Here is a 60,948-nt window from a genome sequence, read left to right as displayed (position 1 = left end):
ATGAAAGTTTAATTAAGCTGCTCTCTTCCTTTTTTATACTTGTGAAAACTCTTTCAATCTGTTTTTTAATATTCCTGACTGGTTTACCCTCATTCTATTTTTTCCCTTTTTAAATCAACTTTTTGGTGTCCTTTTTCTGATTCCTAAACCATTCCCAATCCTTATTTTACTAATCATACCTATGTATTTGGTAAGTTTAAGATTCTTGTTTAATTGGAGTATGTCATTTACAAACTTTGTGTGGAATTCAATTGTATTATGATCACAATTTCCCAGTGGATCTTTTACTGTGACATTACTAATTAACCCAGCCTCATTGAGCAATAACAGATCTAAAATAGCTTTATCTCTATTTAGTTCTACAACAGATTGCTCCAGGAAACTGTCATAAAAGCATTCTACAAACTCATCTTCCAGGCCACCTTTGCCATTTGACTTATCCAGTCTATATAAAGATGTAAAGATATAAACCTTCACAACTATTACATTACCTTTGTTACACACATAAATAATTTGTTGCTTAATGCTCTGTTCAAAGGTATAACTACTGTTAAAGGGCTCATAAACTACTTCCACCAGCATTTTCTGACTTGCTATTCCTAATCTCCACCCAAACAGATTCCACTTATTGATTTTCTGAGTCAAGATCCTTTCTCACTAATATCTTTATGTCACACTTTATTATCAAGACTACCCCTTCTCCTTTTCCATTCTGTCTGCCTTTTCAAAATGTGTACCCTGGAATAGTTATTACCCAACCTTGGTCACCTTGTAAGCATGTCTCTGTAATGATGATTAGGTCTCAACCATTTATCTCTATTTGTGCCACGAGTCTGTGTATATTATTGTGGATACTCCACATATTCAGTTAAAATTATTTCAATTTTTTTTACTAGTATTCCCTACATGGACCTTACTCATGGATGCATTATTACTGTTAAACTGTCTGTCCCTTCCCGTCCCACTCAGCTTATTTTTATCCACATCAATACACTTTACTGTTGCCTCAACATTTATTTTTGGATTTCTAAATATCCTGAGCCCTGCTTTCCCTGTGACCTTTTTTTTAACTGGTGCATTCTTAAGCTCTGTCCCTCCCTGTCACCCACATTGCTACTCTGCACTATTGGCTTACCCCTCTCTTTAATGTTCCAAATCTCCCCTCATGTGCACCTCTTCCCCCCCTCCCCCATTTAGTTTAAGCCATCCCTATTCAAAACCAATTTTTCCCATGCTAATTTTTAAGCCATGCATTCAACTCTTATTTACTTTGTCAATTTGCTCATGGCTCAAGTAGTAATCCAGATATTATTACCTTAGTGGCTCTACTTAGGGCAGATGACTAAAAGCTTGGTTAATGAAACTGCTTTTAAAGAAGCACCTTAAAAGGAAAGAGAGACAGAGATGTTTGAAGAGGAGATTTCAGAGGGAAAGCAACTCTTTTCTCCATCCAAGAACCTTTATCTTTGTCTATTCCCACTCCTTTTCAGTTTTTGTATCAAGACTAATTATGTTGTGATCACTGTTTCCTAGATGTTCCCCAACCTTTACAACACCTACTTGTTCCACTTCCTTTCCTAGAATCAGATCCAGCACTACCTCTTTGTCCATTCAAAAAGCAACCCTGGACACATTGGGCAAAACACAATTTCAGTAGGGTATAAAGCCAGCGGTTTTGCATTGGCTGTCTGCCACGTGGCTTGTCTGATTTTGACTTCATTGGAAAAGAAAACAGAACATGGTTTATAACAGGTGGCTATCCTCCGACACCCATTGTGCATCCTTGAAGTTGATTTTTACCCCATCTCTTGATTTGCAACTTAAATTACTTATACACCTGTCTATATTTGCATAATTAAAACTGCCTATTATTCTGGATCTATTTTTGTATATTTTTCTAAATTTTCTACAGATCTATTTCTCCCCCACCAAACAGTAGTCTACCATATACTCTCATTGAGTAACAGTTACCTTCATATTTATTAACCCCAAACAAATAGATTCAGCTTTTGCACCATCCCTACCTCATTCCTATGTAATCCAATCTTTAATTTATATTGCCAATTTGACACAAGACTACAGAATACTGTGGTGACATCTGGAATATGTGTTAGCTTAATGAACAAAAAATATCCTTGATGGAGATTAGGAATCACTTCTAATTTCAATCTAATTCCTCACACATGGATATCCTGCTCATACAATCCTTCTTGATTTTCTCTTCCCTGGCCTTTAGTTAAGCCTTCATCATTTTTTCCAAGTGATACTTTTCATCAGCAACTTTTTGATGGGAAAAAGACTGCAAAAAAGAAAGCATTACGAATGGCTGAAAATCTATTCGTACTTTCTAACCATTTTGCTCTTCCATTTTCTCATGCATTTTATAATTAACATGGGGAGAAAAATAGTTTCTTAAAGAGTAACTATTACATTTAGAATGCTTAATCTGTAGTAGACACTAGGATTCTCTTCTGACCTTCTGAAGGAAAATTGTATAATGCAAAATGTCTCGGTGTGCTGTTGTGCAAAATTCAGTCTGAAATGTATACATTAATAATAACATTTTTTAACCAATAACCCTTTATAAAAATTATTTTTGTTTTTAGAATGTGTTACTAGAATATGACAATCAAGTTATCTGTTACATTTTTACATGTTGTTTCTGTATCATCACCTTTGAAAAGTATTGATCAAATACCCAAATATACCATACTGTAGTATAGTTTACAGGTGCTTGTATAAATCTGACACAGACAGTTATCAGAATCTCTTCACCATGAACTTGCAAGACATAATTACAAAGTAATTTGTTAGTTGAAGATAATGTATCTGTAACCTGTGGAAATCACTTACATTTTTCTATCTTTTCAATCTGAAATATTTCAGTTTCCATATTTAAATTAGTCTTGTGAGTGAGTCTTGGCTTCCACTGGTACTAAGACTATCTTCGCTGGTCCTAATATCTAGGTATATCTCTGATACTGAGCTACTTAATTTCTCACGTGTTTCCATTGGATTTCTCTCATGCTTTCAAAAGGAGGACGAACATCACATTACACCACATTTCAGTAACTATGAAGCATATTTAGTGAACAGACAACCATAATTACATATCTATTAATAGTACACATAGGTGTTATACAAATTAGTTGCTCATTAACAAAACAATAATTGGATGCAATTTTTATATATATATATTATATATGAAAACTACTTTGTAGTTAATCGTTAGCTATGCTGCTTTCTTCCTATAGCTTTTCCATCTATTGCTAAATTGACCAAACCTAATGTTGATAGTTAATTCACACTCATGCCATAGTCATCTACTATAATTCATCTTTCCTAGAAATGGAATTCTCTTCCTCAGTCTTTTCTTAGGCTTTGAAAAGCCAAGCATTAAAGGACAAAAGGTCATCATCAGGTAATCTTTACTTCATGATTTACAAATAATCATTTGGCAGTACAGAAATTGGGTATTGCTGAAAAAATACATTTTGTCGAAGCTTTTCATCTTGCACTCATCAGGACAATCGCAAGAATACCAATGTCAGGGGAAGCTTTATATGGTATGAGAAGATGATGCTGATTGGTTGGCAAGTGGACTCTGATTGGTAGAGACATTGCTATGGAGAATGCACCAGTTAATGGTGACTGACAGTTAACTGCCAAGCATTGTTTGAAATTTTAAACCAGGCGGCTTGACTCTGATTGGTCAAGGCATTACCCTGAGGAATGAACTAACGAATGGCTATCACTTAATTTGTTTAGCTGAAACAGGTGGAACCGTGTGTACATGTTCTTTCTGTCTGCAAAGAACAGGGTCCTGTGCATTAACACATGTAGCTTCCAGTACACGCAAATACGCCACATTGCGAGCCGGACTGACAATCTTAAAATGGTTGTCAGCGTAATTTTTGGCACACGGAGGATTATTTAGCAATCTATCTGACCATAATGACGAAGATTGGATAAGTAAATCAAGAAATGCAGCAAAGCATACATGATCCAAAACTGGAAAAACGACATGACCATTTGAGTCTCCAGGAGCTTTTTAATTCATTTTATTCATTTTTATTTTACCATTGAATCACTGATTAGCCTATCAATCTTCAGAAAAGCATTATTGTGCCTAATAGAAATCATATAATAACAAAATGAAAACAAATTCAGATTAACCCAATCCTTGCATTCTCTTTCTTGGCAACAAATTGCCTTCTTGCAATTCCAAATTAAGAAGAGCCAGACGTATAAAGAAGAGCCCAAAATAAACTGGTTAAAACTTATTGTTCCAATACATGAGTTGTAGATACCAACAAAGTCTCCAGACTTCAAAATTAGATGGTGCTGTAACAGATCCACATGACCAAACACAAGAAGATAGCTAATCAGAAATAAAGTAATTTAATGCCACTAAAATGGTCCATTAATTTTATTGTTGTAATTAATGTCACTAAAAGATGGAGTAGATGTGTTTTATGATAGTTGACCAATGTACTTTTGCAAATTGACAGAAAGGATGTATGCATCAACTATATCTTTTCTTTTTCAAATTACTTACTAATCAACTCAAACATATTTGCTCAATGGGCATCAATTTCACATCTTACTTTACTGAATTTTTATTATTAGACATTTTCTGAGCAACTTTGTGTTCAGACTTGACTAGATTATGTTAAATTTGCCTAAGGTTTTTTCTTGACTTGACAAACCAAAATTAACCAAACGACATTACCCCAACTTGGTTGCTCAGTGAACTATCTAACTTTTGACCTGTCATGTTATCTAACTGTATAGCAATTAATATGTGCACACTGGGATTATCCATATTAACCCCTTCTCAGTTGACATTTCTATTGCATAATGGAATACTTACAACACCTGTTCTAAATGCCCCATCATTCTGGGACTAGCTAAACACTCGCACAATTAGCAGTGAACTTGGCTTATGTAACCCTCATTGAATAGTTTTTCTTCAGTCATAGGTTTTCCTTTCCCATTGGCTAACAACTCAATGGTTTACCATTGTATGTGCTACAGCATGCTGATACACCCCCTTATATGCAAAGTCGGTCAAGTGTTAAATTTCTCCACGTGGTTGGTGACTGCCTCTCTAACATACGTCACTATGACTTAGGCCCTTAGTTCTCGCGAGAATTAATATTTTTGGGCCCAGGACCCAACTTAAATGGATAAATTGCAACATTTGTGGAAACTGGCTTCTTTTGCATTGATTTTTTTTAAATAAGTTTCAGCAAATTGCTTTATGCATATTTTAATAGATGCATACGATACTCTATTCCTATTGGTCAATTCATCGGTATGCAAATTACGTTAAACGTCACTTCCAGGTGGAATCGAGCGCCATTTTGTCAAGAACGTTACGGTTCTGAAGTGAATTTATGACAAAAGATAAGAAATTAGAAAAAAATCATTAAGCATTTGACTGCGCAACAGCGAGCAGCGGAAAGTTGGAAAACGGGTTAAGGTTAGTCGGGTCAGCGAATTTGGCGCGCAATGTTTTGAGTGGAAAGGGGGTGGGGTGAATAGCTCCCTCTTTCAGCTCTGCCTGGTAGTGAGGGGCTGAGGTAGTGGCGCCGCTCGCTATCACTTAACTCGCAGTGTCCTTCCCCACCCCAAACTCAACAGGAGCCATGCGCGTCCACTCCACTCTCCCCCGCCCCACCCCCAAAACAAACTGCACCTTTAACTCTCATTGACTAAATTGGGTACTATTACTCGCAGCTGGTTGGTGCGAGTGTGCTTGTGGCTGAGCTGTCTGGGGTTTTTTTTTTCCACTCCCCTCTCTTTTTCTCTCTCTTGCTTTGTATCGCCCGTGCCTTGTAGATAAGTACCAGCCAACAGGTGAGCGAGTTCACTGCAGCCCGGCGACTGGCTGCTGCCGGTGCGGGCGGTGGCAGTACCTGGGCTTGCACCTCCCCTTTCTCCCTCTCTGCAGAGGATGTCTTCAACTTGTTCAAAGGCGCAAACTTGAACCGTTGGTTGTGACAACCTGCAAGGCTGGGAAAAAAGAAGAGATTTTCCCTCGCAAACCAGACTACCGGTGTGAAGTGTATGTGTGCGAGTAGAATTCAACACTTACTCCTGCGCGCTAGTCATTACCTGACAATTGCATTGAGCATTTTTAAAGTAACTTCCATAGGTACTTAACTGTGTACTTTTTTTGAGATTTTTTTTTGGGGGGGGTGGGGAGAGGACGATGGCGGCAAACAATAAATTGATTTCACGCGAAACACATTTAATAAAATGTGGAAGAAATAGATTCATGCAGTTGAAGTATCTTCCAGAAGTTGACATGTTCCTCTGCCCGTATGTAGTTGATTTATTGTAATCACTGATTTGACTTGGTGTACTTCATTGCACTCATTTGTAATATATTGAAAAATAGTGGGGTATAGGAAGAATTTACATTTTTATGTATAGTATTGGTGAAACATTGCCCTATGACTATTGCCCTAGAGTACTTGCAGTGTTGTGTTCCACGTGATGGCAAACTTTTATTTGATCAAAATTTTAGAATCACTTTCATACATTCTCGTGATTCTGCAACAAAGTCAAAAATGTAAACATTTGCCGTAAATATAGCCCATCGGTAGTCAAGATCGAGCCAAGTTGGTTGCAAGTGTGAGATGCTATATTTCCCTTAGGGATTACTAAAGTAGCAATTTAGAACATTCATTGAATCGTAAATTAACTTGATTTTGGCTACTATAGCAGTGCTTAAGGCATGGTATGTACCTTTTTTTGATCAGTATAGTTTCTTAAGCAGTTTTTTACCCTGATTCTTTTTTTGTTTCTTCCAGTCTGAGTACAGCTAACCACGTGATCAACTGGTATTTATTCTATTTGACGGGGCGCTCAGCAAATGCCAGTGAAGGCAAGCCAAGTGGGGGCGGGATTTGGCTTGTTTCAGGTCAGTGTTAACCACGTGACTGTTTCCGTGGTAACTAGCTCATTGGGTTCTGAATGGTGTGATTGGTCTCTGGAAACAAGGTGATTGGAAAGTTGATTTCTCATTGGCTAGTAAGTGCTACACTTTATTGGTTGGTTATAATCACGTGACAGCAAATGAATTACATCATGAAGGCAGTGACATCAGAGCAGCTTCAATTGTTAAATAATTTTTCATTGGATGTAAAACTAATTACATAACACGGAAATGGGCCATTTGGCCCAACTGGCGTATGCTCCACCGGCTGTTTCATCTCCCTCATGTAATTTCTCTTGAAGACTTCGCCTCACTATTACCATGTGGTGGGAAGTTGCATTTTCTGGATAACAAAGTTTCTGCTACATTTATTAATGATTATCTTATATTTATGACCCCTGGTTTTAGACTGTCACAAACGGAAGCATCTTTACATATACCCTATCATACCCTTTCATATTTTTAAAGATCATATTAGTTCACCTCTCTTTTCTAGCAAAAGGAGCCCAACCTGTTAACCCTGTTGGTCACGCCCTCTCAGTTCTGGTGTCAGCATTGTGAATCTTTTTTGTACTTTCTCCAATGCCTGTATACATACTTTTTGCAATATGGCGACTAGAGCTTTTCACAGTATTCTACAGTCATGTTACCAGGGTCATGGTTTGGGCTGTTGCACTGTTCTTTTACAAATGAGATGTCATGCAGGTAAATATGCAAAGGCTAACAGGAAATATATACTGCATATAATACAATAAATGCCCACTTAACTTTGCAGACCACTCCATGGGTAATCACTTCTTTATTAAAGCCCAAGTATTCATACAGGCAGCCTTTTTCTTCATTTACCTAGACCAGTGTTTTCAAATGTTTGCACCTAGCCCCATCACTCATGACCATTGACGGGTACCATGGAGGCCACCTGCAACTAATTATTCTTTCTTGGGAGCTCAGGAATTACTGACACGTTTTTCGAGATCCCTGGCCTAACTTTAAGATAGTATCGGCTATCCAAAAACTGTACACGCAACTGCATCCTAGCAGAGGCGAAAAAAGTTTGAGTAACCAGTTACTAAGCCAACAAATAGACAATTAATGACCCCCCTAGTGCCCAGTGACAAGACCAAGTTGTATTAGTACTGTACCAAATATTGCTGTAAAATGAGGTGCCATTGGCTGCAAAATTTTTCTCCTGCCCATCCCACTGGCCAGCGCAATTCTTGTAACTTTTAAAAATTAGTATATCAGTACAAATCAAGATATCTTTAGTCATTGTGTAGGTCATTATTACTTTTTGCTGTTGAAATATCTCAGTGATTGGCTTAGTTATGATTCTTTAGCATTGGACTTCCAAGTTGAGACCTGTTATCAAATTTTACTTTCGACTCTCTTTATTTTTCCCACGGGCTTTCCCTCAGTGATATTTTAGTCTCAGCTGAATATGGGATGAAAAATTGGTGGGTAGGAATCTTCCTGCACTGTTTTTTAAAAAAACTCACTAATTTCCATCATTGGTATTTGAGTGATTGCCCTGTTTTAAGGAATGTGGCTGCTTGAAGAATTTGACAAAATCAGTTGACTTCAGTGATTCTCCACAACTTTATTGAAAATTATATTGTCATTGGTTTGGTGGGAAACTGTCTCGTTTGCTACTGTGGTTGGCCCTTTATCACCAGATCGCGCTTTGCCTCTCCAAGTTCCTCTGCTTTCTTCTCCTTCAAGCACCTCAGCTTGTTCTATGCCTTTCATCTCTTCTATAAAACTCTTGTTCTTAATTGCCCAGTCCTACAGTGTTTCTCTCAGATATTCTCCCTCCTTTCTTCTCTCAGACTCTGCACAGAGTGACTCTTCAGCTTTGCTGAACTTCTTTCTCAATCATCCTTGCCTGTCTTCTCTGATTTCATTGCCTTCCAGTCCTGCGCTACATATATTAATAGACAGAAAGAACATGTACACACATTGCTTCTGTTTCAGCTAGTTAGTCATTTGCTTTGCTGATTCATTCTTCAGGGCAATGTCTTGATCAGTCAGAGTCAAGCTGCCTGGTTTAAATTTCAAACGATGCTTGGCAGTTAACTGTCAGTCACCATCAACCAGTGCATTTTCCATGGCAACGTCTCTACCAATCAGCACTCTTCTCATACAGTATAAATTGTTGTACCCTTTTTAAATTTGGTATTCTTGCGAATTGTCCTGATGAGTGCAAGATGAAAAGCTTTGACAAAGTCTCTCTTTTCAGCTGTACTAAAGTCCTTATTTATAGCTGGTCCATTTCTAAAGGCATTATAGCAAAATCGGAGGGAATGTCAGTTGGTTGTCTCCGTGTACTTTGCAGCCGCAATGGTTTCTATCGAAGTTATTGCCAAATAATAGTCTACCTTCCCTATTTGTTTAAAAAATACTGGAAAGGTTTTAGAAATAACAAATGCACTATAAACAAATACATTATAAACACTGCTGCATGATCAATAAGTTAACTTAAATCTTCACTTTGGGGAAGAACATTCCAAATATTTGAAAAATCAATGTAAGATGTTCACACCTGGCTGGCAATCAACTTGTGCAACAGTACCAGGAAGCCAAGCTCCCAGTGACCATATGCTAAGGTGAATGAGAAATTGAGAATCTATTGACCTGGTTTAAAAGGCACTGGACTTTCAATGCTGAGTGGTAAAATTCAGTCAATCTGCGCTTTAAGCCAAAGTTTGAATTCTAAGACAGAAAAGGACAGTTGGGTTCAGAAGGCTGTGCTGGGGTGAAAGTGTGCTGCAGGCTGTACATTTGACACTCTTGCCCTATGCTCTGGAATCCCCTCCCTACACTAGTCCATCTGCTTTTTGTCGCTCTTCCTTTGCCTTGACATCTTTTTTTCTGATTATACTTTCATTAAATGCCTTTTGGATGTCTTTTACGTTAAAGGTGCTATATAAATCCAGATTTTGTTTCTCAACTTTCAGAAGTTAAGGTGATAGGTTGCTGCTACAAACTAAACTAGGAAAACTTTGATGTTGAAAATACTGATTGGAATTGCTCGTTGACATGGAAAAGGAAATTAGTATTTTAAACCAAAAGTTCAATGTTTTAAAACCTTTATATCCTACTTTTAATTAATACACTAACATTTTCAGGCCAATGGAAATCTTCAATCCTGTTAACATTTCATACAAGGTTTTAATTCCATCTTGTTAGCTAAACATATTTTAATGGTTCAGCAGTGCTGAGGGTACTTTGGGGTAGTAAATGCTAATTGTTGAGCTTTTTATTGGAACAGAAGTTGGAAATACATCTCTAATCAGAGAGCATCTGTTAAGAAAAAAACACAATTTAATGACCTTTTAGGTGTATACCTTTCAGAATTCTTATGAAGAGAGCACAGCCAAAATATCATAATGCGTCTTTTCTTTTAGTGATGCTGATTAAGCTGCTGTGTATTTCTAACTTTTTCTGTTTCAGATTTCCAGCATTCGCAATTTTACTTTATTGGCTGCTGAACAACCCAGTGCTGATTTCAAAAACTCACTTCAAACAGAATCTATCCCCTTCTCAACAGCCTCTGGACTTGATTGCTGATCAAGACCACACTCTAGTATTAGAATGCCAATCACAGGATTTTGCAATTGTTTATCTTTGACATTTTCTTATCAAATGGTCTTTGGGTTCAATAGGATGAAATTGCTGAAGATTTGAAAATGTATTGAAGGAAATAAACACAAGTTAGCAACTGATTTTGCCTTCTCTGTAAACATACAGACAGATGGACCTAGTTTTTAGGAGATTAAGTAAAAGTCGATTTCTCTTCTTTGCAAGTTCAAACAAAACTACTTGTAAGCACTGATGCACGGTATGTGCAGGGAGCACTGCAAGGCACGAGCGCTTTAAAGTGCGGCGCTGTTAATGCAAGGAAATGCGAATATGTATTGAAGCCCCTGATCACTCATATCTTGTAACAAATTGCCCTATAACATAACTATTTCTAAAATTGAGGTGGAAAAGAAACTAATCAAGATTTTGAAGAACATAATCAAACCATGTCATGACAAAACATTTGATTGAGACCTTTTCTTCAAATGGTTCTTGTGTGGTGACTATCATGACCATCTGTTTAATTGTTTAGTCCCTGGTAATTCTGCTGATCAAACCTCGTAGAAGGTGAAATTCCCTGCTCACTCAAATGTCAAAGAATATTGCTTTAATAGTATATCCCACACTATGAAATTTGACTGGCTGTATTTTACAGAAAATCTTGTCTCAACAAAGTGGAGTTGCAAAACTATATAGAATATTTGGTCAATTGTATGCTTCTCCATTGTGAGCTAGATTTCCTTTCATACCTAAATACCTGTCAATTTTTAAACTTTTTTTTTACACACACATTGTTTTATTTGGCATTAAGTGCTGGAATTATCTTCACTTTTTGAACTTTCTCAATGTATTGCTGTCCATTTTTTGATGATAAATTGCCTAATTTTGAAACAAATTTCAGAATACCCTTAGGAATTAGACCTAAAAGGTACAAAGCTCCCATAGTCACTGTTCTTCAGTTAAATCCTGGTACTTACATTCTCTTTTCCATTGTCATTTAGTTTCTTGGATTAATGTGCCATTTTCATGTGTTATTAGAAACAATCTATTTGGAACCATATTAAATGTTTTCTGATGCAGAATTATTCTTCTTCATATCTGTAATCCACTGAATATCCGAAATAGGATAACTCTCAGGATCCCTGTCTAATACAGTGAAGTAGGTTTTCTATGAGGCAGCAGTGAAGATTGATTTGGATGTTTAAAAATTCATTTTGGAGTGTGTTGTTCCCCGACTCCAATATTCCAGGATTGCACATTCCAGAATGGTCACCCCACAGCTGCAGAGTTCAGGAAGATAGTAAGTTGTTGACCATCTGGCGGAGTAGTAAAATAAAGGCCATGTAGGAATCCTCCGTGAGTGTGGGAATCACAAACCGGTATGCAGTGCTAATACTGGTGAAAGTCATGACACCTTCAAGGAGTGTCATCTGAAACAAATCCAGAGCACCTTGGAGCAAAGCACTGCACAGTGGATTAGCCAGTCGGCGAAGTAGACATGTTTCTGCAGTTGCTGACGTGGGTGTTGAATAGGGTGTTTCCTTTCTGGCGCCAGTGTAAAAGATATCTCTGAACGGGTGCAGTACATTTTGTGAAGATAAGGAGAACAGCCAGCAGCTGTGGTCCATGTTGGAATCAACATGGGAAGGAAATAGCTTGAGGTCCTGCGTTTAGGGTTTCACAAGATAGTGAGGAAGTTAAAGAGTATGACAAAGGTGGTACCACGTGCTATTGACTTACAGGAGCAATAAGATAAAACAAGTTGTTGTGTGGCTGGAGAAATGATGCAGGGGAGGCCTCAGATTTCTTGGGCAGGAGAAGATTGGCACATTGCACCTTAACAGAGCTGGGACCAATGCCATTATGGAGTAGTTAACTATTGCTATGGGGGAGGGTATAACTAATTTGGAGTTGAAGCAGCACCTGCATGAAGCATCATGGGAAATGAGAGTCATAGAGACTTGGGAGAGACAAACAGCATTAGCATAAAGTTACTCAGAAGTAAGGATCATGTGGGAAATGCAAGGCAGACTAGGATGAGTTTGGAGTGCATTTTTGTGCACAGAGTGAGGTTAATAAGGTTGATGGGCTGCCAGCACATTGCACTGTGGGATTATATAGTGGTAATAGAGACCTGGCTTAATCAAGGGGACTTTTGATTACATAGCATTCTGGAAAGATAGGGAAGCAAAAAAAGGGAGGGGTTTGTGGCAGTATTGATCAAACTTACTTTTGGAGGGATATTCTTGAGGGTTCAAAAACAGAATCTCTGGCTAGAATTAAGGAACATTTGAGGAACTATTGAGCTGCTGCATGTGCGCTGTAGGCCACCAAATAGTGAGAAGGACATAGAGGATTAAATTTTCAGGCAAATTTCAGAAAAATGCAAAAACTTTGCCTTGATGGTAATAGAGAATTCCAATTATCCTAATATAGACTGGGAAAATAATAGGCAAAAAAAGTGAGGTATTTCTGAAATGTGCATGAGAACTTTCTTGACCCGTATGTTTCCAGTCCCACAAGGAAGAAAGATTTCTGGGGGAAAATCTGGGGAATGAATTGGAAGGAGCTTTTGGGAAATGGTGAAAAGGACAAGGAATAATCAAACATGGAAATCCTCAGTTGGAGGAGAGTTACTTCAAAAAGGTCCTGGCCCAGGTGGATTGGAATCAAGATTGGCAGGTAAAACAGGAAATGAGTAATTGGCCTTTTTAAAGAGCAGAGAGTTCAGCTACAGGCTGGACACGCACCCTCACCTTTGAGTCAGAAGGTTGTGGGTTCATGTCCCACTCCAGGACTTGAACAAAAAAAAGTCAAGAACTGTGAATGTACTCGAAAGAGTTACAGGCTGGACACATTCCCATAGGAGGAAAAGAGAGGGCATCTAAAGCTAGAACTCGGTGATGAAAGATTGAGAGATTCAAATGAAACAGGTTTGCAGTAAATGTAAGGGCTCAATACAGGAGAAAACCACATTGAATGCTGAAAGAATTGTTTAAAAAAAAAAGGAAAAAAGAATGGATGAGAATAGATTAATGGGTAACATAAAAGAGGAACCAAGGTCTTTGACAATGGTTGTACTATTTACATATTTATAAAAGAAAAGGGGGAGGGTCGATTACAATCCAAAAAGATTATCTTGTGGAGAGTCCCTACGGTTCAGTGCCAGGACTATTGCTTTTTGTTTTGCTATATATAAATGATTTGGATAGAGTAGTTAAAAGTTTCAAAATTTGCTGATGGTCAAACTTGGAGGAATGGCAAATGGTGAGGATAACAGCAGTTGACTGCAACAAGACATAGCAGGATGGGCAGACAAATGGTAGATGGTATTTAGTGTAGAGAAGTGTAGGATTATGTAGTTTGGCAGAAAGGATAATGGGAGACAATATAGGCTGAATGGCACAGTTCTAAAGTGTGCAGGAACAGAGGGATTTTGGAGGTGCGTGTACATAGATCTTTGAAGGTGACAGGATATATTGGGAGCGGTTAGCAATCTGAGATCTTGGGCTTTATAAATAGAGGCATTGAGTACAAAAGCAGAGATGTTATGCTGAACCTTTATAAAGCACTGGGTAGGCCACAGCCAGAGTATTGAATCTGCTTCTGGTCACCATGCTTTAGGAAGGATGAGGGTCCTTTAGAGGGTCAGAGGAAATTTACCAGAATGGTTCCAGGGAGGAGGGATTTTAGTTACAAGGTGATGTTGGAGAAATTGCAGTTGTTCTCCTTTGAGCAAAGGAGATTGAGGGGGGATTTGATGCAGGTGTAGAAGATTATGATGGGTTTGGATAAGGTAGACTAGGAAAACCTGCTCCCATTTGCTGATGGTGCAAGGACAAGGAAACACGTTTGAAGTTTTGGGCAAGAGATGCAGGGAGAATGTGAGGAAGAACTTTTTCCAGGGAATGACCTGGAACTCGCTACCCACAAGAAAATTGAAAGCAGAGAGGATCAATGATTTTGAAAAGGAACTGGGTGGGCAGTTGAAGGAAATAAATTTGCAGGGTTAAGGGGGTAGAACAGGGGAATGGGACTGACTGGATTGCTCTGTGGAGAGCTGACAAGAATTCTGGTGCAAATGGCACTTTCCTATGCTGTAAATGACTCTTAACAAGGTAGGGTGTGTGCCTCAGGAACTAAATGAATACTTGGCATTTGTCTCCAGTAAGAGAATGCTGCCAGTGTCACAGTAAAGGAGGAGGCAGTAGAAAAATTGGATAGGATAAAAAAAGATAGAGATACTTAAACAAACCGCTCTCAAAAGTAGAAAAATCACCCAGTTCAGATGGATGCATCCTGGGATGTTAAGAGAAGTATGGGTGGAAGTTGCAGACACTCTGGCTAGTTTTCCAATCCTCCTTTGGTTATAGGAGTGGTACCAGAGGTCTAGAAGATTGCGAATGTTGCACCCTGTTCCTGAAAGTGGAGAGGGATAAACCCAGCAACAAAAGGCCAGTCAGCCCAATGTCAGTGTGAGGGAAATGCTGGGAGATAATCTGAGACAAATCTAATTGACACTTGGAAAAATGTGACAAATGGCACCCAACATAGATTTGTGAAAGGCAAATCAAATTTGAATTATTTGAAGGTAGTAACAGAGGGGTGGAGTTGAGGGTAGTGTCATTCAAAAGTCCTTTGATAATAGGCTTGTTCGCAAAATTAAACCTCATGAGCTTAAAGGGGCAGTGGCATTGTGAGCAACAATATTGGCAAATAAGCAAAAATCCAGACAATAATAGTGAGCAATTGTTTTTCAGAATTGGGGGAAATCTACAGTGATATTCCCCAGAGGTCCATATTGGAACTATTTTTGATATTAATAACCTGGACCTGGATATCCATGGCATAATTTCAAAGATTGTAGATGACACGCAACTTAAATGTAGTGAACAGTGATGAGGATTATAGACTTCAAGAGTACATAATCAGATTGGTGAAATAGTCAGATACTGAGTAGATGCATTTTAATGCAGAGAATTGTGAAGTGATGCATTTTGCTAGGTGGGATGAGGCAGGGCAATATAAACTCATGTATAATTTTTAAAAAGGATGCAGGAAGAGAAACTGAGGGCTGATTGTTTACGAATCTTTGAAGGTAGGAGGGACTGTTGAGAAGGCAGTTAAAGCGTAGGGGATCTTCGGCTTTTAACAATAACTCAGTATAGTGTAAACCCATAATAGTATAAACGTGTGAAAGTTATGCTAAACCTTAAAAATATAGCTGTGGAGTACTTTGTCCAATTCTGGCCATCAAAAGAGATTTACTAGAATGGTTCCAGGAATGTGTAACTTTAGTTAAATGGAGGGATTGGAGAAGCTGTGACAGCTTTCCTGAGCTTAAGGGGAGATTTAATAAAAGTGCCCAAGTTTTGATGGAGTATAGAGGGAGAGGCAGGGTGTCAGTTTTTTATTATTCTTTCATGTGGGTGTCACTGGCAAGGCCAGTACTTTTGCCCACCCTTAATTGCCCTTGAGCTGAGTGGCTTGTTAGGCCATTTCAGAAAGCAGTTAAGAGTCAACCACATTGCTGTGGGCCTGGAGTCACATGTAAACCAGACCAGGTAAGGACAGCAGATTTCCTCCCCTCAAGGGCATTAGTGGATCAGATGGGTTTTTACAACGATCAATGATAGTTTCATAGTCATCATTTCTGATACTAGCTTTCAATTCCAGATTTATTAATTGAATTTAAATTCCACCAGCTGCTGTGGCGGGATTTGAATCCCTGTCCCCAGTACATGAGTCTGGCCCTCTGGATCACTAGTCCAGTGACATTACCACGATGCCACCATCTCCCCCTGTTACCACAACACAGATTTAAGATAATTGTTGGAGGAATCAGCGCTGAGAGAAGGGGAATTTTTGTTTTGTAAAGCAAGTTGTGATCTGGAATGTACTGCCTGGAGGAGCGGTGGGAACAGTTCAAGCGTGGCTTTCAAAACTGAATGGGATAAATGGGACTAGTTGGACAGCTTTTACAAAGAGCCAGCATAGGCATGATGGACTAAATGGCCACTTGTGCTGTATTTTACATTCCATAGACGAGTTATCAAGTCGAGAGTCAATACTACTTTCACTTAAGAAATAGTTCATTGATCTTCCACCAAGTAATACTCCTAGTTGTTATTTCGCGCTCTCAAAGAATCCCATTTTTCATTCAGTTTCTTCTGAGAAGTTTATAATGGATATAGTTGGACATGAGGTTAGCACTCCCTGTGTCCTTCTTGAATTTTGACATAAAAAATTATGATAAAAGAAATTGAAGGCTAACCGACTGTTATGGTCGCTGAGAAAATGCTAGTTCTGCAATCTAGGGTCAAAAACCCAAATTTATATTTGCTTGTGTCAAAATTCACAAACTATCCCACCTTGACTCAGCATAAGGATGAGAGAATAATATGAAAAAGCTGTCAGACTTTGAGAGCCTTCTCTTCTACTTAGGCATATTACTTATCTTGTATTCTTTTTAACTTAATTGAATCCCATTTAGATTCAACTTTGATGGATCCCAGTTGAGCAGCTTTGGAATGGTCTATTCCTGGATTAATGTTTGACTAATTGGGGGCACAGATTTTTCCGCACCAATCTTGAAAGAATCAGACGGAGCTTTCAGTCCCTATTGATGTAAGAACCCTGTGGAAGAACTTTGTTCTTATCTCAAGGTTTCCAGTTACAATCCACATTCTAAGATAGAACCCAGAGCATCAGCGATTCAGAAGATTAAGCTGTCATTTAATGACATGTATTTTGGGAGTTTTGCTTTATTATCTTTTGAGATGCAGAGAATATTTATGCAGCACTTTACCTTGGGTCAGCAGCACTGGCTGAAAGAGTAGATTGCCTGCAGAAGCAGTAACCTCAGCAGACAAAGTGGTCTTTCCTCACTTCAACTTTGTTACTGTAATGGTTTCACTCATTCTGACTAGTGACCATGTTTTGGCAGAATATTGTTGCATTACACATTTCAGTTCTACAATTAAGTTATAACAATTTGTATTTATGTGCACCTTTAATATAGGAAAATGTCCCAGGGTGCTTCACAGGAGTGTAACCAAACAAATGTTAATCCAAAGAGATATTAGGATTGTGGGAAGGGATTGGAAGCAGTGAAGAGAGTTGCAAGACTGTTGATGGATTTGAACATGAAGGTGAAAAATTTCACGTTAAGAAGTTTGTGCACTGGGAGCCAGTGTAGACTGGTGAGCATTGCAAGATGAGAGTTAGGATATAGAAAGTATCGTTTTGAATGAGCCCATTTGTAGGGTGTAAAATGGGAAACTGTTCAGGAGAGCGTTGGAATAGTCAAGTCTGAAGATAAAAGCATGGATGTTGATTTCAGCAGCAAGTGGACTGTAGGGCAGAGATGACTCATGTTACAGAGATAGACGTAGGCAGACTTGATGATGGAGAAGATGTGGTTTTGGAAGATCAGCTCCAGGTCAAATTAGATGTTCAGGCTGCAAACGGTCTGGTTCAGCCTGGGATAGTGGTCAGGGAAGGGAATGGAATCAGCTAGAGAATGGTGTGGACCTGAAGACGATGGCTTCAGTCTTCCCAATGAGAAAATTGTGGCTGGAATGTTGAGAAAGCAATCTGTTAAGCGGCAGTGGAGAGGTCAAGGGAGGTGGTGTTGAAGTAGAACTGGGAGTCATCAGTGTGTGTGTAACGTGACGGGTCCTTGGGTGATGTCTCCGAGATGACACCAAGGCTCAATTCCAGGATAGAGCTAATAATGTGGAATGGCATTACAGGATATCCTTTGCCAAGACTGGATAGTTAAGAGGTAAAGTTAAGAGTGAAACCAGATGAGGGACCCACCAAATCGGACAATGGAGGGGAAGCATTGGAGGATGGTGTGGTTAATTCTTTGGAGAGATGGGGTAATGCACCATGGTCAGCCACAAGGAATGTCATTTGTAACTTTGATTAGGGCCATTTCAGTGCTGTGGCAGAACGCATACCCAATTGGAGAGGTTCAGGCATGGTGCTGCAGGAAAGGTGTGCATAGATTTGGAAGGACTTTGAAGCAGATGGGGAGTTGGAAATACAGTGGTAATTTGCAAAGCCAGAGGAGCCAACACTATGTTTTGAGGGGCCCATGTAAATGAATGTCATCTCATCTGAAATAGACCCTTACTTTAACTTAATCTATATTATGTATAACATATATTAATCTTTACATGATGTTCAGTTCTGTTAGTTTCCTGGTAGGTAAGATGGGTTAAAATTACACCCTGGCACAGCATGTAAAATTTAATATTGAAGTGTATAGCTTTATTTGTATGCTTGCAAGGATGCAGCACAATATTTGGAAAATTTTATTCTAAGCATTTTTAAAATTGACCCTAGATAAGCTGGCATATGAGAACTATTACAAGGTGTCTATTTACCCTTAACGCCAAATTGTTTTTTGATAAAGATCTCTCATCAGTAACTGCTCTTAATCATCAAATAAAATCAAAGGCTTGGAAAGAGGGAACCTTAAAGCAATTTTTGGGGGAATTTTTGCAAAGTTATAGAACAGCTGTATTTTCTCATTAGATATTACAAAAACACTTGCCCTGGGATTGAGAGAACAATTTGTTCTGACCCAGGTTGGCCGGTGTTTAACTATCTTGTGCAGTAGCTCAAATCGGGCTCTCGCCAATGTGAGAGATTGCCCTCTGTTCATGATGTCCTGTTGTTTTTCAATGCACTATTTTGCCCCACAATTTCACAGGACTGGAATAAGAAGTTAGAGGCGTAACACTTCTAAGCAAGTGCAGAAACAAAGAATTCTTATGTCCTCCTTTTCCTGTGTCACCTTTCACTGCCAATCAAATAACACTATGATTTTTCAAAGATCCTCATTTTTCTTTAATTGAAATTCCTTTTGTCCAAAATTAGACTTCAAACAGAAGTTACATATTTCCCAATATTAGGTTGAGTTTTATTTATTAAATTAAAGACATTCAAAATTTTTATTTGAAAGCCTCAGCATCTCACAAAATCAGAGATTTGACTTGACAATTTTATCTAAAATTTAAAGTAGATTGTGTAGTCTGAGCATGTGCAATGTACAGATTTTGCCAAGCTACATCAGTACCATGTTATTCAGGTAACTGCTAGCATAATATTGTCTATCTTCTAGAAGTTTTTGCTTGATTTGTTTTGAGTATTTTCTTTATGCATGAGTGAGAGAAAACATTTCTATTGATTATATGCCTGTTATCATTTTCTTTGATAACAGAGAAAGCATTTAAGCTGAGTGTCTTCTCATTGAGTTCAGTATTCAAAAAAAAAGTTAAAACAAGCATCCTGTAATTACCTTTTATTGTTTTGGTTATACTTCAAAACTGTAAACGTTTTATTTACTGACACTTGCTAACAATTAAACTTTGATGCTATTCTTATCTTCATTGAGTGCTTTTATATTTTGAGCAAATGGATAGATGGGGAAAAAGTGTGTGGAGGAGGAAAAAGGGGTGTGGAGGTCACTGGCCCCTCAACTTGCCTTTGGATGGAACTAGGGATGGGAGGGGAACATATATGGAGAGATAATGATGAGGGGCAGAGGAGCATATGGGGGTTAAGTAATGGGAAGGAAAATATCTAGGGGATCTTTAAAATTATTTATTTATAGAATCTGAGCTTTATTGGTAAGGCCAGCATTTATTGACCATCCTTAATTGCCCTTGAGCCACCACCTTGAACTGCTGAGTTCCTTGTGGTGTAGGTACATCCACGGTGCTATTGGGTAGGGAGTTCCAGGATTTTGACAGTGGAAATATATTTTGGAGTCCGAGTGTGGTGGAAGGCAGATTCAATCAAGACTTTTAAAGGAAAATTGAAGTTAAATTTGCAGGGTTACAAAGAAAGGGCAGGAGATTGGGACTAACTACGTTATTCTTACAGAGAGACGATATGCATAGAAAGGGCCAAACGGCCTCCTGTAAAATGACCATTCTATGATTCTACTCTATAACTCAAGCTGGTGTGTAACTTGGTGGGAACTTGCAATTGGTGATGTTGCCCTGTGTCTGCTATCCTACAATTAGGCAGTAGCGGTTGTAAATTTAGAAGATGCTGGCAAAGCCTTGGCTAGTTGCTGCAGTGCATCTTATAGATTGTAATACTCCGGTGCTGGTGGTGGAAGGAGTAAATGTTTAACTACACCACTGGCATCTACCTGGCTCTGGAAAATTGCCCAGGTATGCCCTGTACACACAAAGCAGGACAAATCCAACCTGGCCAATTACTGCACCTCAGTCTACTCTCCATCAGTTAAGTGGTGGAAGGGGTTATTAACAGTGCTATCAAGTGGCACTTGCTTAGCAATAACCCTGCTCATTAACGCCCAGAGTCACTCAGCTCCTGAATTCCCGAGGTGAGGTAAGAGTGACTGCCCTTGACATCAAGACTGCATTTGACAGAATGTGGCATCAAGGAGCCCTAGCAAAACTGGAGTCAGTGGAGTTACAGGGAGCTGGTGGCATAATGGTATTGTCACTGGACCAGTAACCCAGTGGGGATGTCTGGGGATAGGGTTCAAATCCCACCACGGCACCATGGAATTTAAATTCAATGAATTAATAGTCTGGAATATAAAGCTAGTCTCAATGATGGTGACCGTGAAACCATTGTTGATTGTTGTAAAAACCCATCCGGTTTGCTAATGGCCTTTAGGGAAGGAAATCTGCCATCCTTACCTGGTCTGGCCTACACGTGACTCCAGACCCACAACAATGTGGTTGACTCTTAACTACCCTCTGAAATGGCCTAGCAAGCCATTCAGTTCAAGGGCAATTTGGGATGAGCCACAATAGCTGGCTTTGCCAGTGACACCCACATCCCATGAAAGAATAAAAAAAATCAAGGGGAAAACTCTCCAGAGTTGGAGTCATACCCAGCACAAAGGAAGATAGTTGTGGTTGTTGGAGGTCACTCATCTTAGCTTCAGGACATCACTGCACAGGTTCCTCAGTAGTGTCCTTGGCCCATCCATCTTCAGCTGCTTCATCAATGGCCTTCCTTCCATCATAAGGTCAGAAGTCGGGATGTTCGCTGATGACTGCACAATGTTCACCATTTGTGACTTCTAAGATACTGAAGCAGTCCATGTCCAAATGCAGCAAGATTTGAACAATATCCAAGCTTGGGCTGACAAGTGGCAAGTAACATTCACGCTACACAAGTGCCAGTCAATGACCATCTCCAATAAGAAAGAATATAGCCGTCACCTTTTGATGTTCAATGGCATTACCATCACTGAATCCCCCCACTATCAACATCCTGGGGGTTACCATTGACCAGAAACTGAAATTGACCAGCCATATAAATACTGATCTACAAGAGCCAAGTCAGAGGCTAGGAATCCTGTAACGAGTAACTCACTTGCTGACTCCAACAACCACCCCCCAAAGCCAGTCTACCATCTATAAGGCACAAGTCAAGAGTGTGATGGAATACTCTCCACTTGCCTGGATGAGTGCAGCCCCCACAACACCCAAAGCTTGATATAGTCCAGGACAAAGCAGCTTGCTTGATTGGTACCACATTCACAAACATTCACTCCCTCCACCACAGACGCACAGTAGCAGCAGTGTATACCATCTACAAGATGCACTGCAGGAATTCACCAAGGCTGCTTAGCATCTTCCAAACCCACGACCGCTACCATTGAGAAGGACAAGGGCAGCAGACATATGGGAACACCACCCATGGAAGTAATTCTCCAAGTCACTCACCATCCTGACTTGGAAATATATTGCCACATTTCACTGTTACTAGGTCGAAGTCCTGGAACTCCCTTCCTAACAGCACTGTGGGTGTACCTACACCACAGGGACTGCAGGGGTTCAAGAAGGCAGCTCACCACCACCTTCTCTAGGGCAACTAGATGGGCAATAAATGCTGCTTTTTCTTGTAGTGTTGGAGCTACTCTCATCCAGGCAAGTGGAGAGTATTTAATCACACCCCTGACTTGTGACTTGTAGATGATGGAAAGGCTTTGAGGAGTCAGGAGATGAGTTTTTTTGTGCAGAATACCTAGCCACATATTGCTGTTGTAGCCACAGTATTCTGATTAATGGTGACCCACAGGATGCTCATATGGGGTTTGGTGATTGTCTTGCTGGTTAGGCTTTCTTGTTGGAGATGGTCATTCAGTTCAAGCCTGAATGTTGTCTAGGTCTTGTTGCATGCAGGCACCAACTGCAAAGAATTCTAGTAAAAGAAGTAAGATGAAGTTTTTTATGTGAATGCATAAAGTATTCATAATATGATAGATGAACTAGTGGTGCAAATACAGATAAATGATGAACAAGGTTGGGAAATAAATATTCCAGGGTGCACAACATTTTGAAAAAGCAGAATAGAAAAGGAGTAGCTGTGATAGTGAAGGATGTCATAAGGACAGTAGTGAGAAAGGCTCTTGGCTCTGAAGATCAGGAAATGCAATCAGTATGGGTGGAGATTAGGAATAACAAGGGTCAGACAGTACTGGTGTGAGTAGTTTATAGGTCCCCTAACAATAGTAATCTCTCTGGACAACGCATTAAGCAAGAAATAATTGGCACTTATAACAAAGACAATATAATAATCGTGGGAGACTGTAATCTTTGTATAGACTGGACAAATCAAATTGGCTAAAGTGGTCTGGATGATTTTGTAGAATGCTTTTGTGACAGTTTCCAATATGTTGTGGAACTAACTAGGGATAAAGCTATTTTAGATCTAGTATTTGTAATATGGCAAGTTTAATTAGTAATTTCATAGTAAAAGCTCCTCTGGGAAAGAATGATCATTATACAATTGAATTCCATATTAATTTTGAGTGGTATACTCCATTCCCAAACAAGAATCTTGCACTTAAACAAAGCCAATTACTTTGAGTATGAGGGGACAACTGACTAAGCTTGATTGGGTAAATAGCCTAAAAGGTATGGCTGGAAACAAGGGGCTTGTAATGTTGCAAAGAATAGTAGTAAACCTGAGGATTGGGACTGTTTTAGAAACCAGCAAAACGTGACCAAAATGTTAATGAGGGGAAAAAATAGAATGAGAAGAAATAAGCTAGGAATATAAAAACAGATTGCAAGAGCTTTTACTGAAAGAAATAAAAAGGAGAGTAGCTAAAGAAAGCATTACTCCTTTTAGAGGCAGATACAGGAGCAATCATCATAGCGAGTGAGGAAATGGCAGAGACATTGAACAAATATTTTAGGCTGGATTTTGCTGCAGGCTTTAGCTTCCCAGCATTAGAACCAAATGGGGGCCCCGAGCCAGCACTTGCCAGCAGCAAGACTGGCTCCATAGTTCTTCAGGATATGGCCTCCAAATTGGCTGCTTCTGTGCTTGTTGCCCTATTGCAGGATGGAGGGTGGCCCTGCGGCATCAAGAGCCTAATCAGAAGGTCAGCATCTCTGGACCCTCTGCATCCCCACCAAGGAGGCGGGCGCTCCTGAGATAGGTCAGTGACCGCTGGGCTGCATAGCTTGAAGAAATAAACAAAATCTAGACTGGCAAATCCATTGGGATGGAGGGGAAATTCCTCCACTGTATCGGATTGAGCACAATTGCAACCTTTCGTGTTTGCAGCCCTGAGGCTGCAAAATCACCCAAAATTTGAGACCTTAACCAGTGTTATTGGCTACCTGCAGTCAAGGAGTGGGCAGCCAACGTGATTCCCACCCTGAGTAAAGTTTCCCGGGAGCAGGAATGCATCAGACGCTGCCCTGACTTGGCTTGTTCCCATTTCCCTACTCTCCTGCTGGCGAGCCCACTATCACTGGGCTGGGAAGATTCAACACTTTGACTTCTAATGCGAAGTCAGCCACACTAATTATGTACTAGAAATAAAGGGTAACCAAGTGGCTAATAAGGGTGCGGATCTTTAGGCAATTAATATCAACAGACAAAAAGTATTGAAGAAACGTAAGGGACTAAAAGCTGACAAATCCCTGTCTAAATCCTACGGTTCTGAAAGATGTAGCTGCAGCAATAGTGGATGCACTAGTTATAATTTTCCAAAATTCTCTCGATTCTAGAACTGTTCCAGCAGATTGGAAGTTACATACTGCTACTCCAGAAAGGAGGGGGAGAGAAAATGGGGGAACTACAAGCCAGTTAGCCTGACATCAGTTGGGAAAATGCTGCAGTCTATTGTTAAGGAAGCCTTAACAATCCACTTTGTCTGATCATTACTATGATTTTCTAAGTCACCATTGTTTTATGAAAGGGGAATCATGTTTGACAAATTTGCTAGTCTTTCCGAGTCGCTAGCTAGTTGGGTAACTAAAGGGGAACCAGTAAATGTAGAATACTTGGGTTTCCACAAGGCATTTGTTAACATGCCACACAAAAAGTTAGTAGGCAAGATAAGGGCACTTGGAGTTGTGGGTAATAACTTGGATTGGTTAACAGGCAGGAAGAAGTGCGTAAAGATAAGAGGCATTTTCAAGTTGGCAGGCTGTGACTACTGAAGTGCTCCAAGGATCAGTAGGGCCTCAGCAATTTATAATCAGAGACCAAGTAATGTATCCGAGTTTGTTGACAATACAAAGTTAGTTGGGAGTATAAGCTGTAACTCTTTCGAGTTATCAACAGATCGCATGTAACTCTTTCGAGTACATTCACAGTTCTTGGTTTCCGGGAGTGGGACATGAACCCACAACCTTCTGATTCAAAGGCGAGGGTGCTATGAACTGAGCCACAGCTGACACCTCTATAAGCTGTAAGGAGGACACAAAACTGCAAAGAGGTATAGCCAGGTTAATTGAGTTAATTAATCCTGTTGTAGCTTCACCCCATTGGTACCTGACATTTGGGTGCATCTGATGTTGCTCCTGATGTGCTGTTCTGCATTCCTCATTGATTGAGGGTTTATTCCCTGCTTGATGGCACTGTGATGGATATGCTGGGCCATGAAATTACAAATTATGGTGGAATGCAATTATTTGTTGCTGATGTCCCACTGTGCCATTTGAGGCAAGTAGCAGAATGAGGGGGGAAAGAAGTGGCTTGAGAACATGTTGCACTTCCCCGATGCAAAATGCAGCTTGCAGCCATCAGTGACTTCTAACCCTTGCATGGCATCTGCCATGTACAGTCTCGCCCTCAGCCCTGCCCCCAGCTGTATGAAAAGAGCAAGGCATGGAAGTGAAGAGACCAGTAAAGGGGAGAGAGAGATGCACAGAAAAAGAGACCGAGAGAAACAGTAACATGGAGATGAAAGAGAGCTTGCAATATCTGGCACAGTGGGGTGCAGGAGGAATGCACTAATATATTAAAGCCCAATAATTTATGTCCATCAGCGTGAAGGATATATGTGCTGGTGAATGAAGCACTTCTGATATATCTTTTCTGTATAGAGTGCTCCTGGGCTTGGTGTATGAATAAAGAGTATTTGTCATTGACACAATCATGTTCATTAAACCCAACTTGAAGAGTTTTTCTTACTATACCAGTGCAATGATTTTTAAAGTTAATTTCCAACATCAGTATTCTGAGTAAAATTACTAACTTGAAAATTTGTGGTGCACATCTGCACTGGTAAACAGCTAAGCCAAGACATTTGGACCAATGGAGCGATGCAATTGATGAGTGGGAGATGGTGCTTTCGCCCTTTTGGCTAAGTCCTTATTGGGACCTATGTTTCAGAAGTGAGAAGAATTTGGTTCTAACTTAATGCTGACCTGACTTCCTTTGTTTATTCAGTGACAGTAAAAATGTATCAGCTTCCTGTAACCAAGCTGGAAACTATCAGGAAATCTAGAAAGAAGGTGAAGAGGATCCTGTCAGATATTGGTCTTGAATACTGTAAAGCACTATTGGAGGTATGTGGCAAGGTATACCTGTAGAAACTATCAAAAACATGTAACAATGTCTCATACAGCAATGAAGTAAGTTTGTAATGTTAAACTGAATTGTGCAAAAAATAAAATCGGGAATCTTTTTTCCATAAATTGCCTTATGGTGTATTTTAAACCGTTTTAGCTCTTTGGTTTATTCTGGACCACATTCAAGGACAAAAGACCTGTGTTATCTCAGTCGTTTGAGGATGTTTGGTTATGATTTCAGGTTGCACTCCCTGTTTTACTTATCCACCCTCTATCTTTTTCCCTATCCAACTTGAACACTGGTTGTTGTGGTTCTACTGTATGCTTTATCATGCCCTAGCTGGGGTAGTGGTCTGTCTTTCTGGAAGGGAACTCAAGCGGAAATGTCACCAGTGCAGTGCTTTGAATAGATATTTTGAGTGTGCACCAGTTTATTACTATACCTCAACATAAAAGAATTTGATAAATCTGACCTGGTTACACTTGTGGCAGGTTGGGGGTAGGTGATGATGGTGGGTCAATATTGCTGAAGAAGACATTGGCAGGATTGATAGTGAATAGAACTTCAGTAGAGTGTATTGAAATGAAGAAATCATTTTTCAGGTCATGACAAACCTTGCTGTACTAACTGGTCTGAATGTCAGAGAATTGATCTCTATGGTCTTTCTATTTTTTTGTGCACTCCCCAATGCTGCTGTGCCATAGATGTAAATGTTTATCCAGGCTTCCTTGTTATCCTTGATGTGTGAATAAGTTTTCTGTGTACATACAAGTGCTCAAATGCTAATATTGACTTCACATAAAATATATGTTCTAGGCTTCCTAAGCTGTCAAAATGCCAAAATAATGAGCATTGGGGAAAAGTGTTGAGCTATCAACAAAACTTGAAGCAGGGTGGCATTTTCATTTTCTTTTTCTCTTCTGCTGAGTACGCGCATTTCCTGAAGTCCCTTGCATGTGCTGTGCCTGTGTCCTGGTCCAGATTGAATGCAGTGCTGGAAAACTCTTTATTTGGATGAATGCAATATTTGTTAATTGGTTGTGTGTGCTTGCTGTGAGCTGTCAACTTAATAGTACTCTCCTTGACATACACTCTGAATTTAAAAAGACCTTCGTTATTTGACATTTAGAACCTTTTTTGAACACTTGAATGTGCTACAACTAAAAATGTTTATATATTTGCAGGAATTTAAAAGTTATAATCCAGGGGATTACTACATTAAGAACACATCATGGAGCGATTTTTCAATATGGCAACCAAGTAAAAAGTCAAAGGTAATCCAGATGTTTGCTAGAGATTTAATTTATGCACCTAAATACAAGAATTCATTTTCCTAATACAACTTTTTTTGCTACATCATGACTCCATAACAGAGATAAAGAGTTGCAATGTGCTTTGAGGTTTAGGATTGTTCAGTAAGCCTCAAGCCAGTTATCAGAGTTTATCTTTTTAATTGGTATGTCATAATCAAGCTTTAAAAATAAATATGCAATCTGTAGTTTCTTAATGTCATTTGATATATGCAACTTTAAATCTCTCTGAAACCAACTTTTGCAAATCCTGTTGGGCAGAAAGTATACCTTTTGAAAGCTGTAGAAGAAAGTCACTGTTCAAGAATGTTGCTTTGGATCTGATATTTGAATAGAGAAGTACAAAGAGCATATCTTAATTAAATATTGAGGCTAAGGATTTTGTATTGATTTGTTTTTGGCTGAAAATTACCATATACGATGAATTGCGGATAGGTGGGGGAAGCATGGTGGTTCAAATCAGATATATTTTCTTGGTAATTTACTTGCATCTCCTCATGTAAAGGTGATTCCTATTTCGGACTATAGTTTCATGGGTGCCAGTCAGCTCTTGTCAAGGGCTCATTATTTACTTGTGAGCCTTGATGGTCACAGTCAATGGCCAAGCTCTGTCCTGACCTGACTCCCTTTTTAAATTGCTGCTATTTGCTAGATAGCAATCAGTAGTGAAGGGGTGAGTGTCCAACCTTTTCCCCCAACTCCTTCCAACCCTGGTTAAGATCCAATAACGGTGCACATCTGGGATTCCCTGATTCTTGTGCCACTGGAGGAGTGCTACATTGTCAAAGGTCTTTTGGATGAGACATTAAACCAAGTCTGCCCTTTCAAGTAGATGTAAAAGATCGCACAGGAATGTTTGAAGAACAGGTGAGTTTTCCTGGTGCCCTAGTCAATCGTTATCCTTGGACCAACAATTAAATAATTAGATTATCTGTTTTTTAATCTTATTAGCGCTTGCGGAATCCTGTGTGTAATTTGGTTACATGTTTCCTGCATTTTGGCAATAGCTACATTTTAGAAGTACTTTGGCTGTAAATGGCATTGGACTGTCATGAGGTTGTGAAAGGTGCTATGTAAATCTCTCTCATTTCTGTTCCATTTAAAAAATGCATTTTATTTTTTATTTGTAGGCCTACCGAGCAAAACCATATTGCTGCAGCCTGTGTGATTTTTCAACAAAATTTATTTCTGCTTACAAGAGTCACATGCGATGTTCCCATGAGGATGAAATGGATGTGGAACTGATGGTTAGCTGTCCTAATTGTACATTTATCTCTCATCCCAAGAGCATGAAGAAACATGTTAAAATATTCCATTCTGATTCTCGGAAAGTGCACAGTGTTGCTAACCATGTGAATACAGATCAAATAAGACAGATCCAACCCAAAATGTTTCAGGGCAAAATGTCAAACCTAGTCCAGCCTGTTTATTTTTGCCGAGTATGCTCATACAAAGATGTATCATTGTATGCCATAAAGAAACATGTTTTTCTCTCTCACTTTGGCAATTTAGTAAATACTTACATTGGTCAGGTAGAGGAACAGGTACTACTTTCTGTATATAAGTACTTTTGTAAAGGATGCCAAATGAAAATGGTCACCTATGATGCCTTACTGTATCACATTCTGGATAGACATAAGGAAGTGGAAGGTCCAGTAAAAGCTACAGTTGGACATATAACAGAGCTGAGACCTAGGCTACACATTGCTCCTAAGCCTCAGATGAACAATGCCTCTCTTCCAGTGCTTCCCAGTGTGGGATCAGCAGTATCATCACCTAATGCCATACTAACTGGGCATGTGCTTTCCTGTGTGAAGTCCACTGCATCGACACCCAATGTCAGACCAATTGGACCAGTATTTTCATGTGTGAAATCGCCAGCCAATATTACCCCACCTGTACCATCAACTTCCTGTGTGAGATCACCTGTAACAGCACCCATGCAACAGACAGTTAATTTATTGACACTTCCTCAAAATATTAAGCCAGTATCTTTGGGTTCATTAAGGCCAAATATGAATTCTTTCCCTTTACCAAACAATATAATTCCAGTAACTGTATCCACAGCTGGTGGTACTCCAAAACCAGCACATGTTAACCTTGTGTCTGCTACTTTTCAGGTCACCCAGAATAACCTCACAATCCGAGCAGTAGGTCCAGTCCTTCCTCAGGCGTTTTTGATGCCACAGGGATTGACCATGGACCATACAGTAGGAACCAGTATTCCAGGAAATGCCCTTTCAGCTGGTTCACAAACAGTGAGACATTTGATCCAGAGCAGCAAACATGTCAATGGTGTACCTGCATACACTCTAACCCCAGTTCAGTTTTCTTTGCCTATTGCACCAGGTGATATAACGGGTAACAAAGCTGGGGTGATTTCTACAACACAAGTGCCACTTAATATTTCCCAAACAAATACAATTACTTCTGGTTCTCAACAACAAACAAAAGGATCTTCCCCTGAAATTATAGGTACATCTGGAGCAGTGGGACAGAAACGGAGTGCACGAGTACCTACAATTGTAGATTTGACAACACAAAATACCAAGGCTCAGCAGTGGAAGAGTTGCTCAGTGTGCAGTGCATTGCTGCCACTGAGTGCTTATGATAATCATGTTGCGACAGCACACAAAGTTGTGGAATGTTCTGACAAACCTGAGAAGATTGTAGCCTGTGCTACTTACCTGCAGAGAGTACGTGCTCACATAAGTAAGTGTCTTTTCTGTAGAAGCTATGTGGATAAAAATGTGCTAATTTCCCACTTACTAATGCATGGCCTGACTTGTTTATTCTGCTCTTTGACATTCCATGACCTCTCAAAGCTTTCAGAACACGTGAAGGTCTTGCATGCTGGGCTGAGATTTGAAGCTGTTGAAAATGTTAAAGATGGAGTTTCAACTACCAATGAAATAAATGGTGGCAGTTTTAACTTTACTATTAAGTTGCCAGAAGCTAAAATGGGTCCTAATGACATTCACTTGACACTTATTCCAAACAAAATGTCTTCTCCTCATGCACCTTTAGTAATTGAGGTATGCAGACAAAAAGAAGAAATTAATGTAAAAGATTCTATAGTAGAAGAGCCTCAACGTTCAAAATGTCCCTTTTGTTCAAAACACTTCTCAAACTCAAAATATGAAAGCCATTTGCAGGAAGATCATCACGTAGCATCCATGATTCATCCACTGCTGAAAATACCAGCTTTCAAGTGTATTCACTGTCTTGGTGTGTACACAGATAGCATGACATCTTCAACAATATCTCTTCATCTGTTGCGTTGTAGAGGCCTTAATAAACAGCAAAATAACACTTTGCAAAAAAGTGGTGTTCAATCGAAGCGTGAGTTTCCAGAAACTGCCAAAAAGTACAAGAATGAACTTTCAAATGGGGATAAGAGAGATTTGGCATTGCCTCCTCCTAAACGAATAAAGGCTGATGTGATGGGAAACACTTATGAAGTTTCCCCTGTGGCACTGAATGACACTGCAAGCACTTCACATTCTCCACCATTATCAGACCCATCTACAGTCTTGGCGCTGGTACCAAAAGGCTTTGAGGAACGCTCTTATGAAGAAAGGAAGCTATTCCTACTTGACTACTTTCACAAGCAACCATACCCCAGTAATAAAGAAATCGAGATGTTATCTTCAGTCTTGTGGCTGTGGAAGAGTGATGTTGCCCTTATGTTCAGCACTAAACAAAGGCTGTGCTTGAAAGCAATGAAGTACAAACCATCTGTGCTTTTGGGATTCAACATGACTGAATTAAGGAAAGTGAAACACAATCTAAAACTGGGTGAGATTTGATTGTGAAAACAGCTGCCAAGGTTTGTACAAACTTGCATAAGCACTCTGCATCAAGCAGAAATGATGGCATGGGTGGTCCACAGATTTTGTGGCATAAGCACAGGGAGCCATCTGTACTCTTGGACAATCAAAGTAGAAGAGTAAATGGGCAGATCATTTTGCTTTTGGGGGGGGGTGGGGGGGCGGTGTGCCTTTTATTCCACACTTTGGCTAATATTACTTATTGTTGGAAACTAGAGGCCAAGGTGAACCAATGGAAATGTCTAACATGAATCCTACCTAAAGCCAAAACTGTTGTCATGTTTATTTAAAACCACTTAATATACTGTCTGGTTACTTGTGGTTTGCAGAAATATGTAACCTTATATATAAAAGCAAGAGGAATTTGTTGGTATTACGCAACCGTACATGATAGGTTATGCTGCCAGTATGTTGCTGCAGGATGAGATTAATGTACTACCCTGTGATCTTTGTTCAACCACATTTGCAAAGCAATCCATGTCTGCCTTGCCATTTATATATTGTTTAACATGGTTGATGTGGAAGTCTCCTTCCTCTGGGAAAATGCATTGAAGTATCTGCATTCAGGATAGCAAGAAAAATGCTACAACTTTGGTCATGCTTGCTGCAAAGTTGCTTTTGGCATAGCCTTTGTTGCCTCTTTGCACAAGCATTGCTTTGCTCATTTTATTGTTTCAAATAATTATTAATGAGGGTTTTAACTGCCTCTTTCCTTGTTTTATCTACTTTGGCAGAATTTGGTATTTAACCCCTCAATCACTAAACATCAGACCACTCTCACTGCCCCATAACTAATAAGCATTGCAAATCATTTAAGCCCCTAAAGTAATTTCCAATTACTTGCATTTTCATAAAATATTTAATAAAAATGAGGTTTTACTGCAGAAGATTTGGGTGTTGAAGTTATAATAAATATGCTCCAAAAAGGACACATTGTGAGTAATTGCACCAATGACTAAAAGGAATCCTAGGACTGTTCATTTAAAAAGCAATTTTTGTTGCTGCATTTAAAGTATAAGCTATTGTTTTCTACCCTCATCTCAATTCTAAAATGTTTAAACACAAACAACTTTTTTGTTAAACTGATTTGATACCTGCTACTGTATTGACTCTACTAGGCAATAACCTAACAAATGTATAGGAATGGAGGAAATGAATAACGAATGAGTGCTGTCTGATCACTGGACTGGACGTCTGAACATTTCAAAAATAGGTTGCTTGTTATTTAGGTAATGCTCAGACGTGACATTGATTTTAGTTTTGATGCTGAAGAATTTTACATAAACTCAAATCTTGTTTCTAAATGTTGTCAAGGTTGCATGTTTTTTCAATTGAAGGCTGCTTATTAGAATATAATCTGAAATGTATATCATTCCTGAATGCAGATTTAAGGGCAAGAAAATGATGCCTACCATTGTCAACAGTAAACTGGGTACATTTTACAGATAGGAAGGCTCCATCCAAGTTGATGTAACATTAATTTAAACAAACAACACTCCTGTCCACTACCTTTTTTAAAAAAAAGTTCTCATCTGAAATCTTTTCCCCTCTACTCCAGAGTGCCATGTACGGGTTACACTAAGTGCTAGCTTTCTGTCAGTCTAAATCTGAGCAGATTCATTTGCAGTTTCCTAATTATGAAACTTGTGCTCCTTATAGAGTCTTAATAGCGCTTGCAAGGGCACTTTTTTCAACTAATAGAAATTGCACCTAATAGCATTCTATAAAGTTGAGTTTGGAATGTCACCAATCACGCGCCCTGCAAAGTTTGCATTCTTATATCAAGATATGAAATTTGAAACTAGTTTTTGAGAAATATTTAATATTTGCTCTTCTGGCTTTGTGTAATATGTTTAAATCAGCTGCTGATTTTGCTCAGTTTGAATTATAAATTGCTAAATCCAACCCATTTTTGTAGCCTAACAGGCGTTTGATTTCTGATCAAGAGATGTTGCAAAGTTCTGTGTTGTCACTTGAAGTTAGTGACACTTATCAGCAACATTGTTATATTGATTACTTCTTCATTTTTATGTGAGTACCCTTTAATTTTCAGATCAAAGCACTGACTTGCCTCCTTTGCCTTGTCTGGTTCATTACTCGGGGCTGATTGTGAATTGATTCAAAGCGGTGAAGATCTTTGCAGCAGCAGACAACTGCTGTTCACGAGTAATGCCTAATGGGAGGAAAAGAAACAAATTGCAGTACCTGTCTTCTTCAACTTTTTTAAAAACGCATCAGGTTTTTTTTAAGCCATTTTTAATTGCTATCTTTACTCTTAATTTTTTCATAATTTTTTCCAAATAAATGCCTGCGATCATCTATAAACAAAGATACAAGAATTTCATTTTGGCTTATTTCATATACCTTTCTTCCATGAGCAAAGACTTGAGTTTGGAAAATAGTTGAGTAAAATGACGTGTAGTAGAGGCTATCTGTATTCATCAAATATCCATCAAATGTTGACTGTCTCTACATAAATATTAGATCAACTCCTTTCACGCCAAATCATTTTTATTTTTCCAGCCTTACTGACATTTTTCCTCCTGCAACTCTGCTTAGTAAAGAATGGGGCATTGATAATCCTGGGTGTGAACCTATATCCCACTGAGTTTTACCATATCTCATTAATTGAGTCAAGCTGATTCATAATCACATCTTGTACTGTGCCACTTTTAGTTTGGGAAGCATAAATGAGTTTTGTAGAGAAGGCAGGAGAGTAAAATGAGGTGGTCAGCAAGATACACAGCAGCTAGAACATGAGTTATATGTTGTGTGGCCTATAACTCAAGATGGGGCATCAGTTACCAGTTGGGAAAAATAGAAAAACAAAGATGAGCATATTTGGTTTGACTATAATTGTATTCTGATTTATAAATGACTTGTTTTCAAATTGTTCTTAATCACTAAAGATTAGTCTACACCATGAATATTGACAGCCTATTCAATTAAACAATAATTGAATTCATTCTTGTAGGTTGAGAGTTTTCAAAGTGAACTATTTACTTCCTAAATAGTTGGCTTTTAATGTACTGTATAGCCTTGATATTGACTCACTTTAGTGCAGTATCTTTCACATTTACATGGCTTTGTAACTTAATGATTTTAATCCTTTATTCCCTACTTAGCAGTTAAACCCCCCTGTGTGCTCCCTAAAACACGCAATTAAATTTTTCCCTTTATGGAAGAGAAAATTAGTACTTTACATGGTAGGACCACGGATTGCTCTTGTTAACATACCCATATTTAAAATTTAAGTTTGAGCAAAATTAGATTTAAAATCCTTGCATTAGACTAGTCTGATAATGACTTTTTTACTTTGATATATTTAAACACAAGGTATCCATAAAGAATCTAAACAATGTTAGTCTTTCAGAATAGCAAAAGCTTTCTTAAAGGTACTTGAGAGGTGGTGATGCTCAAGGCCGAATGATAGAATTTGTTTCTACACTGCTTTTATTGCTTAATTAAATAGACGAGTTTTGCATTTTTACAAAGGGTGCATATTATTGAGCATACATGACATGTTTTATTTGTATGTCCATTTACATGCACCTCCAGCAATTGGCTCGTAATATAAGCTGGTTAAGCTGTCACTTGTTTTCACTTGTTGGTTGGTTTGCCATTGTACACCTGATATGGTTTGTCCTAGTTTGTTCACATAGTTGTTGTATATTCAGTATGAAAAGGTGCTTGTGGTCCATGCAGTTCAGCGTTGTATTGACAGGTTTTTTTGTGCAGCTTGTTAGTGATGTAATTATTTATACATAGCACTACAAAATACGTTTTTAAAGCATTTTCTCTGTATTTGTGCAGTGATTTGTTTTGTAAAATTACCTTTTTCCCAGGGCAGAAGACCTTTTTATGAAGTACTATATTAGGGTTTGGGGTTTTACGGCCTTTTTATATTCATTCATTGTGAGTAGTTGAATTTTGCTTAAGTACAAAAATAAAAATAAAAAATACAAAAAAAAATAAAATTCCTTTTTGCATTTTTGGTCATAAATTTTTCACCCTTACACAGCCATTCCTTTCAATATGAAATAATTGAAATAGATAAATTGAGTTGTCAATTCATTTGTTTCTAATTCATGTGCACCTCTATCTAATATTTTTATAAGACCAATAAAAATGGGTCAGAAACTTAATGAATACTATGCAACTTTAAGGCAGCTTATAATGCAACAACTTGCCATGGAAACTGCTGACATTCAACCATAGGTAGTCTTAGTTTCCCCAGAGATGAGAAAAAATTGAAGTACCCAAGATAAACAATGCAGCTTTAAAATGTCAGCAATGTGGCCCAGTGACAGCAGAGGAATTTGCAGGTGATGGTGTTCCCATGCACCTGCTGCCCTTGCTTTTCTAGGTGATGCAGGTCATGGGCTTAGAAGATGCTGTCAAGGGAACCTTAGCAAATTGCTGCAGTATATTTTGTAGATGGCACAGAACACACACTGCTGTACTATGCACTGGTGTTGGAGTGAGTCGATGTTTAAGATAGTGGATGGGACGCCAATCAAGCGGGGTGCTTTGACCTGGAAGGTGTCAAGCTTCTCGACTGTTATTGGAGTTGCACATATCCAGGAAAGTGGGCAGTGTTCTTTAACACTCCTGACTTGTGCCTTGTAGATGGTGGATAGGCTTTGGGGAGTCAGGAAGTGAGTTACTCCCCTCAATTCCCTGCCTCTGACCTGTCCTTGTAGCCACAATGCCTATATGGCTGGCCATGTTGAGTTTCTGGTCAATTATGTGCCACCATGTTGATGGTGGGGTGTTCAGCAATGGTAATGCAATTGAATGTCCAGGTTAGATCCTCTTGTTGGAGATGTGTGGGCAAAATGTTACTTGCCATTTATCAGTCCAAGCCTGAATATTATCCAGCTCTCGCTGCATGTGGGCAAAGATTGCTTCAAAATCTAAGGAGTTGAAAACTGAGCACTATGCAATCGCCGGCAAACATCCCCGCTTCTGACTTATCGTGGAGAGAAGGTCACTGATGAACTGGCTGAAGATGGCTGGGCCTAGGACACTACCCTGAGGAACTCCTGCCGTGAGGCACCTCCCAACCCCCAATTTCCATTGACTTTAATTTGTTTAGGTTCCTTGATGCAACCCTTGGTCAAATGCTGCATTGATGTCAAGAATAGTCACTCTCACCTCACCTCTGGAATTTAGCTCTTCATTCACGTTTGGACCAAGGCTGTATTGACATCAGGAGCTGGGTGCCCCTTGTGGAACCCAACCCGAGCATCAGTAAATAAATGGCCTTGCAGCAGTGACGCTGATATATTTCTATTTATGTACTTAAGCTTCTAAGCCAGAGTCGAAACTTAATTGAAGCATGAAGCCCATGGTGTTGAGCCTCAGCTTGTTTTTACGTAAATCCATCAGCTAAACAATTGCACGCCTCTGACACCATGGTTTTGGTTTGCGTAACTTGAGGGTAAGTTAAAATTTGACTTATTTTCTGCTAGTGGTATTGCAGTTACCAGTTGAATGGAACATTTACCCCAATGTTTTGTGCCTGTGATTAAGAGTTTCCCAATGGGAGCTTCAATCCCTATTGCAGAGAAACAGAAAATCCCACATTAGATATAGCAGCAACAATAGCTTGCACTTATGTAGCACCTTTTAATGTAGGAAAAGATGTCTATTGTAAGAGTCGATTGCAAATAATACAGACAAAATGTGTTTTGTAAGCTTTTGGAATTGTTGAACATGAAAACTGCCAGTAAATATGAAATGAAAAGTCAAATCAATCAGTTTCAAAAAAAATAAAAACCCTAATGGAAAATTTAAATTTTGTTAAATTTACTTCACTGTCTACTATGCCTTTTTTTGGTCTCTTTTTATTACAAAATGCATTCCTCGCTTGAAGAACTGATTGTCTCATTCATTGCAGGGTAAGATTCTGTCAGTTTCATACCTCACCAAAGTTGCCAGTTTTTGTGGATGAAACTGGACGGTGAATATTTGTGAAGCTCAATGAAAACTGGAGGAACAGCACCTTATCTTCCGACTAGGCACTTTACAGCCTTCCGGACTGAATATTGAGTTCAACAACTTTAGATCATGAACTCTCTCCTCCATCCCCACCCCCTTTCCGATCCCTTTTTCCAATAATTTATATAGATTTTTCTTTTCGAACCTGTTTCCATTATTTTTAAATATTTCCATCCATTGTTTTATCTCTACCTTTTAGCCTATTTTGATCCCTTCCCACACCACCCCACCCGACTAGGGCTATCTGTACTTTGCTCGTCCTGCTTTCTACCCTTACTGTCACCATTAGCACATTTCTTAGCTAATGTCACCACCATCGACACCTCTTTGTCCTTTGTCTATGACATCTTTTGGCAATCTCCACCTATCACTGGCCCTCTATCCAGCTCTACCTGTCCCACCCCCTCTTAAACCAGCTTATATTTCATCTCTTTTCTATTTTTCCTTAGTTCTGATGAAGAGTCATTCGGACTCGAAACGTTAACTGTATTCCTCTCCGCAGATGCTGTCAGACCTGCTGAGTTTTTCCAGGTATTTTTGTTTTTGTTGTGGTGAATATTTGTTGTTCTGTCTGAGAGCCTAATTCTAACCTTGGGTGATGTCCAGACTTTAATATAGAGTAGTCCCATGGCTGTAGCCTAGCTCTGGGACTGACACCAGCCTGACTGGCATTATGCTGCATTTGTGCAAAGAAAATATTGTTCTGTTGATGTTGAATACCACCCTAAGCCAGTGTGTGAAAATGGACTTGTATGACTTAGGAGTAACATATTGGAAGATCTTATCTTAAGCACGAAACTTTTGGATTTCTGGTGAGTGATACATTATCATTTTTGTGACATATAAAATCCAAACTAACCTAATAAGGCATTATATGCTTTTTTGATGCATGATGTAGTAGTCAGCTATTTAAAAAATGGGGGTAGAATTTCTGCTTTAGTACAATTAGGGAAATTGAGCTTGGCAACATCTATTCACACCACAATGATGCAAATACCTGATTTTCTTATTCACACTAACGGGAAGTGGGAGGACAATTCTGATGCTTTGTAATGCATAATTTGATCCAGTCTATTGTAGAGTAATTCAAGTTTCCTGCAAAACTTTATCTGGTCATTGTAACTTGCAGAATCAGACACCAAAACCAAGTGGCAGTGCCCTTGACTGTGTCTGCTCTATTTCCCGCTCTCAACCCTACCCCTCCCTCCAATAGGATTCTCCTTGTCCTCGCCTTTCACACCACCAGACTCCGAATTCCACAAATCATCCTCCTCCATTTCTGCGACATCCAGCATGATGCCACCATCAAACCCATCTTCCCCTCCCCTCTGTTTTCAGTATTCCAAAAGGACTGTTTCCTCTGCGACACTCCAATATCTCCTCCCTTTCCATTCAAGTGCAGGAGATGCAATACTTGTCCTTTTAGCTCCTCCCTTCTCACCATCCAAGGCCCCAAACACTCCTTCCAAATGAAATAGTGATTTACTTGTGCTTCTTTCATTTCTTTCAATTTGGTATACTGTCTTCATCGCTCACTATGCTGTCTCCTCTACGTTGGGAAGGCCAATCGCGGAAGTGGTGATTGCTTTGTAGAATATCTGCTTTCAGTCTGTAAGGATGAGCCTGAGCTTCCTGTCTATTGTCATTTTAATTCTCTATCATGCTCACTCTGGCTTTTCTGCCCTTCGCACGGTGCATTGTTCCAATGAAGCTCGATGCAAGCTCAAGGAACAGCACGCATCTTTAAGCATCTGATAACTAGTTTAAGAATCAGGGAGCCCAGAGGAAAGCAAAGCAGTGTAAGTGTTGTGCAGAGAGGTAAAAACAACTTAAGTGACATAAATTTGAGAAAAGAAGCTGCTGGTCAGTATTTATTTTGCCTTTTTTATTTCTGATCATTTAATTTAGTCCAATAAGTAGAGGTATGGCAGGGAAGCACAGACCCCATGGAATGTGCATCTTGTTCCATGTGGGGACTCTGGGAAACCGCATGTGCAGAAAGTGTCAGCTCAAGCCCTGGGATTCTCAGCTTGAGCAGTTGGAGTCCCTGATGCATCCATGAGGCTGAGAGTTTCGTGGATAGCACGTTTCTGGATTTGGTCACCCCACAGTTTAGGAGAATTCAGACAGAGATGGAATGATTGGTCCCTAGACAGTCAAGCAGGCAGTGCAGGATTCCCCCAGTGCATCTTGCTCTCTAACTAGTATTCCATTCTGGATACTAGAGTGTGTGATGGGCCCTTTGGAGAGTACAGCCAGAGCCAAGTTTACCACAGTGCAGCTGGATCAGCTGTATACGGAGGGAGGGGGAGATTGGAGAAAGATTGGGAAAGCAATAGTGATAGGGGATTAGATAGGTGATTCTATGGCCGCAGGAGTAATTTCAGGATGGTATGTTGCCTCCCTGATGCCAGGGTCAAGGATGTCACTGAGCAGCTGCAGAGGACTCCGAGGGAAGAGTGAACAGCCAAAGGTCATGGGTCCATTTTGGTATCAATGACTGGTAGAAAGAGGCATAACATCCTGCAGGCCAATTTTAGGGAGCTAGGAAAGAGGTTACAAAGCAGGACCTCCAAGGTAGTCTCTGGATTGCTCCCAGTGCCACACACTAAATAGTATAGAAATAGGATAGTGCAAATTATATGCACGACTGGAGAGATGGTGCAGAAAGGAGGCCTTTAGATTTCTGGGCCATTAGTACCAGCTCTGGGGGAGGTGGGAACTGTACAGACTGGACAGGTTGCCCTTCAACGGGGCTGGGACCAATGTCCTCATGGGGCAGTTTGCTAGTACTGATGGGGAGGGTTTAAACTTGACTGGGGGTTGTAGCATTAGAAAGGAGAAACATGGTGCACAAAGGTTTGGGGCAGGGGGAGAAAGTAGCACTAAAGTAAGAAATAGTAAGGTATTGTGTGGGGGCGAAGTAAGATGAAATCCAGTTAAGCTTAATTAAGGTTTAAAGTGTATAAATGTAAATGCACGAATCATGATGAATAAAATTGGTGAGCTGGAGGCGTTAATAGCTACGAGGGAATATGATGCCTCGACACTAATGAAGACTTGGCTCAAAAGGGGCAGGACTAGGTACTAAATATTTCTGGATACAAGGCATTTGGGAAAGATAGGGATGTTACATCTTTGTTCAATAAAGGTGTAAGGATAAACACAGCAACTTCAGGCCAGTATGTCCAACCTCCAAGGTGGAGAAGATTTAAGAAATGATAATCCAAAATAAAATTAATAGTCACGTGGACAATATTCTTTCACGGCACGCGAGTGTCACTTGTAGGGCCAGCATTTGTTGCCCATCCCTAATTGGCATTGAGGTGGTGGTGAATCACCATCCTGAATGGCTGTGGTCTGTGCAGAGCAGCTGTATGCACAGTGCTGTTATTAAGAGAATTCCAGTTTTTTGACTGAGCGGCAGTGGAGAAACGGCAATTTAGTTCCAAGTGAAGATGGTGTGTGAATTGGAGGGGAATTGCAGTTGGTGGCGTTCCCGTCAATCAGCTGCCCTTCCTCTTCTAGGTGGTAGAAGTCGCAAGTTTGGACGGTGCTGTCGAAGGAGCCTTGGTGAGTTGCTGCCATGCATCATATATATGGTAGACACTGCTACCACTTGGCACCCCATCCGCCACAAATGCAAATCAAGCTGGCTGTTTTGACCTGAATAGCATCAAGCTTCTTGAGTATTGGAGCTGCATTCATCCAGGTTAGGGGAGAGTATTCCATTACACTCCTAACCCATGCTTGTAGCTACTGTACAGGCTTTGGGAAGTCAGGAGATGAGTTACTTGTGTCATGATCCCCTGCTGAGGTTACCACTGAACAAGCCTGATCCCAGGGTGGAGCCCAGCTTGATAGATCCTAACTTTTATTTGTTTGTTTTAGATACGTGGAGAGGGGCCACTGGACAAAGTCACCAGAGTCAGCTAATGAACTGTTAACAAAAGCATAAAACATTTATTAAACAAGAAAAGATGAACTATATTACAATATTCCCTCACCCACAACTATACAGATATATACAGATTTATAAGGATAACATAAGTTACAAAAGCTACCTTATACTCTAATGTTCACAGTAAGCACACTTGTCCATGTAAACCAATAGGTGACCTGTGGTCAGACACCACACTCTGAAACCAAGTGACAGATACCACCCCAGACAGATGCTATGGATCTCTCCTCAACTCCCCGCAGATGCTTGTTACACTGTGAGCCAACCAGTCTCACTGAACTCTGTCTTTCACATGAAGGTTTCCAATCTCCACTTTCCAAGAACTTGCCTTGGAATCTTGTCCCAAACCGCGCTCTCTCAGATGCCTTCCGCAAGGGTTCAACTCCAGGGTTTTGAACTCTCCTTCCGATGTTTCTCTCCTCTTGGTCACCACATGCGTTCAGGTTTTCCTCCACACACTCTCTCACTGACTCAGCTGTCAACAGTACACCAATGCTTTACATGCCCATAGCAAAGAGTTACAGACCTTCAGTTGCCTCTTTGGACCTTTTGACTTCTCACAAGCCTTTATTTCACTTTGACTCTGCTTCCTGCAGCTCAGAGCTTGAAGTTGGAGCCCTTCTCTGCCCCTCAATCTTAACTTCACTTAACAGGACTTTTTCCAGGTTCCTGTTTTTTCTTTGACTAGAAGATCTGTTGGGGACTTTCTCCTGTTCCATTCCCCTGGATGCTTGGGGACTTTCTTCTTTAGCTTGGGACTGGCTATCTGTCCCTTTTTCTCCAGTCTCTCTCTGGCAGCTACTTTCAACCAACTTTAGTTTGGGACTGGCTATCTGCCCCTTCTAGGTTGCTTCTGCTTGACAGCTGTCTTCAAACCAACAGAACGCAAACAGCTTCCAAGATGGTTAGGTTCTCTGTTGTTGGAGACGGTTATTGCCTGATGTGAATGTTACTTGCCACTTATCAGTCTAAGCTTAAATGTTGTCCAGGTGTTACTGTATGAGGCCACAGACTGAGGAGTTGCAAATGATACTGAACACTGTGCAATCATCAGCTCACATCCTCACTTCTGACATTTTAATTGAGGGAAGGTCATTGATGAAGCTGCTGAAAATGGTTAGGCTTAGGACACTACCCTGAGGAATTCCTGCAGTGATATCCTGGGGCTGAGATGATTGGCCTCCAAAAACCATCTTTCTTTGTATTAGTTATGACTCCAACCAGTGGTGAGTTTTCCTCCTGATTCCCATTGACTTCAATTTTGCTAGGGCTCCTTGGTGCCACACTTGGTTAAATGCTGCCTTCATGCCAAAGGCAGTCGGTCTTGCTTCACATCTGGAATTTAACTCCTTTGTCCATGTTTGGGCCAAGGCTGTAATGAGGCCAGGAGCCAAGTGCCTGTGGTGGAATCTGACCTGTGTATCAGTGTGCAAGTTATGGCTGTGTAAGTGCTGTTTAATAGCACTGTAAGGGACACCTTCCAGCACTATGCTGATTGACAGTAGACTGAAGGGACAGCAATTGGCTAGGTTGGATTTGTCCTGCTTTATGTGGACAGAACATGCTGGGGCAACTTTGTAGGTTGTTGGGTGGATGTCAGTGTTTTGGCTGTATTGGAACAGCTTGGCTAGAGGTGCAGATAGTTCTGGAGCACAAGTTTTCAGTATGGGATGTTGTTGGGGTCCGTAGCCTTGGCTGAAGACACTGGTTACAGCATTTTCCTGATATTATGTGGAGTGAACTGAATTAACTGAAGACTGGCATCTGTGATGCTGGGGACCTCAGGAGGAGGCCGCATTGATCATCCCCTTGGAACTTCAGGCTAAAGATGGTTGAAAGTGCTTATCATTAGCACTGTGGTACTGGGTTCCCCCACCATTGAGGATGGTGATGTTTGTGCAGCCTTCACCTCTGGTAAGTTGCTTATTTGTCCAAGACATTCATGACAACTAGTTGGGAGTTCTAAGTTTGAGGTGACTTTCATCTTGTTTGCCAGATGGGTTCCAGCTAATGCCTCATTAGCAAAAATGAGGCTGATCTCTGATCAGACGTAATCTCTGGATCTAGTCTCTCACTTCAAGTCCTACCCACCCCTTCTCATGACGGACCCTGTTAACTTCAACCTTACAGTAAAGGAACAGGCATTGAAAAGGAAGAACAAAATCCATTGCAACATGGAATGCAATACCTACAAGTACTCTTTTTGGCAGATATGGCACAATGACAATGCAGTGTAGACACAACAAAGGGTGAAAGCAGAGTAACCCCCCTCTGGTGGGCATCTACTGCAGCTGCCAAGCTACCTAGATGTCTTGGATCCTCCTCACGTCTGGGATTATGCAAAAGCTGCCTTTAGAGTAGGGGCATGCACCCTTCCTCCATTATAATCAAAATTCTTTAGCATAGGTTTGCCTGTAAAGACAAACAACTGATAGTAGGTTCCTTGTTCGAGTGTTTTCAAGCTGTGAGTTATTGCAGCATCTTCTATGCTGCTCTCATGACTGAAGAGTATGGTGCAGGATTGGATGGACATCCACAGAACTGGCAGTTCATTACCATTGTTGCTTGGTGGAGCTTCTGCAGCTGCTCCACCCCTCTGGCCTTCCTCCAACATGTTGGATATGACAAGTTTGGAGTAGATAGTCCTCGAAACATGACGTGACCTGCCCAGAAATTTTCTGGAGCATGGTCACCCTGCTGTTGAGCCCAGCACAGTGAAGGATACCATTTGTGATTTTATCCTGCTATCTCATTCTCATGATGAACTTCGGGTGTCTTTGGTGGAAGCGTCCAGAGCTTTGATGTCGAGCCTATAGCAGGCCCCAGACTTTGACTTAGTAAAGTTTGATTTTAGTCTTCAGCTTAATGCCATGTTGCTTCCAGACACGATCCTGGAGTCGGCCGTGGGCAGAGCTCGCTTTCTGGATGTGTACGCATCTTCAATAGTGGTATCCCTAGAGAGCACACTACCAGGCAGCACATCCAGTTGTGAATGGTGGTGGACAATTAAACAATTCACTGAAGAAGTAGGTTTACAAATACCCAATTCTCATGATGGGGGAGCCCAGCACATCAGTGCAAAAGATCAGGCTGAAGCATTTGCTACAATCTTCAGCCAGAAGTGCCAAGTGGATGATCCATCTCGGCCTCCTCCGGAGGTCCCCAGTGTCACAGGTGCCAGTCTTCAGCCAATTCGATTCACTCCACTGGTCGGAGTCATATCTAGCACAAAGGAAGATGGTTGTGGTTATTAGAGGCCAATCATCTCAGCTCCAGGACATCACTGCAGGAGTTCCTCAGGGTAGTGTCCTAGGCCCAACCATCTTCAGCTGCTTCATCAATGACCTTCCTTCCATTATACGGTCAAAAGTGGGGATGTTCGCTGATGATTGCGCGATGTTCACCATTTGCAACTCCTCAGATACTGAAGCGGTCCATGTCCAAATGCAGCAAGACCTGGACAATATCCAGACTTGGGCTGACAAGTGACAAGTAACATTCGTGCCTCACAAGTGCCAGGCAATGACCATCTCCAACAAAACAGAATCTAATCATCGCCCCTTGACAGTCAGTGGCATCACCATCACTGAATCCCCCACTATCAACATCCTGGGGGTTACCATTGACAAGGTACTGTACTGGACTAGCCACTAGGAATGACACATCCTTGCTTTACGTTGCTAGTTATTGCAAAGGATTTAGATATCTCACCACAGGCACAAACGCACCCAGCCATGCCATCATGCAGTAGGGCACAGGATTTTGACAAACTTGTTCAGACACCCTAGCTTGGAGAGTGAGTGCCACAGACCAGGTTGATTTACACTGTCAATGCCTTAGTTAGGTCTGTGAACAGCATATATAGATTCTGATGTTGCTTTCTGCACTTGTAGTTGTCCTGCTGCAAACACCATATCACTTTCCATGGTTAGCCCTAAAACCACAGTGACTCCAGGGGGACATTTGTAAGAAGTGTTTTCCTGTAATTGAGAGAATTTGGCCATGTAAAATGTGCATCCTGTGGGATGTGGGAAGTCATGCAGGCACAAAATGCCCTCGATGACTACATCTGCAGGAAGCGTCACCAGCTGCAGAAACTTGAGCTCCGGGTTGCGGACCTCGAGTGGTGGTTGGAGTCACTGGTGCATCTGCAAGGCTGAGGATTACGTGGATAGCATGTTTAGAGAGGAGGTCACACTACAGCTAAGAAGCACACAGACAGAGAGGGAATGGGTGACTAAGAGAAACAGGCAGGTAGTGCAGGAATCTCTGAGGCTATCTCGCTCTCTAACCGCTTTTCCATTTTGGATACTGGTGAGTGAGATGGTTCCTCAGAGGACTGACTGTAGCAACAGCCAAGTTCGTGGCACCACGGTGGCTCAGCTGTGCAGGAAATGAGGAGGAAGAGCTATGGTGGTAGGGGGTTCCATGGTTAGAGGAGCAGACAGACACTTCTACAGCTGTAGACGTGACTCCAGGATGGTATGTTGCCTCCCTGGTGTCAGGGTCAAGGGTGTCACAAAGCGGCTGCAGGCCATTCTTTTAGGGGAGTGTGAACAGCCAGAAGTTGTGGCCCACATTGGGACCAATGACATAGGTAGGAAAAGGGATGACGTCTTGAAAGCATATTTTAAGGAGTTTAGAAGGGAATTCAAAGGCAGGACCTCAAATGCAATAATCTAAGGATTACTCCCAATGCCACGTGCTAGTGAGCATAAGAATAGATAGACTGAGCAGTTCAACACGTGGCTGGAGAAATGAAGTGAGAGGGAGGGCTTTAGGTTTCTGAGGCAATGGGATCGGTTCTGGGGCAGGTGGGACCTGTACAAGAAGGACAGGTTACACCTTGACAGGACTGGGACTAGTCTCCTCACAGGGAGGTTTGCCAGTGCTGTTGGGGAGGGTTTAAACTAGGATGGCAGGGGGATGGGAACCTGTGGGGAAATTCAAAATGGAGAGGAGAAAAACTGGCAGCAGGAAGTAGAGAAGCATTAACTGATGAGGATATATCAGAGAGTAGTATCAAGGTTAGCAGAATCCTTGGAGAGGTTGATAGAATTAGAGTAGGCAATAGTAAGTTATTAGGTAGGACCAGGGTAAGTGAGAAAGTAAAAATGCCTAAACCAGGCCTAATGTGCATGTATGTGAATGCACGGAGTGTGGCTAATAAGACCAGTGAACTGCAGGCACAGGTTGACAAATGGAATTATGATATTATTGCTAAAACAGAGAACTGGCTCAAAGGAGTGCAGAACTGGGCATTAAATGTTGCTGGGGACAAGATGTCTAAGAGAGAAAGGAAAGGAAGAAAAAGAGGGGCTGTGGGAGTGGCAGTATTGGTTAAACATAACATTACAATGCTGGAGATGAGGATGTTCCAGAGGGGTCAAGGATGGAATCTCTCAGGCTACAAGTAAGGAATGAAATGGTGCAATAATGTTAATCAGTGTAGTGTAGAGAAACAAATTTGTAAAGAAATTAGAGAGGTGCAAGAATTATAGAGTAATTATAATGGGGGACTTCAATTATCCAAATATAGACTGGGATAGAAATAGTGCAAAGGGACAAGAGGGGCAAGAGTTCCTGGGATGTGTTCAAGATAATTTTCTGCAGCAGTAAGTTTCTAGCCCAACAGGAGGTCAGGCACTGTTGGACCTGGTTCTGGGGAATGAGTTGGCCCAAGTGGATCAAATATCAATGGGAGAGCATTTAGGGGCCAGTGAGCATTGTATCATAAGGTTTAGGTTGATCATGGAAAATGACCAGGAACAATCCAGAGCAGGGATAATTAATTGAGGGAAAACCAACTTCGATGGGATGAGAATGCATCTGAGTCGAGTGAATTGGAATCAAACGATGGCAGAAAAGACAGTGGTTGATCAATGGGCCACCTTTAAAGATAAAGTATTTCAGGCAATGTCAAGGTATATTCAATTGAAGGGGAAAGGTAGGACAAATAAATCCAGAGCACTGTGAATGATGAGAGAGATAGAAGTGAAGATGACAAGGAAGAAGTGCTCATATGACAGATGTCAGGTAGAAAATGCAATGGAGAATCAAGCTGAATATAGAAGGACCTGAGGGGAAGTGAAGAAACTAATAAGAAAAGCAAGAAGGGAGCATGAAAAGAGACTGGTAGCGAACATGAAAGGTAACCCCAAGGTCTTCTATAAGCATGTAAATAATAAAAGGGTGGCAAAAGAAAGGGTAGGGCCAATTAGGGATAAGAAAAGGGGATTTTCATGTGGAGGCAGGAAAAATAGTGGAAGTATTAAACGAGTACTTTGCATCTGCCTTTGCAAAGGAAGAAGATGCTACCCAGGCTAAGGTGAGAGAGGAGGTAACTGGTACACTAGAAGAACTTACAACTGAGAAGGAGGAGGTGTTAGAATGGCTATCTTTACTTAAAATAGATAAGGTACCAGGACCGGATAAGATGTATCCAAGGGTACTGAGGGAAGTGAGAGTGGAAATTGCAGAGGCAATAGTGATAATCTTGTGGTCTTCCTGAGACACGGAAGGTTCCAGAGGGCTGGAGAATTACAAATGTTACACCCTTGTTCAAAAAGGTGTGCAAGGATAAAGCTGGTAACTACAGGCCCATCAGTTTGACCTCAGTGGTAGGGAAACTTCTGGAAACTATAGTTTGGGACAAAATGAATAATCATTTAAACAAGGGCAGGATAATTAAGGAATGCCAGCATAGTTTTTTTTTAAGGGAAAATCATGTTTAACTTACTTGCTGGAGTTTTTTGAGGAGATAACAGAAAGTTGATAAGGGCAATGTTGTTGATGTGGTGTATATGGAATTTCAAAAGGCATTTGATACAGTGCCACACAACAGACTTGTGAGCAAAATTCTAGCTCATGGAATGAAAGGGAAAGTAGGCACCTGGATAAGAAATTGGCTAAGTGACAGGAACCAGAGAGTAGTGATAAATGGATGTTTTTCAGATTGGAGGAAGGTGTGCAGAGGAGTTTCCTAGGGGTCAGTGCTGGGACCCTTGCTCTTCTTGATATATATTAATGACCTAGACTGTGGTGTGCAGGGCATGATTTCAAAATTTGCGGATGATACTAAGATTAGAAGCATTGTCAAATGTGATGAGGATAGGTGGATTGGGCAGACAAGTGGCAGATAAAGTTTGATGCAGAGAAGTGTGAGGTGATTCACTTTGGCAGGAAGAATATGGAAACAGTATATAATAAAGAAAGAAACTTTAAAGGAGGTGCAGGAAAAAAGGGACCTCAGTGTATATGTACATAAGTCATTGAAGATGGGAGGGCATGTTGAGAGAGCAGTTAATAAAAGCATATAGTATCTTAGGCTTTATTAACAGGGGCATTGAGTACAAGAGTAAGGAGGTCATGTTGATTTTGTACAAGGCACTAGTTAGGCCTCATCTGGAGTAATGCGTCCAGTTCTGGGTGCCATACTTGAGAAAGGTTGTGAAGGCATTAGAGTACAAAGGAGATTCACAAGAATGATTCCAGGGATGAAGAGCTGTAGCTATGAGAATAGATTGGAGAGGTCGGGACTGTTTTCCTTGGAGAAATGAAGGCAGAGAGGAGACTTGATAGAGGTATTCAAGATCATGAGGGATATGGACAGGGTAAATAGTGAGAAACTGTTCCTACCCGAGGGAGCATCAAGAATTAAAGGGCACAGATTCAAAATAATTGGCAAAAGGAGGAAAAGTGATGTGAGGAAACCATTTTTTCACCCAGAGGATAGTTGGAGTCTGGAACAAACTTCCTGAGAGGGTGGTGGAGGCAGGTTCGATCGAGGTATTCAAAAGGGAATTGGATTGCTATATGAAAGAGAGAGTATGCAAGGTTACATGGATAAAGCAGGGGAGTGGGACTAGGTGGAATGCTCTTTCAGAGAACCAGTACAGGCTCAATGGGCTGAATGGCCTCCTTCTGCACTGTAAAGATTCTGTGATTGTCCTGGTACACTTTCTGTCTCTGCTTGAGAGGTGGCCTTATAGAAATGCAAATGTGAGCTCCAGTACAGTTTCAGTAAATCTTTTGAAGTGGTTCTTGACATCCGCAAATGTGAAATTTCATGAGGATGTCTGGGCATGTCTTAATGCTATTCCACATTGGAACATTCCAGAAAACTGCTCAACTTGTAATACCAGACATAGTTGTGGGAGCCATCTTACATCAGTGTCTTTGCTTGCTTTTTAAAGGCCCTTTTTAAGCAGTTCATTATGTGTTTGATCAGCCGATGAAATTAGAGATTAATATCACAAGTCACATCAGCAGGACGTTTCCTTGCCCATGTTTGATCTGATGATGAAATTTCATAGGATCCAGAGTCAATGTTGAGGACTCCCAGGGCCACTCCCTCCTGACTGTAGAGCACTGTGCCACCACCTCTGGTGATGGTTTTGATGGGACATTGATTGTAAGGTATGATTCGATGAGTACGACTATTTTGGGCTGTTGCTTCACTAGTCTTTGGGCCAACTTTCAATTTTGGTACAACAAGGACTTTGAAGGGTCAACTGGTCAGAGTGTGCCTTTTATTATTTCTGGTTCCTTGGCTGATGCCCCATGCTTGAATGAAACTGCTTCCAGTGCTGTGTTGTTGAGTCTGATCACAAGTGGAGGCGCAACACCCTGTCCCGTAGCTACAGTTTACTTGACACTGATGGTGAGGGAAAATATGACACTGCTTGTTCGCCAGACAATCCATGAGACTTTGGATCTTGTCTTCGATCTGTGCAGCTAGTACAGTATTATCAGCGTACAGAAGCTCTCAGGACATTGAGGAGTTTCCCACCTGATCGTGCGTGGACACTCCTTCCATGTTGGCAGAGAAAGCAGTCAGGAGGACAGATAAAGGTACAAAATAGTCGGAGCTAAGAGACAGCTGTGTTTCAGCTCATTCTTGATCTCAAAATTGTCAGAGATGGAGCTGTTGAACTGAATGGTGCATGAATGAATGCATTTTTATCATCGAAGGATCATACGAGACCGTGAAGCTTGGGAGGACAGCCATTTTCTCTAGTATCCGGTAGAGGCCCATCCTACTCACCGCGTCAAATGCTTTTGCTATATCCACAAAAGCAGGCAGACTAGTGTTTGCCACTCCCTGCACTTGTCTTGAAGTTGGCACAGAAGATCACGTCTACCTACTCTGAAGCCACATTTTGTCTCTGGGTATATTCTGTTGGTTAGTTGATTGAATCTCATCAGAATGACTCTGGCAAACACCTTCCTAGTGAGACATGCTGAGGAGTGAGCTGCCCTGGAAGTTGTCACAATCCCCCTTGATCGCCTTTGTTCTTGTCTAACATAATGTTTGCATCATGCATATCCTGTGGGAAAGCCTTCTCTTCAGCAGATGTGGCAGTGGCCATGGAAGTATGGCAGCAGGTGGGGCTTTCCATACTGAGTAGCTCAGCTGGTATGGCACCCTTTCCATGTGCATTCCTTGCTGCTATGGAGTCAATGGCCTTCTCAAGATCAAGTAATGAGGGTTCTGCATCAAGCTCATACAAACAGGTAGCTGCAGAAGATCAAACACAGGCAGAGAGATATCAGTCTCTTGTGAGTATAGCTCAGAGTAGTGCTCTACCCATCAGGCCATTTGTTTGTCCCTGTCAGTGAGTACTTTGTCATCTGTGGATTTCAAAGGAACAACTGATGATGGGGCCGAATGCTCTTTTGACAACGTCATATATAGCATGAAGGCCATGATTGTCTCTAGCAGTTGGTATTTCTTTGCATGGGCTGATTCAATACTTGTTGACACAGTACCTTGCTTTCTGTTGCACAGCTACCTTGACTAGCATGAGATTGTGATATGATTTAGGGTTAGGAGACAGATTGTAAGCCAAGTGAGCTGTGTTCTTTGCTTCAATGACAGGAGCCATTTCTGCAAGGTGAATTTTGAACAAATCTTTGTTCCTGTTTCTTCCTTTGCCAAACATGGTTACTGCAGCTTCATAAATGATTGGCCAGAGACATCCATGCTTCATCAGTATTATCTGGTCGGCCCTCAGGTGGAAGGGACTGCCTGCAAGCTTCTGAGAACTTCTAACATTTGTTGTCATCCCTCATGCAGGGAATGTTGATGCATGACAGGCCGTTGTGTTTGGACTTGAGTTTTTCCTGTTTTTTTACATTCATTCATGGGATGTGGGCATCACTGGCTAGGCCAGCATTTATTGACCATCCCTAATTGCCCTTGAGAAGGTGGTGGTGAACTGCCTTCTTGAACTGCTGTCCACATGGTGTAGATACACCCACAGTGCTGTTAGGGAGGGAGTTCCAGGATTTTGGCCCAGCGACAGTAAAGGGATGGTGATATATTTCCATTTCAAGTCAGGATGGTGAGTGATTTGGAGGGGAACTTGCAGGTGGTGGTGTTCCCATGTGTCTGCTGCCCTCGTCCTTCTAGGTGGTAGCGGTCGTGGGTTTGGAAGGTGCTGTCGAAGGAGCCTTGGTGAATTCCTGCAGTGCATCTTGTAGGTGGTGCACACTGTTGCCACTGTGCCTTGGTGGTGGAGGGAGTGAAGGGTAGATGTGGTGCCAATCAAGCGGGCTGCTTTTTGCTGGATGGTGTCAAGCTTCCTGAGTGTTGTTGGAGCTGCACTCATTCAAGCAAGTGACTTGTGCTTTGTGGATGGTGGACAGGCTTTGGGGAGTCAGGAGGTGAGTTACTCGCTGCAGGATTCCTAGCCTCTGACCTGCTCTTGTAGCCGCAGTATTTATATGGCTGGTTCAGTTCAGTTTCTGGTCAATGGTAGACTTCTCAGCAAATGGAAGCCCATGGAATAAAAGGATGCCACACTGTCTGAGTGACAGGAAAAAAAGTAGTGGCGGACAGTTGTTTTTCAGACTGGACCAAAGGTATACAATAGTGTTCACCAAGGGTCGATACTAAAGGAACACTGCATTTCTTGATATATATTAGTGACTTGGACTTTGGGTGTACAGGGCAAAATTTCAAAATTTGCAGATGAGGATCGTGATAGGCTTCAAGAGGAAATAGACAGGCTGGTAGAATTGGTGGACCCGTTACAGATGAAATTTAATTTCAAGAAATGTGAAGTGATACATTTTGGTAAGAAGGATGGGGAGAAGCAATATAAACTAAAGGATATGATTTGAAAGGGGGTTCAGAAACAGGGATACTTAGGGATTTATGTGCACAAGTTGTTGAAAGTTGCACAGCAGCTTGAGAATGTAGTTAAAAAGGCTTAGGAGCCCCTGAGCTTTATAAACAGGCATACAGTAGAAAAAGGGCGCTGGTTAGCTCAGTTGGTGAGATGGCTAGCCTGTGGTTCAGAATAACACCAACAGCACAGATTCGATTCCTGTTCTGACTGAGGTAGACTTGGGATCTGCCTCCCTGCCCTGTCCCTGAGAGTGGAAGGCAATGGCAATCTACCACTGATCAAAACTGCCACGAAAATGGCCCAGGATAAAGCATCAGCAGTCAATGAGCCAAGGACCTGCCTTCAGGCAGAGCACACTGACATGACATGAGAGTACAAAAACAAGGAAGTTATGATGAGCTATTATAAAAACACTGGTTTGGCTTCAATTGGTGTACTGTATTGTGTTCCATTCTGGGCACTGCATTTTAGGAAAGGTGTGAAGAATTTAGAAAGGGTGCAGAAATGATATACAAGAATGTTTCCAGGAAGGAGGGACTTCAGTTATGAGGATAGATTGGAGAAGCTGGGGCTGTTCTCCTTAGAGAAGAGAAGGTTGAGAGGAGTTTTGGGAGAGGTTTTCAAAATCATGAGGGGTCTAGACATCAGATAGAGAAAAATTGTTCCCCTTGGAGGGATCAAGAACTAGAGGACACTGATTTAAAGTGAGGTTGGAAGCTCACTGCAGGGTCAAATAGGTCATACTATGGTTGTTAACGACATGTTTCATCCACCTGGGATGTTTGACTTCTGACAACACTGAGACCAAGGAGTCAATAGAGTTGATGGTGAGGTAGAACATAGTGTTGTCAGTATACATGTGGAACCTGACATCACATCTTCAGACGATGTCACAAAAGAACAGTATGTACATCATAAAAAGGAGCCAAGGGTACTAGTGTGTTCTAGAGATAACGGTGCAGGGGCAGAAAGAGATGAAATTGCAGGAGATTCTCTTGCTTCGACTGGGTAGGTAGTAATGGAACAAAGCAAGGGCATTTCCATTCAGCTGGACGATAGATAACAAGCTTTGGAGAAGATACTGTAGCAAATTATATTAGCTCCGATGATGTGGTATCTGTTTGGGTAGAGTTGAGAAACACTAAGGGGCAAAAAACATTAGTGGGAGTTGTATATAGACCCCCAAACTGTAGTGCTGATGTTGGGAATGGCATTAAACAGGAAATTAGAGATGCATGCAATAAAGGAACATCTGTAATTATGGGTGACTTTAATCTGCATATAGATTGGGCAAATCAAATTAGTAACCATACCGTAGAGGAGGAATTCCTGGAGTGTATATGGGATGATTTTCTGGACCAATACGCTGAGGAACCAACTAGAGAACAGGCCATCCTAGACTAGGTATTGTGTGATGAGAAAGGAGTAATTAGCAATCTCATTGTGTGAGGCCCCTTGGGGGTGAGCGACCATAATATGATAGAATTCTTCATCAAGATGGAGAGTGACGTAGTTGATTCTGAGACAAGGGTCCTGAATCTTAATAAAGGAAATTACGATAGTATGAAGCACGAGTTGGCTATGATGGATTGGGAAACGTTATTTAAAGGGATGACGGTGAATAGGCAATGGCAAACATTCAAAGAGCGCATGGGTGAACTGCAACAATTGTTTATTCCTGTCTGGCACAAAAGTAAAACAGGAAAAGTGGCCAAACCATGGCTTACAAGGGAAATTAGAGACAGTATTAGATCCAAGGAAGAGGCATACAAATTGGCTAAAAAAACAACAGACCTAAGGATTGGGAGCAGTTTAGAATTTAGCAAAGGAGGACCAAGAGATTGATTAAGAAGGGGAAAATAGAGTACAAGAGTAAGCTTGCAGGGAACATAAAAACTGACTGTAAAAGTTTCTATAGGTATGTGAAGAAAAAAAGATTGGTGAAGACAAATGTAGGTCCCTTACAGTCAGAAACAGGGGAATTTATAATGGGGAACAAAGAAATGGCTGACCAACTAAATACATACTTTGGTTCTGTCTTCACAAAGGAGGGCACAAATAACATACCAGAAATGTTGGGGAACACAGGGTTTAGTGAGGAGGAACTGAACAAAATCAGTATTAGTAGGGAAATGGTGTTGGGGAAATTGATGGGGTTGAAGGCTGATAAATCCCCAGGGCTTGATAATCTACATCCCAGAGTACTTAAGGAAGTGGCCCTAGAAATAATGGATGCATTGGTGGTCATCTTCCGAGATTCTATAGACTCTGGAACAGGTCCTACAGATTGGAGGGTAACTAATGTAACCCCGCTATTTAAAAAAGGAGGTAGAGAGAAAACAGGGAATTATAGACCAGTCAACTTGATGTCGGTAGTGTGGAAAATTCTAGAGTCCATTATAAAAGATTTAATAACTGAGCACTTGGAAAACAGTGGTAAAATCGGACAGAGTCAGCATGGATTTACGAAAGGGAAATCATGCTTGACAAATCTACTGGAATTTTTCGAGGATGTAACTAGTAGAGTTGATGAGGGGGAGCCAGTGGATGTGGTTTATTTGGACTTTCAGAAGGCTTTCGACAAAGTCCCACATAAGAGATTAGTGTGTAAAATTAAAGCGCATGGGATTGGGGATTGTGTATTGAGATGGACAGAAAACTGGTTGGCAGACAGGAAACAAAGAGTGGGAATAAACAGGTCTTTTGCCGAATGGCAGGCAGTGAATAGTGGGTACCGCAGGGATCGGTGCTGGGACCCCAGCGATTCACAATATATATTAATGATGTAGATGAGGGGACTAAATGTAATATCTCCAAATTTGCAGATGATACAAAGCTGAGTGGGAGGGTGAGCTGTGAGGAGGATGCAGAGATTCTTCAGTGTGGTTTGGACAAGCTGAGTGAGTGGGCAAATGCATGGCAGATACAATATAATGTGGATAATTGTGAGCAAAAACAGAATTACCTGGAAAAACTCAGCAGGTCTGGCAGCATCGGCGGAGAACAAAGTTGACGTTTCGAGTCCTCATGACCCTTCAACAGAACTAAGTAAAAATAGGAGAGGGGTGAAATATAAGCTGGTTTAAGGTGGCGGGAGAGAGGTGGGGGGGCGTTGGTTGTAGGGACAAGCAAGCAGTGATCTGACAACCAAGATCTTTTGATTATCTGCTTCTATCACTGCTTGCTTGTCCCTGCAACCAACGCCCCCACCTTAAACCAGCTTATATTTCACCCCTCTCCTACTTTTACTTAGTTCTGTTGAAGGGTCATGAGGACTCGAAACGTCAACTTTGTTCTTCTCCGCTGATGCTGCTAGACCTGCTGAGTTTTTCCAGGTAATTCTGTTTTTGTTTTGGATTTCCAGCATCCGCAGTTTTTTGTTTTTATCTCTGTGGATAAATGTGAGGTTATCCACTTTGGTAGCAAAAACAGGAAGGCAGATTATTACCTGAATGGCTATAAATTGAGAGAGGGGAATGTGCAACGAGACCTGGGTGTCCTTGTACACCAGTCGCTGAAGATAAGCATGCAGGTGCAGCAGGCGGTAAAGAAGGCAAATGGTGTTGGCCTTCATAGCCAGAGGATTCGAGTACAGGAGAAGGGATGTCTTGCTACAGTTATACAGAGCCTTGGTGAGACCACACCTGGAATATTGTGTGCAGTTTTGGTCTCCTTATCTGAGGAAGGATGTTCTTGCTATAGAGGGAGTGCAGTGAAGGTTCACCAGACTGAATCCTGGGATGGCGAGACTGACATATGAGGAGAGATTGAGTCAGTTAGGATTATATTCACTGGAGTTCAGAAGAATGAGGGGAGATCTCATAGAAACCTATAAAATTCTAACAGGACTAGACAGGGTAGATGCAGGAAGGATGTTCCCGATGGAGTCCAGAACCAGTGGTCACAGTCTGAGGTTACGGGGTAGACCATTTAGGACTGAGATGAGGAGAAATTTCTTCACCCAGAGAGTGGTAAGCCTGTGGAATTTGCTACCACAGAAAGTAGTTGAGGCCAAAACATTGTAGGAGGAGTTGGATATAGCTCTTGGGGTGAAAGGGATCAAAGGATATGGGGAGAAAGTGGGAGCAGGCTATTGAGTTGGATGATCAGCCATGATCATGATGAATGGCAGAGCAGGCTTAAATGGCCGAATGGCCTACTCCTATTTTCTATGTTTCTATGAAGCTAGTGTGCAGCAGCTGAGGTGTGGCTGATATTACGTAGTGTAGGAAAGAGTTCTGGTGTGAATATGTAAGGAAGGTATTGCTAAACAAAAGTGGAGCAGGGTGAGAGAGCAAGGAATGTCCAAGGATCATATTGATGGGCTTGAGAGAATTATATAGTCTGTAATTCTGTGTCTTGTAATAACTACGTCCCCACATTTGATGACCATCTAAAATTGTGTGTCAAAAATAATTTTTGTTAAGATTGGTATAAATATAAAGGACTTGAGAATCAATAAATATTAGTAATTAACAATCTAGGGCTATTTGGGCTCCAGTGAAAAATGCCCTCTTACCTTAAGGAAGAGAGATTCTTACTAGCTTACTAAGAAAATACAAGAAGAGCAGGTTAATTAGTTAATCAATTGTATGAGAGTAATCTCCAGGTGGTAGTTGACCCACTTAACAGAAAGTAATAGGAAATTGTTACATTTGTGTGGTTAACTGTGTTTAAAAACAATGGAAATAAAGGTGGGGAGGGATAGTGCACCACTTCTAGAGAATGTCATTTCTGACATTAATTTGGGCTGAATTCCGATGGGGGAGTTTCAAACACAGAGTTGTGGGAAAGATGGCAGACAGGTATATGTCCAAGCCTTGGACAGAGACTGGTATCTTATCAAATTTGGCCAATAGCTCTTATTCACTGCTGATCAGACATCCAACCATTAATATCTGATTTTTATCCGTAATCTTGTTCTTCCTTCGAAGTGAAGAAAATGACCATGTTCGTCATCTGGTGTGTTTTTACAAGGGTTACGATGGGTATTTAGGTGACTGCTAAGGCTGATCTACACCCAGAAAGTTCTGCTGCAAATAGGACAGGACACCGCAGATAAGTTTGGGCGAGTTGCTGGCTTGGGATTTCCCCTCCATGCGTTTTCTCTCTGCTGCTGGTATGTGCTTGCCTCTGAAGGAGGCTGCGCCATTTTTTATTTGGTTGAGCCAGGTGCAGTGATCCTGGACGAACTTCTCCCAGGACTTAAAGTCAATATCAAAACTCCTAAGCGAAGTTTTAAGAGTGTCCTTCGGGTTTCATTTGACTGCCATGAGAGTGCACCCCAGACTCAAGTTTAATCGAGAAGATTCACTTTGGTAAGTGAGTGTCAGACATTCTAACATGACCAGCCCAACTCAGTAGTGACTATATCAATTTGGTGTGGGTGCTTGACACGCCAGCTCAGGTGAGCATCTCCGTGCCTGCTAGTTTGTCCTGCCATTGGATCTTCAGAAGCTTCTGAAGGCAGATCAAGTGACAGTGGTTGAACTTCTTGGCATGAGGCTGGTACACAGTCCAATCTCGCATGATTAGAACAGAGCGGGCAGGACTTGTCGCTCTATAGACTTTCAGTTTGGTAGACAGACTTAGTCCTCATCCCAGATTGAGCAGCGATGTGTGATTTTGATTTTTGTCCATAATACCACCTTCCTTTAATGGGTGTATCTGAGATGTTGTTTGAGTAAACCAGATGTCATGACCAAATGGATGGATCACAGGAATAGGAGTATGCTATTTAGACCCTCCAGTCTGTCCCACCATTCAATTATATCATGGCTGATCTTTGACTTAACTCCAAATACCCACCTTTGCCTTGTATCCCTTAATCCCTTTTGTTAACAAAAAATTGATCAACCTCAGTTTTAAATTTCCAACAGATCTAGAATCAATTGCCATTTACTGAAGAAAGTTCCAACTTCTATCACCATTTGTGTGTAGAAGTGTTTTCTAATTCCACTTGTACAAGCTCTGGCTTTAATTAGGAGACTATGCCCCCTCAATCCTAAACTCCCCAACCAACGATAATTGTTTCTTTCTATCTATCCTGCCTGTTCCCCTTGATATCTTGAACTTTGATCAAATCACCCCTCATCCTCTAAACTCCAGGGAAAATTCTAGTCAATCTACACTGCGCTCCCTCTAAGGCCAATATATCCTTCCTATGTTATGGTGCTCAGAACTGCTCACAGTGCTCCACGTGTGATTTAATAAAATCTTTGAATAGCTGAAGTATGACTTCTCCCTGCTCATATTCTAGCCCTCTAGATATTAAGGCCAGCATTCTATTAGCCTTTTTGACTATTTTCTGTATCCGTTCATTGCATCTTAATGATCTACGTATCTGGATCCTCAACTCTTTTTGGAACTCTATTATTTCTGTCTTTTTTAAGGCTAAAGAGGATGACTTCACATTTCCTAACATTGAAATCTATTTGCCACAGTTCTGTCATTCATTTAATCTGTCATTGACCTGTAATTTCTGAGCTTCCTGTTCATCATAAATGGGGGCACCCAAAGATGCATTGGGGAACCCCCTCCCCCACGCACCCACCCTGCGACCCCCACCCCCACCCCCCGACCCTGGAAGTCCCCAGGTAAGGATTGTATGGTAATTGCAGTGAATTCCGTTTGGCAATTGCTCTGCAATCGGAACCATCTGGAAGTACGATTAAAATCGTAAACATCAGGTGGTTCCGGCTGTCTTATAGTAATGGTTACCCAGAAAACTTCTAAGAATTAAAACCGCTTATAATTCCTGAGTAACTATAGTACTGGTCCCCCTCCCCACTGACCAACTGACCTCCCAGCTCCCACTGACTGAAACCCCCTGGCCAACCAACCCCTGCCCAGCACCCCCCACCAATCCTACCCATTTACCTTACAAACTTATCTTCTCCCTGGCTCTTGAAAGTGGCTAAACTTACCTGTTTGATGGCAGCTAATGCTGTAAAAAAGGGTGCGTGGCTTCCATACCTCCGACTTTGTAACCCTTGACTGCAGGCCTCAGGTACACGCTGCGCTACACAGGTCTCACCTGGCCAGAGTGGGAAGGTCAAACGAGAAATGAGTAGCTGGATTTCCAGGTAAGAAACTAGGAGGGGAGTGGCAATCTGACTCTACTGCTCCAAGGAAAATCAGGCCCAATATCTCTTTTGTAACGTTAATCCTCAATCTATACTGCTTACAATGCCACCTATATTTGTGTAATTGGAAAAGTTGGATATGTGGTTTTCCATTACATCATCTAAGTTGTCAATAAACATGGCAAATAGTTGAGGCCCAGATCCTTGAGGGACACCGCTAATTGCATCCTGCCAATTGGAGTACCTGCTCATTATCTCTACTGTGAATCTCCTGTCATGCTGCCAATTTCCTAACCAGATCAAAAATTTGCTTTTAATTCCATCAGCTTCAACTTTAGCTAACAGTCTCTTATGAGAGACTTTATGAAATGCCTTCTGGAAGTCCATATAAATAACATCCATTGGCATTCCCCTGTCCGCTATTTCAATTTTTTGAAGAGGTAACCAATCAGACTCATTAGCCATGATTTGGCCTTCACTTATCCATATTGATTCTCTTTGATCAATTAAAACATTTCAAGGTGTTCTGTCACCCTATCCTTCATTATCGACTCTGGTAATCTCTTGACAACAGATACTAGGCCCCCTGGTCTATAATAACATGGTTTCTGTCTCTCACCTTTCTTAAGTAGTGTTATGATCCCAGTTACCACTGGACAAGGGTTCCCAGGGTGGAACCCAGCTAGATAGATCTTAACTTTTATTTGTTTGTTTAAATATGTGGAGAGGGGCTACTGAATAGAGTCACAAGAGTCAGCTAATGAACTTTTAACAAACGCATAAAAGATATATTAAACAGGGAAAGATGAACTATATTATAATACTCTTTCACCCATAACTATACCTTCACAGATATAAATAGATTTGTAAGGATAACACAAGTTACAAAACCTACCTTATATTCTAATGTTCACAGTAAGTACACAGTCCATGTAAACCAATTGGCGGCCTGTGGTCAGACACCACACACTGAAATCAAGTGACAGATGCCACCCCAAACAGATGCTATGAATCTATCCTCAACTCCCCGCAGATGCTTGTTACACTGTGAGCCAATAAGTCTCACTGAACTCCGTCTTTCACATGAAGGTTTCCAATCTCTACTTTCCAAGAGCTTGCTTTGGAATCTTCTCCCAAACCAATGCTTTCCCTCAAGCGCCTTCTGCAAGGGTTCACCTCCAGGGTTTCGAACCCTCCTTCCGATGTTCCTCTCCTGAGTCACCACATGCATTCAAGCTTTCTTCCACACACTCTCTCTCACCAACTCAGCCATCAAC

The 60,948-nt window shown here is 41.0% G+C and overlaps 1 protein-coding gene across 4 annotated transcripts; it reads left to right on the top strand.

Annotated features, from left to right (window-relative positions):
* The first annotated feature begins 5,341 nt into the window (after positions 1 to 5,341).
* LOC144679019 (activity-dependent neuroprotector homeobox protein 2-like) lies at positions 5,342 to 32,791 on the top strand. 4 transcript variants are annotated; one of them, XM_078539240.1, is made up of 5 exons: positions 5,342 to 5,485; positions 6,822 to 6,931; positions 26,225 to 26,343; positions 27,532 to 27,621; positions 28,788 to 32,791. In XM_078539240.1, exons 3-5 carry the CDS (start codon positions 26,236 to 26,238, stop codon positions 31,464 to 31,466), a joined length of 2,877 nt encoding a protein of 958 aa, XP_078395366.1. In that variant the 5' UTR covers positions 5,342 to 5,485; positions 6,822 to 6,931; positions 26,225 to 26,235; the 3' UTR covers positions 31,467 to 32,791. The 4 variants fall into 4 exon arrangements, with proteins under 4 accessions (XP_078395366.1, XP_078395367.1, XP_078395369.1 ...); XM_078539241.1 differs by lacking the exon at positions 6,822 to 6,931; XM_078539243.1 differs by lacking the exon at positions 26,225 to 26,343.
* The last annotated feature ends 28,157 nt before the right edge of the window (positions 32,792 to 60,948 follow it).

The sequence above is a fragment of the Cetorhinus maximus genome, chromosome 3, assembly GCF_964194155.1.
Source record: "Cetorhinus maximus chromosome 3, sCetMax3.hap1.1, whole genome shotgun sequence".
In the NCBI taxonomy this organism is placed as follows: Eukaryota; Metazoa; Chordata; class Chondrichthyes; order Lamniformes; family Cetorhinidae; genus Cetorhinus; species Cetorhinus maximus.
Note: the sequence above shows the minus strand (reverse complement) of the source record. Positions and strands in the feature narration are given on the sequence as shown.

Excerpts from the sequence above, each read along its gene's own strand:
- LOC144679019 (XM_078539241.1), top strand. The coding sequence starts at position 26,236 with ATGTATCAGCTTCCTGTAACCAAGCTGGAAACTATCAGGAAATCTAGA. Across the intron at positions 26,344-27,531 it reads ACTGTAAAGCACTATTGGAG|GAATTTAAAAGTTATAATCC; the intron begins GTATGTGGCAAG and ends ATATATTTGCAG. Across the intron at positions 27,622-28,787 it reads AACCAAGTAAAAAGTCAAAG|GCCTACCGAGCAAAACCATA; the intron begins GTAATCCAGATG and ends TTTTATTTGTAG.